Source organism: Lynx canadensis, chromosome D2 (assembly GCF_007474595.2).
Source record: "Lynx canadensis isolate LIC74 chromosome D2, mLynCan4.pri.v2, whole genome shotgun sequence".
NCBI lineage: Eukaryota > Metazoa > Chordata > Mammalia > Carnivora > Felidae > Lynx > Lynx canadensis.
The window spans coordinates 13,043,025-13,106,279 of NC_044313.2; the positions used below are offsets into that span (position 1 = coordinate 13,043,025).

Here is a 63,255-nt window from a genome sequence, read left to right on the forward strand (position 1 = left end):
AGAATCCCAAGCAGGCTCTGCGCTGTCAGCATAGAGCCCAATGCTGGACTCACACCCATGAAACGGGAGATCATGACCTGAGCTAAAACCGAGAGTCGGATGCTTAGCCTCCTGAGCGACCCAGGGGCTGCTGTTAAAACATATTTCAAAAATTTTGAATAACTAATGCAGTGGCTGAAGGAAAAAAATAATTTTGTGAATTTTAAACCCTACCCTGATGGTGGGAAAAAGCCAGGGAACAGCAGCTGGCTTAGAAGCAGTAATGACAGTGTCACCATCAACATCGACACTGTGTGGTTTTCCTTTGCCGATCCAAGACGAGGAGCCAAACTCTAAGAAACCAGAGCTGTGCGCCTTGGTACGGAAATAAATCATAGATTATTTTCTTCTTCGAGTGAAATACTATTCCAACTGAATATTTATATTCTTCCCTTCACTAAAATGCTATTGAAAATGAATGTGAATCTTGTGGGAATTTAAGTATTGCGTATTGTCCAGTTGACAGAGTCATTTATAAAAGTTGGGATATTTTATACCCCAGCAGGGCTTAATTAGGGTTTATAAAGATCACTGGCAGTTGCAATAGAAATATTGTATTTTTCCTCCCCCAGTGACTTTCCCCAGCTCTTTTATGAGGGCCTTTAAAACTCATTTAAGTCTTGCTGAGCTTATTCATAAAGATAGATACCAACCATTCTCCAAGAGAGTCTAATCCTCTGCACCTTCCCCCTTCCCTCAAAATTTCTTGGATAACTACACATAGGTCAGTTCCAAATTCTGTCCCTTCTCCTAATAGGCTTTTGAAAGGAAATTCCCCCCAAACAAGGAGGTGACTGAAAACACACACAAAACTCAAGACGTCTGCACTCAGGGAATTTCAGCTGACTTAGGCCAAAGAATAAAAAATGAACTGTTTGGTAACTCTGAACGACAGAAAATGCTGACGAACGGTGTCTTTGCGCAGAAGATATTAACACTCTTAGAGGGTGAAAACTTGAAGAGATGGCACCTCTAAATGCAAGGCTCATATAATCTATTTCCACTTGGGTTTTTCGTAAACTTTTATTTTAAATTTGGTGCTAAGAACAAAAAAAAAAAAAAATAGCGTGTCAATGACACCATCCAGGGACAAACTTGCACGAGCTTCTCTTTCAGAACTTGATTAATGTGCTTCTAATTCAGCCTGCAGTTCTCATCCTTTTCCTGTTCTTAGGTTTTTCTGGGAGCCAGCGAAGGAGAGATTTTAAGGCTAACAAGTCTCTGTAACAGTCAGATGCCGGGTACACGAAAGCCCGTCCTAAAGCAAGATCTCTGGAGAACCTAACGTCAAAACGGAACCCAAAAGGATTCTCCCTCTGGCCTGCCTGCCTTGTGCCTTTGTGGATGTCATCAGTGACGATTTTCTTGAGCTGAGGCGATGGGTAAGGGGCCAGTCAAAAATCTTGCTATGTGATTATTGTTGACAATGACCTGTAACTTAATTGTCAAAGCAAACTGTCAAAGTGTGTCCGACTTAGCTGCTAAGTCTTGAGCTGACTTCAATATGAGGCTATTTTAGAATGCTTAGAGTCTACAGATTCCGTTCCTATGGTTATACAATATAATTACTTGATTTATTGTGTCACAGTCATATAGGACCTGAGTCTCTATCAATTTACAGCTGTCTTAATGATATACAAAGAAAAAAAAAGCGATTATATCAATAGGCAAACGTCCAGAAACCTATAGATTCAATTTCCTGGGACCCTGACATCACCCTTCGCTCCATAGGACGGAGAATCTCCCATAGTCAGTCACTCCTCATACTTATAATGCAGCTCTTTCTGACCATGAGTCCTGTCCCCGTGCTTTAATAAAACCATCTTTTTGCACTGAAAACATCTGAAGAATTCTTTCTTGGCTGTGGGTTCTGAACCCCAACACTTCAAACCACGTCATGATTATGTGATGTAAATTACTTGTTTTTTTGTGTGTGTCGCTTACGGAACAGCATTCACGGAATTGGGTTTTTATCTTGACACGTGTGCATGTCTTATCTTAACCAAATCTTAAGGGCCCTCAGAGCAGGGACTATATCTTATATTTCCATATAGTAGCCCCACTGCCCCCGCTGTGTGAATCTCGTTAGGCACTCACTACACAGGTGTCATCTGTGCTCTCTAGTCGAGTCTAAAATGAGAGTGGAGAGATCACAAGCAGAAAATTTACAAATATAAAAGCCTAGAGACCAATGTTCAGGAAAGTGAGTGGTAAGCAAAATAACTTCCCAAAAAAAAAAAAGAACAGATAATGTGATAAGTAAGTTCTAGTTCTATTCCTATTGACATACTTTGGGTGTTGGCTACCAGAATTCCTATGGACTAACTAGGTATGCCCATGGGAGTCCAAAGGCACGCACCAGATTTACCAGTCCGCTCTGTGCTGGTCACAGAAAGTCATTGCATCAGGTGGGTCTTCGAGGGCAAGGCACAGAAACTAACACTTGATCACTTAAGCTTCAGCTGATGTAGGGCGAATCACGATATCTCTGGGAGCCCCGGAAACTGTGGCCGGGGACAGGCAGCCAAGCACAAGTCCCAAGGGGGGCTACGGAGCCAATCCGGTGGATGCCACCATGGCAGTCACAGAGCACATTATGTTGTAACGCAGTGCTTCCCCCACCTCTGCTGGGGGTCCACTGCTGCGCTTGAGCCACTGCGACGGCCATCTCTGGAGACTGGGTACAGCCATTGCTGTTGCTGCCGAATCCCGGCCACTAGCTAGAACCTACCTTTATGCTGCACCAGCTCCCGATTCAAGCCTGGGGATTCCCCGTCCCGGGATTGGTGCAGATTAAGCCACGGGTTGTGCCCCTAAGTGCAAGGGAAGCTGGCAAACCAGAATCTGGCACTTGAGGCTTCAACGGGACGAAGAAGGCTGTGCATCGTTCTGGGTCTGCCTGTTCTGGGCAGTGGCCTTCTCCACGAACACGATGGGGTTCAAACGCTGGGCACACAAAAATAATGATAAATGCCCACTGCGTTCACCGTTTCGACAATCTGGATTTCTCTGCAGGACCGGCTCTCGTTTCGCTCTCCCCAGTCCATCTCAGCTACCGCGTTTCCTCCACTGCGCTGACGCGCTTCCGCAGTCTGCTTACCTGCTCCTCTCCTCGTTAGCTTGTAAGTGCCCCAACAGCGACAGTCACATCCCTTTACCCTTGTGTCCCCTGTGCCCGGTCCAGTCCCTGGCGGACTCAATAAACATCTGACCGATGGGTAGAAGTTTGTGTCCTTGGAAGCTGGTCTCTAGGAAAGCTCCAAAGAAGAGAAGTTGGGGCAGTGAGGACACTTCCAGTCCTTGAAACTGCTTCATCGCAGGCTTCCGGGCACCTGGGAGCCGGAACCTCTGGACAAGTGTTTGCAGGTTCGTGTACACGCGCATCTCTCTGGAGAATCCATGGTTCACACCATTTTCCTCGTGGAGTTGAAGACCCCCAAAGGACCCTTAGTGCAGACAGCATCTACTTACGTTCGACGCCTGGTTAAAGGAAGACGTGCCCTCTCTGAATACTTTGAAAGCACTTCGAAATCCTGTAATAGGGTGATTCTGTGGAGCAGAGCACCGCGTTCCGTTCGGTCTTTATTTATTTATTTGTTACAGATAAAATGTCAGGACAGGTGCATTTATCAAACTGGAAAAAAACGTGGAACCAGGAGCAGAAAGACAGGCCCTACCGTTCGCTGTGCATCTTGGCCAATTAGCCAGCCTCTCTGGGACCTTGCCTTCTTTATGGAGCAGTTACATGCCACTTCTGCTTCAGAAGCTCGCTGGAAAGATGAGACGAGGTGGTCTGAGTAAGTGGTTGACAAAGAAGTAGGGCTCAATACCTTTCTTTCTTTCTTTCTTTTCGAGAGAGAGAAAGAAGGAGTTGGGAGGGGGGCAGGGAGGGAAGGGGACAGAGGATCTGAAGCAGGCTGTGTGCGGACAGCAAAGAGCCTGATGCAGGGCTCGAACTCACGAACCGCGAGATCACGACCTGAGCTGAAGTCGACATCTAACTGTCTGTGCCACCCAGGTGCCGCCATGCAGACAAGATTTCTAAGTTAAATGTGCTCTAGTCTTAGAAGTCCAGTCCTAGAACGTTATGGCATTCTTTGTCCCTGATTTCAGTGTCTGGGCATTTGATGTTGGGATTTGTCTCTCCACTTTCAAGGAGGCCCGAGGAACAGAGTAGCATGTCGGTCATGGTGTCGTTAAGATGTTGGCATCTTAGAAAGTGAGTGGCCCTCTTCCACGAAAGGAATGGCCTGGGCAGACGTGAAACACTAACGAGAACGGGCAGCGGGTAGGCCAAGACCCCTCCCCGCTTGGAGCAAAGGACCCTCCAGTCCTTTCTTCCAGAGATTTCTCCCATCTCCTCCTGTACCCCCCTCACTCCCAACTTTCTTTCCTTTGGGCCACATAGCCAATGGGTTTGAGAACCAGTCAGGGAGTCACGCAAAAAAATAAATAAATGAAAATTCCTTCTTTTTGCCACCTCCAAGTCCTGACACAGACAATACTTTTAAAAAGCACTTTCATCAGAAGAGACAAATAATAAAATGGAATTTACAAGGATCACTCTTGCATCAGCATGGTGTAGCAGATGTCCCTCTGCCTGGAAAATTGGGCTCACGAAGCAAACGTGAAGGAAATACAGAACCGACCATGGCTCCGTGAGGTCTGCAGGATGGACGACCGCTGCCTTAGAAAATGTGAATAATTTATTCACTGCTACACAGCTTAGAAGTGATGGAACCAGGTGTCCAGCCCAGGAGTTCAGATCCCAACCAGATCCCCGATTTAACCAACAGGCCAGGCTGTCTTTGAGGCTCTCGGGTGAGTTTAGCATTCCCCAGAAAGACGCCTCCAGTTGCTGAATGGCACCCAATCCTGTCTTTGGGTTCCTGCTTGCTAGAGAATGATTCTTAGGAAGCGAGTATTTATGACAAGCGGGAAGCCTGTGTCTTCCTCCTGGCTGGGTCAGATCTCCCAAATATAGAAAGATTCCAAGGCCACTCACCCATCAGAGGGGCACATCCATATCTAGACTCTATCCTGAAGACCAATGCCCCCTCTCAGGCAAAAAGCTCTGAAAGCAAAGTAGAAATGAGAGTTTTCTGCCATCGGAGCCAATCTATGTTAACAACTCTTCTCATTTGTTTAAACAAAATGAGGGCAGGATAATTTATATTAACTAATTGGGTTATGATTGATGTAATTTGTTCTGCTAACAGTTCCAGCAGTGATCCCAAACATAGCATATACATTGTGTTGTTAACGGGATGGGGTTTAGATTTCTTGTTTTCATTTTTGAAGAAAAAGTTACATTTCAAAACATCTTTGAAGGAGACTTAATGTGTGGTTTTTAAAAAAAGACCCGAAAATCTTCAAATCTTTTTTTAATGTTTGTTTTTTGAAAGAGAGAGAGAGAGAGAGACAGAGTGCAAGCAGGGGAGGGGCAGAGAGAGAAGAAGACACAGAATGCGAAGCAGGCTCCAGGCTCTGAGCTGTCAGCACAGAACCCGACGCGGGGCTCGAGCTCACAGACCCTGAACTCATGACCTGAGCCAAAGTTGGACGCTCAACTGACTGAGCCACCTAGGCGCCCCAAGACCTCCGAATCTTTAAAGTGGGGTTGGCCCGTTGTAATTCCCAAGTTCACCCCCCTTCCCCAGCCACACACGTGTTCTCCCTACCTCTTCTAATGCCTGAGTCTCTGCTACAAGTTCAGTACTCAAACTGCTCCCTAGGACAGCAGCATCACCTTGTTCTGAGAGCTTTTGAGAAATGTGGCATCTCAGAGCTACTGATTAAGACTGCCCTCATGAAGACTGCCGGTGATTCCTACAAGCAGGAGAGTTCTGGAAGCCTCAACCTACAGCACAGGCTCTCAGCCTTCATCTGGTGTGCGAATCGTCCTGAAGAGCTTTTAGAACTACTGAAGTCTGAACTCACCTTCAGCAATTTGGGTTTAATTGTTCTGGGATGTTCCCGGAGCATGGGGAGTTTTAAATGTTTCCCAGATGATCCTACCCTGTAGCACCATTTGAGAACCACTGCTTTTTTGCAGAGTCAACGTGTGTTGCCCTGCTTTGTGTTGAGTGTATTCTGAGACCGGCAAGCTGAGCTGGTCCATTGTGGTCCACTTGATGCTAAGCTGGAGAACTCAGCCTCGGCCTGGTTTCTGTCCTTGGAGGATTTACAGAAAATGTCGAATCCCTGTTAAGGTGACCGACACCTACTAGTTTGCCTAGAACCTTCCCACTGGTGATGCTGAAAGTCCCATGTCGTAGATAGGAAACCCTTTGGTTCTGGCAAACTGAGATGGTTGCGGTAATGACCTCCCTTCCACGGCCTCTCTTCCTCAGGCTAAACATAAACGTTTTCTTAATTGTGTTCTTTAGTCCTTAAATTTCTAGGGAAACATCTATGTCTGTTGTCCTATAATAGTAGATCCAGCCACACAACTTAGAAGAGCTTTGAACCCTTCGGTTGCAAGCTCAAAAAGAAATTGTGATCATTGCAAAATAAACCGGCCCTGGAGGAACTTCCCTTTAAGGAAAAAAAAAAAAAAAAACTGCTTTGAAAATAAACAACTGTTAAATCCCCTTGCGAAAGCATCTCCTGTGTGTTTTTGTCACAAATTTCGGGTGCAGAATACTACACGTATCCATTATTGTATTTGTTTCTCTGTCATCTTCCAGTACAATCACTGGTCATAATTTAAGGACTATGAGAGCACTAGAAGTTACAGAATTAATTTTTGAAACCAAAAGTCATCAACGGCAGGTAATTATTTTGATTTAAATTGATTTTTAAAAATAGCCCCAGGAAAAATGAAATGCTACATGAATAGATGTGTTCATTGCGGTGTGGCTGGTAACTGTGAAGAAAATTGGAAATAACGGTAACATAATAATAAGGGGTAAGTAAATGAATAGATTGGTCACCTGATAAGACGTTAGTCCCCAGTTTTAAACTCTGGGTGTGCTGACTGTGTAGTGGCATAGAAGTGCTTATGATATAATATTAATTGAAGAAGGCAAAATCTCAAAGCCTTGCTGTGATTCCATGTATTCCTGTGAACAGAGGAAACATAGTTTAAGTCACGGCAGAGAAGGTGATATAAGTGCTCATGATCTTATCTCTTTTGGGCTAGGCTTCTGTGACTATATTAACGTAAAAACTGATAAGACGTATATTCTGTCAAGCCTTAGGGATTACTTGTACTTTATTTGAACTTGTTTAAAGCAACATCTCCATCTACGAGGGCGGCAGAGGAAAGTGGGTACGAGCACGTGCTTAGAGCTGTACCTACACCTCTGTACCTACACTTCCTCCTCTGGGAAATGGGGATAATAAGAGCTACCGCACAGCATCGTTGTAAGGACTGAGCAAATGAACACCAATAATGCTTCTAGAACAAAGTCTAGCACACAATAAGCACATGTATGTGTATTTGCGTATGTATATGTATGTGTATACTTCCCTATTCAAGTATATGAGTGTATATATTTTACGTAATTTATTATAATGTATATGTATTTGTGTATATATGTATTTTATATTATATATATATATATATATATTTTTTTTAGAGGACTAAGAAGAAAAACAACCCCAAAATTTGGTTTACTAGGGTTGGCTCTCCTCAAGGGATGTGTGTGTGTGTGTGTGTGTGCGCGCGCACGAGTGCATGAGCATGTATATGCTTGCTTGACTTCTCAGTGTGTCTACGGGTGAGTGTGCAGATAGGTGTGCACACACACCTGTCTGTAAAGTTACCCCTGTACCCGTGGATGGGACTTCGGGATCATCTATTCAGATCCTCTCATTTTACCAAGGAGAATGCTGGGCCCAGACCTGGGGTGTGATCCTCGTCAGATCACCGTGTTAGAGCAGAGGAGGTAGGAATCTGGGTAGCCCCACGGGTGGACCAGAGTACCGAGTAGGACCCCTCACTGGATAGTGTGGCCTGATGGTTGAGAGGGTGGGCTCCACTGTGAGACGGCTCGAGCTTGCCTTGACTCTTCCACTCCAGCAAGTGGTTAAACCTCACCACACCTCAGCCTTCTCCCTTGAAGACCAAGGATAATGACGACCATCTCCTAGTTCTTGTGAACACCCAAAGAAGACCCACGGTGCCTAACACATAGTGAGAACCAACAAATGTCTGGTATGATTAGATCGAGTTTCTAAGGGGCTGCGGTTCAACATTGTTTTATTCAACAGAGAGAAAGCAAAAAAGTGTAGCTTGACCTTATGTTTAATTGCAAGGAAATAAAGAACAGTGACTCATATTAAGTGCCTATCCTGGGTGTAGATCTTTATGTAAGCACTCTGATTTAATTCACAAAACTAACCTACTAGGCAGGTGCAGCATCATACCCATTTTATAGAGGAAGAAAATGAAGCTAAGATTAAATAAGTTATTCAATAGATGATTTATATCAGAAGGAATTAAAGTAGCTATTGAATGTAAAAATGTAATCAAGTCCACTGCTGGTGAGAGAAATATACATAAAATGCCACTGAGATACCACCTTTAACACATCAATTTTTGTTTCCTCATGAGCCAAATTACTCAAGCTATGCAGTCGAAATAAAATAAGAACTTTTATATACTACTGGTAGGAACGTAGTTTGGGACAACCCTCTGGAGAACAATTTGGTAATGTGATCCATGAATTTTAAATTAAGTTTCCTACCCATTGGCATAGTGTTTGCAACTCTTGGAATCTAGTCTAAGGAAATAATCTGAAACTTTAATAGAGACTGATACATAAGAATGTCCATCAAAGTATTACTTATAATAGAAGAAAGAAAGAAAGAAAGAAAGAAAGAAAGAAAGAAAGAAAATGGCCAGCAACAGACCAATGGTCAAGTATATTGTATACAATGCAATACTGTATAATTATTAAATGTGATATTTATCAAAGCGTAGGAAAATACAGGCATAATGACATTAAGTGGAAAGCAGGCACAAAGTTATACATACGGTATTATCTCAATTGTACTAAGAAATCACAGGAAAAAAACGAAGGGTGACCCACTTATGTATTATAGTTATTAAGTTGGGCGATTCTTTTTTGTGCTTTTACTTGTCTTCACTTTCATTCATTCCAAAATTAACATGTATTCATTTAGAATTAGAAAAAGTAAAATAAATCCTATCCAAGTCAACACACAATCCAGGGCAGAGGCAAGAATTAAATCAGACCCCATCAAACACCGAAGCTGCATTTATTCTACCGCATCAAGGGTCACAAACTCAGAAGCTACAGGAGCTGTCAGGTAAAGGTGATGAACCAAGAGCATTGGGTGTCAGTACTAGGAAATGGTAGGACCTCTGACACCTTGGAGGCCATATGCTTTGCCTAAATGGGGCAGCCATTCCTCTCGTCCAGCTGATCTCAGCCATGGAAGAAGACAGGTCCAGTGTTGCCAGATCTTTGGATTTTTTCAAGAGAAGCCAGAAATCTAGCTTTTGAATGTTAAATTTCTATATATTTTTTTCCTTTGAGAGAGAGAGAGAACATAAGCAGGGGAGGGGGCAAGAGTGGCCAGGGCGGGGGGTGGGGTGGGGTGGAGAGAATCCCAAGCAGGCTCTACGCTGTAAGCGTGGAGCCCAACGTGGGGCTCGAACTCATGGACCCTGAGATCATGACCTGAGCCAAAATTAAGAGTCAAATGCTCAACTGACTGAGCCACCCAGGTGCCCCAAATCTCTCCATGTTTAAATATTAATAATTAATTCAAAATACTTAAAAGCACCCTGAAGCCACGAGAAGCTCATTGTAGGCATCTTCTCTCATGCCCCGCTCCCCACAGCCGGGTGTCTGTCACCTGGGTGAATAGATGACCTGTCCCAATCCTTCCTGTTTCCTCAGGCTCTGGCCATGCCATGTAGCCTCTAACACCCAAATGTCTGGAAAGATGCAATGAGCTTTGATCAAATCGCTTACAATGGACATTCCATAAAAATGAAACTGAATTTAAGCAATGTTTCATAATACTATTTTCCTGTGTGTTCCCGAGACATGGTTTAATCAGAACTTTACATTTAATCAGAAGTAAAAAGTGGACATGGTCCAAGCAGCAACTTAATCATTACTGCAGAAGCAGATACCTTTCTGAGTAGAAAGTTGGGATAACGGTTTCTTTTCCCAGCATGACACTTCATAGGTCATATCATGTGCCCTACGGGCAAAGACAGAATAAGGTGGAATCCTGTAAATGTAAAAGGACAGATGCACGGTAAAATTCCAGGGGAGAAAAATGAGAATGCTTACGAAAATGTTTATGAGGCTGCAATCAGATGCCTAACCAAGCATAAAAATGTTATTCGTCTGGGAAAATCTCACCCTCTACTTAGGCACCTGCAATCTCAATTTTTGTTTTGAGTTTTAATTAAGGAGTTAGAATTGGTCCCTTCCTCCCAGCCTCTAACAACAAGGACCGAATGGAGTGGGCAGCATTCTAGATCACCCGAAAGGGTCTTTGTCTCCTTTTCCATAGGAAATCTCAGCTCACCGGCAGAGCACTCTGCAAATATTTTGTACCCTGCAATGTTTCGGTGTTTTCCAAGATTAATTGTTTGCTGATATCCCAAATTACCCTCTGTAGGTACAGGCGGTTGTTTTCTTTTCTTTGGCATAGTGCTCTTATTTTGACAAGGATGTGACAAAGAATTAATTGGACCCATTTATTCTTCAAATGTTGGACTCAAATGTGGATAATTCACTAGTTCCACTTCTAATCAGGAGCTAAACTGGCAAGTGGGTAGTTAGCAGATTTGGCCGCACATCTGCAAATATCAAATGTCTGCGAACAAGACTGAGCACGCTCTCTCTCCTTTCTGGTCAGATGGTTTCATTTAAGATCCAAGGGGTCAAGGGTCACAGCATGACCTCATCAAATTAGACCCAACTGAGAGAGGTGTTTAGCACAACAGAAAGGAAATAATCTGAAGGACATTAAATGCAAATGAAATTGCCATCTGCAAACTTCAAAAAACACCTGACCTAAAAAAAAATAAATCTCCCACTTAGAGCTGAGACCTTGCCTCCTTCCCTCCTCAAGAGTGGATGCAGAAGTGCGTTCTTGTACTGGCCTGATAATCACTCACCCTGCCAGAGTCCATTTGCATTTAATATTCTCCTCCCGACTTTTTCGAGGTGAAAAATTTGACGATGATCTCTGAGGGACAAGAAAAGTTCAAACATGAGGATCGTGTTTTTTTGGCTCTTGCGTCTCGATGACCAAATCGGTCCCAGGAATCCTGTGTTTCTAAAACTAGAAGCCCGTCCCTTTGGGACAAGTTCGCGTGACCTTCAGTGGCAGACTGGGGCAAGCGCGTGGATAGGGGACAGAGAGGTCCTGAGGGGGATGGGAATTGGGGTTTATTCTTTATTTATTGAGAATGCAAGTCTTTACACCGTTAAGAGGGGTGCCCGGTCCTCGGATACACTGCCAAGCCAGAGAGACACAGTCCTTGTCCTCATGGAGCTCACAGACAATTAAGCAAATACCATAAAGTGTGACAATTACCGGCAAAGTGTGGGTCACTGCGGCCATCCCTCAGAAATACCCAAGTACCACCCAGGCGCTCTTTCCTGCCCAGATCAACTCTGGACAGAGGAGAATAGAACCCTTGCTCTTGTCTAGGGAATACGCTTTGGAAAGGCCCTTCGTTGACAGGGTTGCTGGCTCTGTCACCCCTGTTAGGGACCATGACCCCCGTGGGACACCTCACCTGTCTGGCCCGAATTCCCTCATCAGGCTAAAAATGAAAGCTAATAGGCAGAAGCAGAGCTGTTCTGTTGGTCTAAGAACTTCTCAATAACATAGACTTCTGGCAAAACCCAAAAGTCTGCTTTGTGAGAAAATAAGCTTCTCCCTACTGGCTCTGTTCCAGAAAGGGATGGAAAACCAGGAGCTGGGAATGTTAGGGGGCAAGTGGGTGGGTGTGTTGAGGGGGTAGCCATAGCCAGTCAGTTCCAGAGTCCTGAAGACTGAGGCAGGTTTTTCACTTATAAAACTATGATTCTACTCACGTAAGAGAAATCGCTGTCAACGTTTCACCCAAGTTACATTAGAGAAAAACTCCCATTTTCCCCAAAACATCAGGTGGGTGGTGGTTCCCGGCATCATTCAAGGCTATGACCGCGAGTAACTTACCACAAGCATCCCCTTTGAAAAAATGTAAAGTTCAGTGGAGAGACATATCTAATCACTGCTTCAAATATCCTCCAATGCCTCTTATCGAACCTGCATGATCAATAAACCCTGGCGATTTTGACCCAGGCCTGCGATGTTTCTTCTGATGATGCGTTTTAGGGTTTGCCCCGTGGCATTGGTGTTGGAGTCAATGGGTCGGCCGCTTGCTAGCTGTTTGATCTGAGGCAAATTCCCTAAGGTTTTTGAAACTCAGCTTTATTAGTAGTAAATGAAATTGTAAAAGAAAAAAAATGATCTGCAAGGATTCTATAAGCTGTAAAGAGCTATAGAAATGAGAGAGACAATCATTGTTCTTTATCAGAGTTGGACAAGTGGCATGTCATGAGTGACGGCACAGAAATCCTGGGACTGGGAAGGGGGATGTTCTGGCAACAACACTCAGATGTCGTTTTGTTGCCAAAGTGACCGGAAGGACGAGCGATGAGTAAATCCCGCTGCAGAAATAATAATAATCAAGCCTTGCCTCTGTGTTTCCAGAACTGTAAAGAAGGCAAGGAGAGCTCATGGCTCATGACAAAAATTGAAAGGAAAAAAAGAAAAAAAAAAGAGTTTACTGTCCTGAGAAGTGTTTTGCTTGTCCATATCCATTGCGTCTCAGTAACCCGTTGCTTGGGACTTGCTAGTTCATTCTATAAAAGCATCTGAGAGTCAGAAGGAGAAAAATCTATAAGACAACGGAGCTGAGTATGAGAGGTGGGCGACGTTCATTTGATGATCCAGTGCCACCGAGTTTTGGAAACATAGGATCCTGGGATCAGCGCGGTAGCTTTCTTTACCACTCGTGCCGGGAACACAGATCACCATGCATGCTGTCTGGGTGCATGGGACAGTGGAGTGCAGGGAGGGCAGGGACAGGAGCAGAGGGGAGTAGAAAGAGACATGGACGAAGAGCAAGGAGGACCTGGCCCCTGCCAGCTCTATCACTATCTATTTGCAAATAGGTAATCGTCAGAAGTCCTGGGGCTCAGTTCACTCACCAAAACGAGAAGGAGACTGAAGAAGATACCTTCCGGAGACTTGGTAATGTTACAGCGGAAAGTCTCGGGATTAGGGAGTGGAGGTTTGGGTTTGAAGAACCAGCCGTATCATTTACGATTATGTGATGTGATACAAGTCACTTCCACCTGTCTGAGCTTTGCTTTCCCCGTCTGTAACACACACCAGGACTGCCCATCTCACAGGGCTGTAGAGAGCATCAGATGGGAGAATAAAGATAGAAATCCTTAGTTAAGAGCTATGTAAATGTCAACTTGCTTATGGCCCCACAAGTAAAGGGAAAAGAATGAAGAAGCGGGAAATGTGGACTCAAACGGAAATCGTTTCTGTCCGGTGAATATGGATCTGAGACAGTCACAACCCAACCTGGCTTTCCTGGAGCTAACGCACTATATTCAAGTATTTTTTCCACCACTGAGCGTTTTTTCAATGCACTGAGAGGTAAGAAACGCCAGACTGAAAAAAATGCGTAGACCTTGGAGGATCAGTAAGGGGACTGGATATCTATGATGGTGTTTGCACCTATGTGGACGGGATACACAAACACACCCCGTGTTGCTGGGATGGAGAAACTACCCGGACCCAGTGGTGTTACAGGATGACTTGCACAGCCTGGTGCCTGCTAGGAAAGGAGAAGGAGGATTTGGGCATGAGGCCTAACTGTCATCTTCTTGGGTTTGGGCATGACGACACCTCATCGATCTTGTGTCATTTCAGAAATTGGCCAATCGCCTCCCTGCCTTGGAAGTGGGTCAGGGAGCAGCGGTCCAGAGAGGCATTTGTTAGCGGGGAGAAAGCAGTCAGTGCGGGTAGCAGGGGATTTATGAATTCGAGCCCAGGAACGCTGGGTGTGGGGGGCGCACATCTGGCCACAAGATGCTCTCTGGCTGCCTTGTGGATGAAGAGGCTTGGTCAAAGGAGGTCACGGCAGGTTCAGTGGGATTGCAGAGGGGTGGGGGCTACAGTGAAAGTAAACAAGCCGCCTCTTGGCTTTGAGCCTCCCCGGAACCAGGATGAAAAAAGGGGTGTACTCCCATTTATTTTCAAGGTCATCGAAATATTCCTAAGCTCTTGGAAACCCAAAGTTGACAAATCCCTCTAATCAATCACTGTCGAAAGTTTTATACGAAGACAATGACAACTGGAAAGCTACCTAATTAGAAGAATATTACTCTGAAGTAATTACCGAAAAGGTTAAAGAAAAAATACACGTATCCCTGTGGGCTCTTGGTCCTACAGAGCAACTCAACGAGCAATTTCACGTCATTTCTACTTAATATCCTTTGCTGTTTTCCTAAACTAATTTTAAAAATTATACTGGTAATGATTTAAGTCAACTTAACAAGTTTTCTTTGATTTGGCTGAATTCTTTATTTTTTTTTAATTCAAATTTTAAATTGGTAGCAGAGAGAATTAATTAACGAGGACAGGAACTAAATTGACCAATCTTCTGGGCGTGGAGAGACACCCCACGCTCCTGCCGAAAGGGTTAGTGATTTAGCTTGGGATTGGGCTCCCAAGGCAATCATTTATTTAATAAAAGTTTCGTAGTGACCACCAGTTCTAATGCCATATTAAAAGAAAAAAACAAAAACAAAAAACGTTCAGCCACAAGGCTATTTCCCTTGTGTCTCAGGTTTTGAAAATACTGCTACAGAACCATCTTGGTTTAGCATCTGTTGAGCTTTGCAGGTCGGGGACTGGTTTTTATACTCATTTCCTGCTGCGGAATGTCCACACCACGCGAGCAGTGACATTCAGCCTCTGCATCTATGTGAGTTCATTTGGATTTCTCATGGGGACCCCTACCAACCCCCCATGCAGAGTTCTAGGCAGAGAGACACCTCACGTTGCTTCCTTTATAAGATCCTGGATCTTTCCTTTCTAAAACCCCTTGTGAAGGTCTCAGGTTTTAGCTTCTCACCCTGCTCAGGCTTAAAACTCATAACCCTACGGCAGCCCCTTAACAGCTAGCCAGCTTTCTGCCCTGGCTTTGCATTTGCTCTTGTATCTGAGGATGTCACTTTCTTTCAAGCTCAGCTACGTGGTTTTTTGGTTTTTATTTTTTTCATTTTATCCTGAATTTCTAGAAGATTGCAGCAGAAGGAGACGATCACATTGGCTCAGGGGACCACTTGGCCAGGATTGGAGCCCCCCAATAAGACCGATAAAATTCATTCCTCCAAATGGTTCTCGAGCAAGCTTTTCATGGGATTGGTTTTATAGTAACGCCAAAAGTGTCATGTGAATAATAACGTATTCTCGAAACTGCCCAGGCTCTGTGGAGTCAGAGGCAAAACACTGAAGACAAAAAAAAGGGGGTTCAAGTCTTATCCCTGTCACTTCCTAGCCACGTGACCTGAGACAAGCCACTTCATCTGTTAAGTGAAGTCCATAATGCCAGCTCCTCACAAACACGGTGTGGCTGTCACAAAACTTGAGAACGAAGTATTATTTCTCGTTCGTTTTTCATCGGTGGAGGAGCCAGGGGTCCCGGCCGGGGAGGCACTTGGGCGCAGAAGATAGCTCCACTCTTTCTAGAAGCTAGATCCCCTGTATGGAAAAGATAGATCAACCGGTTTTTGAGAACTTATAAAAATAAGAGTCGTTCAGTCATTCAGGTAGAAAGCACTTTTTTTTTTTTTTTTTTTTTAATTTTTGGGACAGAGAGAGACAGAGCATGAACAGGGGAGGGGCAGAGAGAGAGGGAGACACAGAATAGGAAACAGGCTCCAGGTTCCGAGCCATCAGCCCAGAGCCTGAATAGGAAACAGGCTCCAGGTTCCGAGCCATCAGCCCAGAGCCTGACGCGGGGCTCAAACTCACAGACCGCGAGATCGTGACCTGGCTGAAGTCGGACGCTTAACCGACTGCGCCACCCAGGCGCCCCAGAAAGCACTTTTTAGTAAGGCAGGAAAAAAGTATTCTGCTAGTATTTCTTATTTATTTATGTATTTGTTTGTTTGTTTGTTTGTTTATTCTCAAGTTAGCTAACATACAGTGTTGTCCTGGCTTCCTCTCCTGCTATTTCTCGTATAGGATGACTGAGTGTGGTTTTCCTTGATCACCACGGACTTGCCCCGCTGACGTCTCTCATACCAATTTCTGCGGATTATGTCACCAAAAGGGACCCCAGCTCTAGTTCCACTTAGACGGATACGCCCAGCTACATATGCAATTTCAGCCTGATGCATTTTCCCATCAAGTGTTCTCCCTGGAGCACCCTTTCATTAAGCAGGATAAATGTTTTTACAGGAGTTTTGCTCTGCTGCCGATCTTGGAGGCAAAAACATCCCATGTCAAAGTATTATTAACAAAGACACAATACGTTATTAATAAAAACAAATAGCAATTCACCTAAAGTCCCGGTCCTGGAGTCAGCCAGAGAGAGAGAGGCTTTCTTCCACTTCCCCACACACTGCAGAGGAAATGGGATGTGTCGTCCCATCTCCATTGCATTTTTGTTTCCTTAGGTGACACCTAAGAGAAGATGCCTCTGTTACCCAAGATTTTGGTACAGAGGTAAACTGTCTTCAGATGCCTTCTTAGGAATCTTTGCATCTGGAAGAAGAGGCGAGAACGAGGAGGGGTGTCTTTCTCAGAAATGACCTGCTGGCTGGCCCACCCCAGACAGAACGGCAGGCCCTGGGGAAGAAGAGACTCAAGGTTGCTACAGATGCTTTTGTGTAAATTCCAGCTCTTAGGGAAATATGTTCAGGAGCAGTAAACAAACCGGCAGAATTGTAAATACTCTCTAGGATCTCTGAATCGATAGAACTACCCCCACCCCCCGCCCCCCAGGCCCCATCGCTTCTCGGCCTTTTGGCCAAGATCAAGTGTAGATACAACTACCCCAACACCGATCTCCCCCAATTAGAATAGTCCTCAATGAAGTTTCAAGCTGATGGCTTTCTCAATTCTTATTACATAATTTGTTTATTCCATTTTCACCCATGAAAGAGGACATTACTCTTTCAGAATGGAACTGGTCCAAGTTTTGAAAATCTACCTCATTGTAACTATTAAGTATAAAACAGAAATTGATATTTCCCAGAAGAGTAATACTAACACTCCATAGGGCAGCTTGAAAACTTTCCCGAAATTTAGACCCAGAAGAGTCACTCGGCCCTTGTGAAAGTCAATATACAAATTTGTGAAATGATTGACATTTTTAAGGAAAATTTTTTTATGTATCTCTGTATTTTGCTAAGTGTTGTGAATTCTTTATAATAAGTATGTATCACTTTTATAAAAAGTAGTAATCTTTCTTAACAAGTGAGGAGTAATTTTTCTTAAGAAATAATTAATAATGCTTAATCATAGGTATTGGAAATACAGATGATTGTTATTTTCTTCCGTGCACTATGTATATCTTTCGAGCTTTCCAAAGTTAAACAAGATTTGATAGTAATACCCAAGTGGCAATAATATAATAACAACATAATCATTGTTGTCTATAATTTTAAGCAGCTTTTTAAAGAGACATTTTATTGAATGTCATCAATTAACTAAACATACAAATATGTAAGCTTTCAAAATCTATCTTATTAAGTCTTGAGTGATAGATTTTCATCACAAAGATATATGAAATTTCTAAGCTCAAATAATTTATGTGTTTTAATTTAAGACATCTGTTTTTCATTTGACTAGTTAAAATACCTTCTGTACAATGTTTAGATTTTTTTTTCCGCTCTGCATCATTTTAGTTTGACCATCCTTTGAGTTTGAGAAATTTTAAAAGTCCCAATACATTGAATGTATAAATCATTTAAAAAAATTCAGATTGACAACTCTGTCCTATCACACCACATCATTCCCCAGGCTGCAGGGCCAAGTTCTCAGGAGAGATCGATTTCTCATAAAACTTCTCTTTCTCAACAACAGAAGGAGAAAAGGAGGCCAGTTCAGAGTTTCACAAAGTTGCCTCTCATTCCCTGTGCCTCTTTCAGGGTTTCAGTGTTTGCTTTACCTCTCTAGGTTCAAGCCCTTCTATTAAAGGCAAGAACATGTAATCAACACACACGAGCGCTATGTACCAGGCCCTATTCTAGGTACCACGGTCAAGTGTGAATAAGACATAGTTAAGTCATCACAGAGCTTATAATTTCCTAAGGGAGACAGAGATGTAAATAATCCATCTAATAATGGGAATACGTGGTTGAGTGCTTTGATAGGGCCACAAAGGAAAATGCAAGTGAGGCTCAAGAAGAGATTTATTCTAAGTGTGGAAGGGGAAGTTAAGGAGGAGAAGTTGTGCGAGCCAGGCTATGGAAGGTAGTTAGTAGGGGATGCACATTCCCAGATGAAAGACTGTGATGGGCAAGGAGGACTATACAAAGGGAGACAGGAAAGCTTATGTCACATACAAAGAATCAAGAAGGCTGTTGTGGCTGATGCTTTGGGAAGTAGATTTAGAATTGTAGTGAAGTTTGAAAAGCCTTTGGGTCAGACTACGAAGTGGCCTAAAGGGCACATTAAGGATTTGAAGTTTATTTCAAATAATGGAGAAGAATGGGTGTGGAATGTTTTTTTTTTAGCATAAAAATTACATGATCGGCTCTGCCCTTTAGGATGATAACTGGCCAACTGTGGTAGATGGATGAGAAGAAGGATACATTGGAGACATGGACCAGTTAAGAGGATACTGCCATGACCCAGGTAGAACTTTTTTAAATGGCCTGAATTAAGAAAGCAGTAGAGGACACGGAAGAAAATATTTCAGACCTTGAGAAGGTGGATGCATAACTTAGAGATCTATTAGGTGAGAAATATGCTTTTAACATCTTGATAATTATACATCGATAGGGCTCAAAATCTTTAATATGGAAAAACCAAGGCTTTGACTGCATAAGCAGCAAAATACTGTATTAAAAATTATCCTAAATGGGTATTAACAACAAGGAGAAAGAAAAATATGTTTTGGTTGGGAAGACCAAAGCATATCCTAAATACTTCAAAAAATTGCCCAGGTCAGGGGCACCTGGTGGCTCCGTTGGTTAAGTGTCTGACTTCAGTTCAGGTCATGATCTCGTCACTCGCAGGTTCAAGTCCTGCATCGGGCTCTGTGGCGACAGCTCAAAGCCTGGAGCCTGCTTCGGATTCTGGGTCTCCCTTTCTCTCTGCCCCTCCTCCACTTGCACTCTGTCTGTTTCTCTCTCAAAAATAAGTAAACATTAAAAAAATTTTTAAAAATTGGCCAGATAAAAAAATTGTAAAATAAAGAACATCATAAACAGGGTTAAAAGACAAGCTTTCAACTGGGAGAAGATTTTTTCCATATGGATGACAATAAAATTTTTAGCATTCAGAATGTATACGTTCTTACGAATCAACAAGAAAAAGAAGAACACCCCAAAAGAAAAATGTTTTAATGATATAAGTTGGCAATTCATAGAAGAGAATATTTTTTTAAATTTTTGTTTATGTTTCTTTATTTTTGAACGAGAGGGAGAGACAGAGCATGAGCTGGGGAGGGGCAGAGAGAGAGGGAGACACGGTATCCGAAGCAGGCTCCAGGCTCTGAGCTGTCAGCACAGAGTCCGACGTGGGGTTTGAACTCCCGAACCGTGAGATCATGACCTGAGTTGACGTCGGATGCTTAACCAACTGAGCCACCCAGGCGCCCCCATAGAAGAGAATATTTCAATGGCCAATAAACACATAACATTTTTTAAAACTCACTAGTAATTATTGAGATACAAATGAAAACAACTGATAACATTCCAGATTCACAAAAACTTTAAAGGTTGATGAAACTAAGTACTGGTGAAGATTTTCAGATATACCGCTGACGGGAAGAGACACTGGTAAAAACCACTGTAGAGTAGTTTATTAGTATCAGGTAAAGTTGAGGTTTCTAGAGAAACTTTTGCATATGTGTTGCAGATTTTTTACTAGGATTTTAATTTATGCATTTCTTATTAACTTTCCTACCGTGGTCAAGTACCTATAACAAAAAATTTACCACCTTAGCCATTTTTACATGTATCACTCAGTGGGGTTGCATACATTCATAGAGTTGTACAACCATCTCCACCATCCATCTCCAGACTGCTGCCATCTTGGAAAACGGAAACTCTGTACCCATTAAACAATGACTCCTCATTCGCCCTTCCCCCAGTCCCTGGCAAACTCCATTCTACTTTCTGTCTTTAATTTTGATAACACCAAGTACCTCCTGTGAATGGAATGACACAGTCTTTGTCTTTTGCTGACTTGCTTATTTCACTGAGCATAATGTCTTTAAGGTTTATCCCTGTTGAACCATGTGTCAAAATTTCCTTTCTTTTTAAGACTGAGTAATGTCCCATTATATAGATGTACCACATTTTGCTTATCCATTCCTTGTTGATGTGCACTTGGGTTGCTTCCGTATTTTAAATATTGTCTCTTTTACAAATTTTCAATCCATTCAGCATCCCCAAGAAAGAAGCCAGGTTTTGTTTATGTCTCAAACCTCGAAATACCCCCCAAAAATAAAACCATGAATAAGTAAGAAGTCTGATTCTCATTCAGAAGAACTAAGGATATCTTCCTTCCCAGCCCAGATATCACAAAAATTGGTAGGCTGGGTGTTGAACGTTCATAGGCAGAATCCTGAGGTATGCATGGACCTTTCTTTTCTGAATGAACTTGAAATTAATTTCTATAAAAAGATTAAGAACACAAATTTAATTAAATTGTATATTTTAAGTCTGTGAATAATATTGTTTCAGAAATACTTAATTATTATTTTTTTTTGTTTTGGATTAGCTGTTTAAAGACAAAAGACTTGAGGCTCCATTTAGCTGCTGCCAAAAATTAATTTAAGTCACCTAATTGACTACTTGCTGTAAGCTACAAACAGTCTTGGTGCTTATATAATTTAATTCTTTACAAAAGTGGGTATGAGCTTTCCACTCTCTGATGAAACAATGCTAGATCAGACTATTCCCAAACACTCACTGAGCATCCATCCAGCTAAGCTCGGCCCCGGTGCTTGGTGTGCCCACAGTCCACACTGTCATGACGGGTACTCAAGGAATATTTGCTTGTGATCTGTGGAAGGCCAAAACCAAGACTCAGGCTTGCCTTCAGGAAGTCAACATTGGGAAGCAAAGCCTATGAGGAGTATAAAGGCCACCTATGATTCATAACCAAATGAGTGACTCCACCATGAGTCCAGAGGGGAAAGAGTAAGAACGGCAGGGATGCAAAGCCCGGGGAAGCCTGCAGAAAAGGAGCAAACTCATCAAGGTGAAGTTCCTTGGCTCTGAAGGAAGAAGACAGAAGTGAGTGGGAGGAGAGGAAAGGAAACGTCAGGAAAAGGAAATACCATGACATTGGATGCTTAGAGCACACTCTTTTGTGTGTTAGCTACTCGTGTGCCCATGACTTGAATTTCCAACTGAAGTGGGGTACTGTGCATAATGATGACAATTATGACAACAGTGACCATGATGACAATAATGACGATGATGACAATGACAATGGCGACAATGATGACGAGGGCAATGGCGATGATGATAACAATGATGACAGTGACATCTATGGAGTTCTTACTATGATCCAGGGCCCAGCTGAGCACTTTACGTGTATTATCTCATCCCATCTTTCAACAATTCCACGGGTAAACACATAAAGTAGGTTCAAAGACATTAGGTGATCTGCTCTGATCAGAGAATTAGAAAACCCCAAAGCAGGGGCCTGAATCCAGACCATCAGTTTCCATGCCCATGGTAGCACCTGTTAAGTGGTCCTTCTTAGGGTTTCCTAAAGCTGTTAACACAAGGTCTTATTAAAAAAAAGAAAAGAAAAAGAGTGCCTGTTGGATTTTCATGTATTGATTTCTGAGTCACTGAAGCAAAGGGTGTTTAATGGAAAGCAATGCAAAGGGAAAGAAAAGGCCAGATGAGAAGAGGGCTCCCAGATTGTGGAGGGTCCTGAAGGCCAAGTTGGGGGATTTAGGAAACCAGGACCCTTCAGAGATTCAGAAGCTAAATTTGGATGAAAGGCTGTCTCTCCAGCCCCAGCTTTACTGTTCAGTGGTCCACCCTAGAGACCACTCTTTGCCTGCATATAAAGGGAGGAGAACAAGAAATCTACTCCACACAAATAACAGTAATAACAGCTCCCTTTAGTGCAGCAGCCCTTCCTGGCTTCCAGAGCATTTCACTGCAGTGCCCTGAGCCGACTTCTCCAACGTCCAACAGCCTGGTTTTCTCAGAGCCAATTCTTTGACAGAGGAAGAAATTATCCTACTTTTCTGTTTCTCTTAGGGAATACCATAATCCCCCTCTGAGTTTGCCTAAGTTGTTCCCCCCTCAATGATTCATAAGTTCATGCCAATTATTCAAATCCCTTTTTTCTTGATTCAAAAAATATATGCCTAAGGCCCAATATGTGTCGGATACTGTCCTCAATACTGGAGATACAAAACTAAACCAGAGGGTTGTAGTCTCTGCTCTTATGGGGTTCCCAGTCTAGCTGGGAATACAAGCATTAACCAAGGAATTAAAGAGTGAAGAGTATTAAGTAGAAGGAGAAATGTAAGGGCACTGGGGAAGCTTGCAGTGGGGGGAAGCCAAGACAGTTACAGGGAGCTGACTACCTGCTAGATGAGCCATTTGAACCAAAACATGAAGGAGAAGCAGGAGCAAGGTGGGCTAAAGAGGTGTGTGTGTGTGTGTGTGTGTGTGTGTGTGTGAGAGAGAGAGAGAGAGAGACAGACAGACAGAAACAGAGAGACAAAGACAGAGAGATGCCGAGAGCTTTCTGGAGGCAGGGGCACTGGCAGATGTAGAAAGGGAGAAGCATGAGGATGTTTCCAGCTAGGGGAAAAGTCTGTGCAAAGGCCTGGGTATGAGGTACAGCCTAGTGTTTTCAAGGAGCTAAGAGAAGTCAAGTGTCATGGCCAACGAGGGAGCAAAGATGACCGTGGTCTGCAAGTCACTGAACAGGCCAGTGGGTCCAGCACCCACTGACTTTATAAACCACACAGAAGTTTGGATTTGCCTCTCACATCATAGAAAGACACTGAAGAGCTTTAGGCTGGGAAGACATGATCAAATTCTCATTTTTGAGCATCACCAGGAGTGATGGAGAATGGCCAGGAGAAAGGTGTGAATGAAGATTGGAGACAGGCAGGAGGCCGACGCAGTCATTCAGGGGAGAGATGTGGAGGCCACAGGGCCAGGGAGGAATGGACGGAGTCCAGCCAAAGCTAGAATCAGCAGGAAGTGATGACCTAGGAGAGCATCTCTGCTGTCTCCCAGGCTTCTGGCTCAAGCAGTTGTATTTTTACACGTCACACACCTTACGCTGTTCTTACATTATTATCTCTGTACCTTCCTAGCACATATGGGGAAGATCTACTCAGAAGTGTGGTGCAGGAAGTTGGGCCATTTCCTTAAGAATTCATACTTGCTGTAATATTAACTATCAAAGCAGTTTCCTCTGACAATCCCTAAAAATTCTTATTCAAGAATTTATTGTCCAAGAAATGAGAATATTCAGTACTTTCCTTTCAAAAGACCCTCCATAAAGCAAAGCCATACTGAAAACAGAGTTTATACATTCCTAGTACCTTTCCACCCATTGAGATCAAAGTCCCTAGAGTCATTGGCTTATAATGACCATTCAGAGTTGAGGTAAAAATTAATGAAGCACACATTTTGGTTCAATGTAAGGAAGGACTTTTCAAAGAGGAAATGAACTGCCTCCGGGGGCAAGTGCTATTCACTGCTGAGCTTCAGCTCAAATATCACCTCTTACGATGCTGGCCCTGAGTCCTCCAGGCAGAGGTGGTCATCTCAGCTTTGCTGTTTCAGCCCGTTGTGTCTTTCTCCACTATGATGTTCTCTTTCTCCTATTACATCTTATTACAGAAGACTGTTCATTTCTAGTCTGATCCATTATTGTGGCCTCGGTAGGAGACACTCGAATATTGAATGGATGGATGAACGAATGAGTGATATTTGAGGTTTTTAGAAGTCAGGTGATAACGTGGCTATGAGGTAAGGAACTTCAACCAACATTTCAAGGGTTGGATTATAAGACTTTTAAGATCCTTCTCTAAAAGCCAGCACCTTGCTAACCATGAATAATTCCCGTTCTATTTGTAGTTCTCAATCCTCATAACCACGGGCCAATGCTGCAGGAGTTTCTTCTGACACTCCAGGCCTGAGTCGGATGGAGCCTGTATCTATCCACCTTGCCGATCCTACCTATACAGATTTCCTGTCATAACCTGTTTTCATTTCCAACTTGGCTTTGGCAATTAAGACAGTCCTTTACAATTCTTGAAAAGGGTGTTGGGGATATTCTTTTCACTCCTCTTTGCTCTATACTTTCCAGCAAGAACTGGTTTCCCCCAACACATAAGCTTATTCTCAGTATAGCCAACTCAAGTGAAAGCTCAGACCTCCTCTAAAAGAAGAGATTAAACACATTTCCTATCACAGTCTCTGAGTGCTACATTAGGGTGCGTATTGAGTTGAGAAGACCCAATTAATATTCAGGTCTTGTGCGTTTTCCTCTATTAAGTGTTCCCCTACAAGTACTCCAGAAAAATCCAGGAGAAGCATTTTGTGGCATAACCAGGTATATTAGTTTACTGTGGCCGTTGTAACAAATTACTACAAACTGGGTGGCTTAAAACAAAATAAAATAAGTGTATTCTCTTACGTTGCTAGAGGCCAGAAATCTGAAATCAAAGTGTTGGCTGGGTCATGTGTCCTCTGGAGGCTTTAGGAGAAAATCTGTTCCTTGCCTCTTCTAGCTTTGGGTGTCTCTAGGCAATTCCTTGGCTTGTGGCCACATCACTCCCATCTCCACTCCATGATACATGGCCGCCTCCTTTTCTGTCTCAAAACTTCCTCTGCCTCTCTCTTATAAGGATACATTGAGTGTATTTAAGGTCCACCCTGATAATACAGGGTACCTTCCTCTTCTTAAGATTCTTAACTTCATCACATTTTTTTTTTCCATACAAGATAATAGCCACTCTTCAGCCATATAAGGTACACTCACAGGTTCCAGGGGTGAGGATGTCAATTTATCTTTTGGGGGGGAATTTATCTTTTGGGGGGGACCACTGCCTAGCCCACTACACTAGGTAAAACATATTTTGTCTTATCATTTTTAGAAGACATTAATGTTATTGAAAAAATCATTGTATGCAAGAACTGGCCAGCCACTAAGACAGCAGATGAAGAAGCCTGAGCCCAGAGACTTTAAGTGACATTGGAGAGGTCATCCAGTGGTAAAGCTGGAACCAGGGGAAGGATTCCAGGCATCTAGTCCAAGGATCCGGAGTCCCATACCATGCAATAACTCCAGTGGAAATATATAGGTATGTGTTTAATTAAAATAATTAACTGTGTTGAGCTTGTGTGGGTGACAGGAGGACTCTCTGGAAGAGAAGTCACTTGAGACAAAGCAAGACTGTAGGCCGTTTCACTTATTACCGTCCCTTTGTCATCTGCAAATGTCTATCAGCAGATAAAATGCAAATGGCTAAATATCTCACCTTGTGGTACACAAGAGTGATGTGAGCAAGTTCCATAGCATAAGTTTGCACAAAGAGCAGGGATTATTGTCTTCATAGAAAAGAGCAGAGAGGGGCACTGGAAATAGGCCAACACAGGCTCGAATTATAGTTCTTCCACTTCGGTGGTGGGTCTCCAGGAAGGCGGGTAACTTCATTTGCAAATGGAGAAAATGCCTATCGCGGTGGATCGCTACAAGGCTCAAATATAAAAAATCCTAAAAGCACCAAGGAAAAAAGCCTGGCATGTGTCAGACTCTTGATCAGCCACAGTGAGTATTAGTATTATCGTATCATCCCTGCATTGATACACGGTGGGGGCGGGGGGAGGTAAGTACTTTCGTTTTTAAAATTTTTTTAATTTATTTATTTTGAGAAGGGGAGAGAGAGTGCGAGTGGAGGAGGGACAGAGAGAGAAGGAGAGAAAGAATCCCAAGCAGGCTCTGTGCTGTCTGTGCAGAACCTGACGTGGGGCTTGATCCTATGAACCATGAGATCCTGACCTGAGTGGAGATCAAGAGTCGGATGCTTAACTGACTGAGCCACCCAGGTTTCCCAAGATAAGTACTTTCTAAACAAATTATGTATGTCATCTGAAGGTGATAAAGAAAAAAAAAAACATTAAGGCCAGATCATAAGAAAATACTTGGCAACTCATTTTAACTTTTTTTTTTTTTTTTTTTACCAAATCATACAAATTTGGCTGGCTATTTTGAGAACTGAAATTATTTCCAAACTTCACAGGTTTTAAGTACTCCTGGGGCATATTTTATTCTACAAAAAAATGTAATATGCTTACTTATGTCAACAAAACTTCATCGAACACTTAGCATGTGCAAAGAATTATACCAGGACTTACAAGTGCCAATTTTAAAATTATATTAAGAACAAAGAGCTATTTCACGACATAAATGAGGGTACTAAATGTACCCGGACATTTAAGGATAGAAAAACTTTAACAAAATTGTGGATCACGTGACTTCTGTGGAAGCCATCATTTCTGCTTTTGCCTGTGATGGGACCAGGCAAGAGTCACTGTATTTACTAAGATCGTCAGGATCAGATCAGAAGCTTAAGCTAAAGGCCACTGTATACCTTAACATAGTAAGGACTAAACACTGTATGAGTTTTGAAATAAGGTACGAAAATCAAAACAGAACAAAATGAGGAGTAATCGAGCTCGTTTCAAAAGAGTCAATGTGATGCAGTAAAGCACACAGCTGTGAAGTTAGCCAGGCTTGATTCCTGGTTCCGTCCTTTCACTGATAGGACTGAGGACAAGTCACTTCTCTTTCCCGGGCCTCAGTTTCCTCATCAGTAAAATGGGAGCACGAACAACTGCTTCATGGGATTGCTGTGAAGATAAAAGCAGTGCTAAGGGTTAGGCTGAGTATCTGGGGCATTGTAAGTGCTCAATAAATGTTGTCCATCCATGAAAAGAATCAGTAACAAAGTTAATTCCACTTCAAGAAAGATCAGACCAATATTTGTGTCTAAATTAAAAAATATATATCCTTATGATTTTTGTTCCTATTTTATTTGCAGTAGTCCAGGTTATATAGTTGCCAACTTAAGGATCTGTTTCATCGCCCATTCGGTTTATTCACGTATTCATTTTTTACATACACAGAAGCAGCTGTGTACTCACACCCTCACTCACACGTACCACAGGGGAGTTTTCTACTAGCTCCTCACACTGGAAAGCATGCTCATCTAAATGTTAGATAGAAAATACCCAGTAATAGGGGTGGCTGGGTGGCTCAGTTGGTTAAGCATCTGACTCTTGGTTTCGGCTCAGGTTATGATCTCATGGTTCGTGGGTTCAAGCCCCATGTTGGGCTCTGTGCTGACGGCGTGGAGCCTGCTTGGGACTCTCTCTCCCTCTCTCCGCCCCCCTCCCTACTCACTCTCTCTGTCTCTCTCTAAAAATACATAAATAAATAAACTTAAAATAATACCCATTAATAGCTCACCTCCTCTGACACCCTTCCATTTAATACTCAAAAAGGAATCAGCTTGCATTGCTGTGCACCCACTTTGATGGTGGGTCTCCAGTAAGGTGGCTAACTTTGTTTGCAAATGGAGAAAATGCCTATCGTGGCGGGTTGCTCCAAGACCCAAATATAAAAAATATCAAAAAACACCGAGAAAAAAGTCCAGCATGTGGCAGACTCTTGATCAGCCATAGTGAGTATTAGTATTATCGTATCATCCCCGTATTGATACATGGTGGGGGGGGGGGAGGTAAGTGCTTTCTTTTTTAAAATTTGAATATTTAAAAAATTTATTTATTTTGAGAGGGAGAGAGAGAGTGCGAGTTGGGGAAGGACAAAGAAGCGAAAGAATCCCAAGCAGGCTCTGTACGGTCAGTGCAGAAGTTCAGAATTTTTCCTAGAGGAAAAATATATTCTTCCTAGAGGAAAATATATTCTTGTCTTTTCATAGTTTGAATTTTCTGAGGATGGCTCAAATGTTCCATTCAATAGCATGAGCTATTTTTTTTTCTGATAGAATTTACATTTCCAAGTCTGAGTTAATCCATACTTTGCAATGGTCCTTGGGCAGAAATAGAATAAGTAAATCAACAAGTGTCAGTTTGACCCATTCATTGTAACTACCCCCTTCGTGAAAACGTATCCCAATGTTATTCAAAAGGAAAAATCTAGTGGACCTTAGGTAGGGCTACAGCCATTCCTCTTTAATAATTGGCACTAATAAGGATTAGTCACTTGTTTCCACTGGGAGCAGAGCTAAAGGGAGAAGTGAGTGCACTTAGGTAATAATGTAATAGGATTTTTAAAAATTTACCCCAGTGCCTTTGCTCTCGATAAAGGAAAATAAATTGCCGGCTGCCTTCAGTCTATCACAAAGGATGATGTGCTGCTTAAGAACTCTGCCTAAGAATAGAACTGGGGAAAATTAAAGGGGAAAGCAAAGCATCTGTTAATGTGTTGCCTTGCTCAGGATGTAGGATCTCTTGCAAAGGAAAATACTTTGATAGGTTTTCTTTGATGATTAAAAATTTGGAAGGAGGTGATTGATACAAAAGACCCAACTGACATTAGATAATAAAGTTACAAGCAACAAGAACCACAACCAGGAGATGTTCTTCGGTAGTAAATGGGAAGGAAGCTTTGAGGAAGTGACTCCTCTGGTCTGGGAAGAGAGAGAGCAGGCCCGGCAACATGGCAGCCTGTTAAGCAGATCCTGAGGAGGGAAGGTGGCCAGTGAGCTGTCATTAGTGGCAGGGATAGGAAAGCATCTTTTAAGGACAAGTGATGACTGCTATGTAATTTCAAGCAGTTTCTTGTTGTGTGAGCGATTGTCATCTTCTGTAATATCATCAACTTCTGTGACTACGTCATTCAGCCTTGAGTTGCGCTGCTCTGGAGAATAAAGAAGATACGGTGAACCGACAGGAGGCAAAGTTGATGGAGAGAGCTCATCAGCAGGAGGTACAATGGGAATGCGATGGGACCTGAGCTCCAGAGTAGAAATCTAGTATGTTGTAGTCACATGGTACCGACAGTCCCCAATCCCCAACTTACCATGGTTTGACGTACAAGTTTTTGACTTTCTGATGATGTGAAAGTGATATGCATTCAGTAGAAACCATGTTTTGAATGTTGAATTTTGATCTTTTCATGGGCTAGCAATATGCAGAGACTTTCTCATCATGCGGGGCAGCAGTGACCCACTACTCTCAGTCAGCAATGCGACCATGAGGGTAAACAATCCGCACACAGACAACCATTCTATTCATGTTCAGTACAGTGATCAATAAATTACAGCGATTTTTCAACATTTTACTATCAAATAGGCTTGGCGTTAGATGATTTTGCCCATTTATAGGCTAATGGAAGTGTTCTGGGCACGTTTAAAGTAGGCTAAGAAGTAAGCTATGAAGTTCGGTGGGTTAGGTTTATTCAAAGCATTTTGGAATGTAACCCTATCAAGAAAGATCTGTATTCTCAATAAATATTTGTTGAATGAATGAATGTGTGAATGGATAGACCTATAGAAATATCAGGATAGGAATACTGGACTTTCAAGAGCCTGCAGTATTAGGGACGTGTTGAGTCATTTTATTTGGGCATTGATGAAAAGAAGAAGTATCCAAAATCTATAAAGAACTCATTAAACTCAACACCCAAAAGACAAATTAAGAAATGGGCAGAAGACACGAATAGACACTTATCCAAAGAAGACATCCAGATGGCCAACAGACACATGAAAAGATGTTCAACATCACTCATCATCAGGGAAATACAAATCAAACGCACAATGAGATACCACCTCACACTTTAGAGTGGCTAAAATGAACGACTCAGGAAACAAATGATGCTGGCGAGGATGTGGAGAAAGAGGAACACTTTTACAGTGTTGGTGGGAATGCAAACTGGTGCAGTCACTCCGGGAAACAGTATGGAGGTTCCTCAAAAAATTAAAACTAGACCTACCCTATGACCCAGCAATTACACTAGCAGGTATTTATCCAAAGGATACAAAAATGCTGATCTGAAGGGACATGTGCACCCCCATGTTTATAGCAGCACTACCAACAATAGGCAAATTATGGAAAGAGCCCAAATGCCCAATGACTGATGAGTGGATAAAGAAGGTGTGGTGTGTGTGTGTGTATATAGATAGATAGATAGATAGATAGATATAATGGAATACTACTCGGCAATCAAAAAGAATGAATTCTTGCCATTTGCAACAACATGGATGGAACTAGAGTGTATTATGCTAAGTGAAATAAGTCAGAGAAAGACAAATATATGATTTCACTCACAGGTAGAATTTATGAAAGACAACCAATGAACATAAGGGAAGGAAAAATAAGAGAAAAACAGAGAGGGAGGCAAACCATAAGAGACTCTTAAATACAGAGAACAAACTGGGAGTTGCTAGAGGGGAAGTAGGTGGGGGAATGGGCTAAATGGGTGATGGGCACCAAGGAGGGCACTTGTTGGGATGAGCATTGGGTGTTCTATGTAAGTGATGAATCACTGCGTTCTGTTCCTGAAACCAATACTATACTGTATGTTAACTAACTTGAATTTAAATAAGTAAATTGAAAGGAAAGAAGAAAGAAAGAAAGAAAGAAAGAAAGAAAGAAAGAAAGAAAGAAAGCTAGCTCTCAGAAGCTTGTAGGAATTGGGGATACCGAGGCTACAAATTGTTAATATTTAGATATTGGGAAATGACCTATATGGAGAGGATAATTTAAGACTGAGGATAAGAAGAGTGAGAGGTTGAGGATGCCGATTTTAGAGAACTGTATTTTGTGCTTCTGCATCTTGCTTATATGTTTCTGGGAGGGAGAAATGGGACCTTTTTCTTAAATGTTTCTTTAAACTCTTGATTAGATTCAAAGTGGAAAGGCCCAGTTCCATTAGGGAGAATCAATACTCAATGGCATTTCATTTGTCTCAAATAAAAGATGTGTCCCATGATACTTAGGTATCGTGTAACATCTAGGATGAGGTACACAGGCGCCATTAAATCTTGGAGTCTTGGACTTGGGCTGGGCATCTGTTTAAAATCCTACGGGCCTTCCGCTAAACCATCCAAAGCGTGAGAACATGGGAAAAACAACTGATTTGCCAGTCCAGTTTCTTGATGATGACAGAATATATGAAGCTGCCATTTTTTATCTCTATCCTGAAACTGTGGCATTTGGCCAACTTCAGACCAATGGCTCAAGAGAATACTGGCATTTATGTTCCTTCATGAAATGAACATGATCTTCCCAAACTAGCAAACATCATGTTCTCCACTAAAATTCCCTCCAAATAAAATATATAGAGGGTGAAATGAATTAATGGCTGACAATGCTTATTCTTAAATTCCAAGATCTGAGCAACACCATTACCTATTTTTACTTACCAAGACATTTTACGTTTTGGAACAGCCTCATTTCAGACTGAGTCCATCTGAAACAGAAGCTCAGAGGAAAGAAAACAAGACATGCCTTAGCTCTGTGGTTCTCAGTGAAGGGCGATTTTGCCCCCCAGAGGACATTTGGCAATGTCTGGAGACATTTTTGGTTGTCACAACTTGGGGTTAGGAGAGGCTGCTACTGGCTTGGAGTGGGTATTGGCCAGGGGTGCTGCTAAACATCCCACGATATACAGGACGGTCCCCCAAACAAAGAATTTTCCAGCCCCAAATATGAATAATACTGAGATTGAGAAACTCTGCTTTAGCACTACAGGTTTGATGTACTTCCCATCAGTCTTCATTTAACAATAAGCTCTTACTGAAGCTTACTCTGGGCCCACTGTGTCCCAGCACTGGGAATTCGGAGTTCTGCTCTCCAGGACCTCACAGTCAAGAAGGAGAAACCAGTAACAATGGAGCCAAATACAACAAAAAGGGAGTTAGCAAGGTATATGTGATGCATTTTGGCCACATGGGACAGGAAAAGAGCAATAGACGATGAGAGCTAATGAAGAGTTTCCAGGGATCGAAGCGTTACCCTTCATTAATTTATTCATTCAGCAAAATTTATTAAACAGCCAGGATGTGCCAAGCTTTGTGTTACCGGGAGATAATATTGTTCCGTGAGTCCTCGGTTGGTGATTTTCAAGGTGATGAAGCCAAGGCTTTGAAAACTCGTTTGATCAAAATGAGCAGACAGATGTGCAGACAGATAGATGCAGATAGATGTTAGGTGGTTTTTCTTGCGCACAAGTGGTGATGTTCCAGACTGAGTTTCTGATCACCTGGGTTCCTTGGATTTGTCTCAGAGACCACCCAGGGTACGGACAGAAGATGGGGCGATGTTAGTATGATGGGCTTCAGGTCCTCCTATCCCTACCGCTGTCACTTCAAGGCATTTCTATTGCTTACCTACATCCATATAATAAGCACAATAAAGGATCTCTTTTTTAAAAGTTTAAAAATTATTGGTTTAAGGAATTCACACTGCCACTGAGAAGTGGCACATGACGTGAGTTTTTAAGGACAACAAGCCATAATTGGAGGATATGACACAGACAGACAGGCTCAGGTTACAGTTCAACTTTGCTCTCGACAAGCCAAGCGACCTTGGGCAAGGTACTTCATCTCCCCAGGCCTCAGTTTCTTCATCTGCAAAAGGCAATTGTTATTTCAAATTATCTCAGAGGTAGCTCTGAGCTGTAAGATGCTGTTGTGCAATTATCTGATAATACTGATGAAATAAACAGGGCGAGAAAATGTTTGCACTGCATACATGACAAGGGTAAATAAAATCCTCAACCTAAAGGTTAGCTGGGGTTGTCATGGGAGTCCTATTCTAAGAGAATGGAAACTTTGAATCTGAATCCACGTAGTAAGTCGACATCTAACGAGTTAGGGCTTCCTAGTGTTCCAAATTCAAGGTCTGGGAAGCATCCTTGGATTTTTTCATTGGTCTCACTAAAAGTGCAACTGAGAGAGAATTATCCGCTCTCAAAGTTACGTGGTCAATATTGGATAACAACGGAAGGTATTGGTGAGAAACTCTGCATACAAGGTATACAGCTCCGTGGTTTCATCAAGGTACCTAGCAAAATACTCAGCACAACCGGCCCCGTTTTGCTGGTGATCTGGTCTACCCAGGAGAGGCTGTCGAAGGGCAATGACTGAACAGCAAGGAAGGGGAAACTTCTCCTCCCACCCCCGCCTTCTTTCTATCTTAACAGGTCATATGGCCTCCTTAACTCACACAACTTTGCCCACAACTGCACTGACTTCAAGTCACATTTCTGATAACAGGAAATACCTCTCCTTTCCTTCATCGTTCGGTATTCAACAAAGACTTCCTTAAGGGAAGGAAGGCACCCCTGCCGTGTGCCCTAGAGGTTAGGTGTTCTCTCGCCTTCCTACTGCTACCCCTAAAGGGGAAGGTGGTTTTCCAACGATGACCATGGCCCTTCCTGCCATCTGCGTTGTCCAGAAGTGTTCCATTTTCTGAAACCACAAGTTACTGAACCTTAGCAACTCAATTTTCCCAGCATTTTCCCTTTTTGTGTTTTATAACTCCATGAAGTCACATCTCCCCCGGGCTATTGGAACAGTTCAGCTGAGCCTGAAACCTCTTGAGAAAGAAGAAATTAGAAAAAAAAAAAAAAAGAGGGGGGAAATTAATGGCCAAAGCTATTAGCAAGGCACCACCCCCACAGGTCCAACAGGTTCTGTGATATCCTTACAAGCTTGGCTAGTGAGGCATGCCTCCCCGGGGAGGTACCAGGACGCCCAGTTTCTCTAAAGGACCCAACAGGCCAAACTTCCTGGAGAAAAAACCCACTATCCATAAAACACATTTTGAGTAACACCAAAGTGCACAGTGACCCTTAGCTTTCTTCTTCTGAACAAATTGTTTAAAGACCAAGATGTGTTGGGGAGATACCAGGCACTGGAGAATTAGCAGCAGGTGCTATTTATAGAGCCACTGGGCTCTGCAGAGTTCCCTCTGCCCAGGGAAAGCCATTAATCTTCTCCAGCAAAAGAAAAAAGAAGTAATAAACTTAATAATGATTTAGAGTAAAGGAGGGAGAGAACGCATTGAGGCTAATACTAAGGTGGATCTAAGCCAAGAGATTAGTTTTTCCCTGTGGAAAACAATGCACGCACACACATGCACACGCACACACACGCACACACACGCACACTTACAAACGCAGGCGGGCCTTGTTCCCTCCCACCTCCCTAAGCCCACCGCCGCTGTTCGGCCCTTTCAAAAGTGGTCAAATGGCTTTTCTTTCTCTGAAGCTGACAGACACACGTCTCTAAATCACACACCACCACAAAGAATACTTTCTAGATATGCCGCACTTAAAACAGGAAAGCTAAGGCATCCAGGGTTTATCCAAGCTCACAGTGCTATTGCGCACTGTGCCCAAGACGCAGAAGGGAAGCGAATTAATTCCTAGTCGATTACCTCTATCGACAAAAACATGCCAAAGCGTGTTGAAAGGCATTTATACGTTCACATAGTTTACCTCATTGTTCCGGTGGAAAGACCTAGTGGGTCACAGGAAGCTTAAGAAAAAGGTTTCTGTCGTCATACGTAAAAGAGATTCGGCCAGGTATGGAAGCATTAAAGCTCCTGTTCAACAAAGGGCCTTTCGCACTAAGAAATTCTCTTTTTGTGAACTTCTCATGGACTCTGTAAACACACATAATGATGAGTAAGACACACAAAGAGGTAACTTTTTTTTTTTTCCAGAAAAGATGCACAGAAATAAATATGCTTCCAAAGGAAGTGACTGTCCTCATTTGAGTCTTTCAAGTTCTCGGAGAGCCAGTTAGCGGGAAGTATTTTCCTTGCAAACAATTCTGCCTTTTTAAATGTTAAGTATCCTTTATTCCTGGACACCAACCCGAGACAATAGAAAGAAAGAGAGACCTGGGCATCCAGGCAGAAAACAGGCCTTGTAACGCAGCCAAAGTGAATTTAGAATTCTCGTGCAATACAATGTTAAGGCAGGAGGGTTGAGTAGAAAAGTGTAATGAACTCCAAGTGGCTGCCTTTCAGATCTCAAGCGCTGAAAGTGACTTGACGTTGGGACCGTTGCTTCCCCTGCTCAAGTATTCAAGTGACTGTGGCACCCGAGAATAACAATGAGACAGGCACAAAGGCCACCACTTGAGCGTAGTGCACATGGTGGGGACAGGCTACACGGGGGCAACAGACCCCAAAAGCACTCTGTGCGTAACCATCATTAAAATTCGGTAGATCTTAGATGTAGGGAAAAAAAAATCAGGGATGCGCGGCCATTGATTCAGTTTATATCACTTTGGGGAAGCAAGAACACTAGGCACTTTGCTTTCCTAGCACGTAAGAAGGAGAACAGTATTTCATAGGACTCGGTGAAGTAAAATGTCTCTAATTAGACACGAGACTGTCATTATGTTGCCTAAATTGTTAGTTATATGAGAAATACCATCTCATACTTTATTTACGCTAATAATGCCTATTATCTCGATGACTGTTCATCGTGACAAACCTGTAAAGTAGATATGGCAGGTATTATTATCCTCATTCTGCAAATAGGAGACTGCAGCATGGAGAACTGTTTGCTCTGTGTGAACAGGTTGGTAATAGAGCCTACGCTAGAACTTGTCTCTTCTGGTACCTACCTAGTTTACTGATCATTATGCCAAATTTAACACGGCACACAAAGTCTCTAAGTGACTCGAAAAGTCTCTAAGTGCAGTTAGGGTGTCATTGGGTCCACTGTTTGGAACAGGGTACTCACAAGTCAAAGACAATAAGCACTGTAGGCTGAATTGTAAAGCGGAAACAAAACAGAACAAAAACGACTCCCCCTCCCCCCCCCCCCCCGCCCCCAGCCAAACCTAGTCCCGCCTCAATTGATAGCCAAAAACCACAGTCCTAACTTCCTTCAGTTATATACTCGTTCCTTCCTTCACAAATATATACTCGGGATCAAAAGTATTTGCAATAAGGCAAGAGGATCCATAGACCGGCAGAGATTCCTTATGACAAATGGGGACAAGGGGAGGGGGGAATCGGGATAATTTTGAATTACTTATCAGCCAATGATGAATTTTCATAATAAAAGACGCTGCATTATCATAAGGTGGCAGAGGTAGAACCAATCTTGAAATTTTCTGCCCATGTGGGAGCCAAGAATATCACAATAATAGTACAGTCCCTACCTCCGGCTGCCACCCACACTCTCGCACTTAACGCATTCTCCAAACTACAGTCACTCTGGTATTTTGCATGTATCACAACCCAAAGGATGGAGTTCAGATAAGGCAGAGTTGTCTTTGTTCCCATTTAAAGCAGTTCAGAACTTTCTCTTCTACGAGTTTCAACAATTACAAGGACCCATGACCCAATTGCACGGATGACATTATAGTCAGGCTCCATCAATGTCTACTCCACAGAGCCATTGGCATTTCATTAGATTTTTCTTTGACAGTTCCTTTATTTCCTGGGTAATGACCAATGCCTCTAATTTGCATTTCCCCCTTTTTGAAAATACCCTTTTAAAAACTTGCTGACTAAATAGAAATGTTCCAGAAACTAGTTAATGAAGGATAAGATGCATTCTCAGTTTTACTTCCTCTGACACAAGATGATCTGTTTCTGAACACACTTTTTTCAAGGCTATTAATGAACCATACCCAACTTCCATCAAGGGAGTTTTACTTTGTTGGGGTTTGTTTTGTTGGCTCCTGCGTCATGAACATAATTCAGAGCGACACGCACTTGTACCTCCTCAGGTTTGTATGATACAGGACTCTATCAGACGGAGAGAGAAGAGGTGGAGGCTGCCGGAACAGTGACATGCCCCAGATGTAAGAATTCTATGGAATTGCAGAATATCCCTATTCCAGAAGAAAACCCCATTGATGTGCCCTGTCCAAATAGCAACATAATACATGGAACCCTGAGATCCCACTTTTAAAATGTCCTATCTCTTCCAGGATCACAGAACTAGTTAGAGACAGTGGATAGATTGGCCTCTCCAGTCTTGACTCCCAGATTAGGTACTCGAATACTACTTGCTACTACATCAACAAGATTTGGGGATAACGTCCAATGAATAATGCTTTGCATCAAAGTTTTCTCCTTTATTTTTCAGAGGTCCCACCACGGATTACAGGGGGAAAAAAGTAGCTCTAATGATTCATTTTTCTGATAATCATTTCTTAGATATTGGGGAGGGGGAGGGTCGCTAGGCTGTGCATGAATATGTTACTATTAAAAACCCATAGTAAGGGGCGCCTGGGTGGTTCAGTCGGTTGAGCGTCTGACTTCAGCTCCGGTCACAATCTCATGTTCTTGGGTTTGAGCCCGACGTCGGGCTCTGTGCTGCAGCTCAGAGCCTGGAGCCTGCTTCGGATTCTGTGTTTCCGTCTCTCTGCCCCTCCCTGGCTCGTGCTCACTCTCTCTCTCTCTCAAAAATAAATAAACTTAACAAAAATAAGAAAAAAAAAAAACGCAATAAGAACCACACTAATAGGAATTCAACCTAAAGGAAAGAAGACAAGCTAAGAATATGAGTTTCATGTTAAAAGAATAGCTGAAATCAATGACATTTAATTCAGTTTTTGCCATTTCCCCATATACGTAACATTTGTTTTAGGCTAAGATAAGCAAAACACAGCAAAATTGCATACGGCTATCCAACACTGTAGCGAAGAGTTCTTCCACAGAAAGATGTGTCTTCCTCAGCAACTTCTGAAAGTAATACCGTAAAATAAATTCCTGTGCTGAAGATTGCCTATTTTTTCTTAAAAGGGGGCAAAGCTCATGGTCTAGGTGGCTTTTAAATTCTCCTCTCTGGGATATCAGGAAAGTCTGACAGTATGAAGATGCCCCTTGCAGAGAGCCTGGTCACCACCACGATACCCTATAAGGCTGTCGGTCCAACCGCACCCATGAAAGTTGCCATCTCGTCAAGGAAACAGGCCTGGATGCGACAGGCCTGCGGAGGAGGTAAGAAATAGTTCGTCTGGCAAGGAAGTGCCCGTGTCATTCGTTCCACTTTGCTTTTCTAGCCTGCAGCCCCAACCGGAAGAGCGGGGCCAAGGGCATCCAGCCTGGCAACACCACTTTTCTTTACTGTTTGCCCCCGAGCAGGCGGGAGGGTGCCTACGTGGAAGGCTGATTAATCAGTAATTCACGTAGATCAAAATCACGACATTAAAAGGCAGAGTTCAATCGTATCCTTCAATGGAAGGAATGTCCTAATTGCCCCGGTGCCCAACACAGGATTTGAAGGCGGTTGTGAAAGGCAGAGGGCCACTCCTCCACTGACCCGGTGGAAGCGATTTAGCAAGTCCTTTTATACCGAATCCCGAAAGGCTCCCTACCCCAATCCTCCAAAAAACCGCAGTTCATCAAGTTTCCCCTCTTGCCACCACGTAAGGCTCCCGCACCTGCAAGCTGCTAGGATTTACTTGCCTAAGAACTATCTGGACAGACATGCAGATTCAGCGGATACCCTCCGATTTCTAATTTGGCAACAGTCTTGGGTCCTGGTTGACACTCACCGGTGGCCGGTTCGCGAAGGTTCCTGCCAATGGGGCCCGGGTCAGCGAGAAGAGGGACGACGTCCACCCGGTTCCCGCTGGGGCTGTTGGAATCTCGGAGTCTGGGGACAGCAGTGCCGCCTCCTCACCCAGAAGACCCCCGACGCCCGATCCTGGGGTGAAGGGCCCACGCCGTCCGGTCGAGGCCCTTCGCCGCCGTGTGTCAGCGGCACCCACGGGGTGGGTTCTCCCCGCCTCACGCTCTGGAAGCTGGATCCTCAGGCCAGATGCAGCAAAGCCACTTAAGCAACTGCTCTGCTCCCAGGCAGCTTTGAAAGCATGGGAGCTGGATTCCGAGCGTTCCCTGGTATTTATCTCTGGCTAACGAAGATGCTTTAATGACTATTAGTAGACACGTTATGACAACAACTCTGAACTTGATGAATCACGTAGACTGTTTGCCGGGGCTTTTCACACACTGCTCTGAACAATACCGAGTCCTTCCCAGACGTCACTTTAAATACCTTTAGCTTTCTCCGGGATGTCACGGAAAGCATGTCTTTAATAAATGTTCGGGTCTCACGACTATATTCTGCTGGGACAAGCCAGATGCTTCTTTGCTTCTGTCCCTTCGCAGATGTTTTGAACGAGAAACCAGAGTTGATGCTAAACCTTAGGGAAGTAAAGCCTGTGAGGTATAACCAGATAAGGTATAGCGTTGAAGAGATTATTTACTCTGATTTTTTTTTCTAAGGCAAGGTTACGCTGTAGCTTTATAATTTCCAGGGGATGTAGAAAGTTCCAAGGACATCCTGTTAAGTGTTATTATTACGGTCTCCAGATGAGAAAACTCAGGACCTTCTTGTTAAAGGAAGCATAGCCTGTCCCTGGCAGAGATGGGGTGAGGTCATGTGATAACCCAGTGGTCCGCTCATCAAAACCCAGCGGATTGTGACTCTATCCTCACTGTGATGAGACCAAGATCCAGCACCCTCTCAGCCTGGCCCAATAGGGACAGAGGGATGGGCTGTAAGGATCTGGGTACGATCATCGTAGAAACATCACGGTCGTCACGGCAAAGTCTCCCACACGAGCATTTTCCTGAGCTGGATATTTTTTTAATCTGCTGTTTTTCATCTTTACCGCTTTCTTAACTCAGTAGCTTTCCCTGCCTTTTCGACTCGAGCGACTTTTGCGGTTAGATCATGAGAGGTGGCAAAAAAGAAAACTAGGAATTAACTACGGAGGCCCCAAAATTGCAGTCCTCTAGATTCAAATACCTGCATACGCATGCGTGTGTGCACGAATTAACAAGTCAGTGACAGGGAGGTCACTTGTTTATCTTCGTACAAATCTTCACAGTGTGTTGGCGATGAAAGCTTAAGCACAAATGGCGCATTTAGGGGCATCGGGGTGTGGGATCTCAGTGAGCCTGCATGGTTGGTGTGAGATTTGGGGGTGTTTGACAGCAACATCAGGAGACGGTTCTAGTTCTTTGCAGAGAACGACAACTGCTCCACGTGGTGTCCCCTCACCCCCAATTCCACACCCTGCTCTCCCCTCGAACCGATCGAACGGTAGCTGGCTACTGTTTGTAAATTTGCGTAAAACAATATAATTTTAAGAAGTTGGAGCAGTAAGATATGGTAATATAAAATAACGTATAGAATATATAATAATAATAATACAAAACCAAAAGCCACGTTGCAAAAGAGAAAACTTACAAAACTTACGTCGACTTTAGAGCCGGATTAAAAGCTGCCCTTTAAAGCTACGCTCTGGCAATCCTACATTTCCGAATCACTGTGGGTTTCACAGATGTTTCACGATCATTGGCCTTTAAGGGCACTTAGCTATTTTGGCAGCAGGAGCACCGCAGACCCATGACGCCGCCGCCGGAAAGGAGGGGGACGATTTTTCTGGCCGGAGGAGTTTTGCTCAAAACGGAAAGCCCCTTGAGATACATTGATTGGATATTTAGAAATTGTTTAACGATTAGCTTACACAGCCCTTCAAACGGAAGCAGGGAGGTCCTCAGTGCCTAAATATATGAAGACTGAATTTCTTCGGGGTGGGGGGGGGGGAAGGAAGAAGAAAAATCCTTGTTTTTATTTGTCTCTTATCAATCGACAAATTGGGAGCATATGCCAGATGAGAGATTTCGCTTTGCCGTATTGTTGCTAGGTGTAATCACTTACGTCTTTCAAACAGAATACATGTCAGTGTAAACGTAAACAGTTCACCGTCCCAGATGGTCAAAGAGAATTCTTTTCAAATGACCTTACTTCAAATACTCCTTTTTTTTTTTTTTTTTTTTTTTTTATTGACATCTGAGTGTTCTCTGAGCAGAGAGACTAGATCTTTGAATTGAAAGGCTGTAACTGTTTTTGGGACAGACCAATGGATTTTTCTTTCTGGTATGACTTCACTTTTCATCCTGTTTCACAACCACGTGCGTCAATACACAAGGATTTTTAAAAAGCTCAGATAAGAGTCATTTGTGGGTCACATATGTGTATAAATATAAGTAATAAATACTTTTCCCCCTACGCTGCAAAATAATAAGGGGCATCTCATAATAAAGTTAACTTGCTTATTTGATGAAAAACCGTCCCGCTTTATACCGTACAACATTGTTCTTTTTGTGCTGATAATACCAGTAACCAGCGTCCCCACGGGAAGAGTGAAGCAGGGACGTGGGATTCCTGTTTGATTGTTTTGTTTTGTTTTTTTAAATTGCATGTTCATGGAAATTATTATTCTAGTTTCTAATTAAAGAAGAACCTTGCTATCAAAATGCCTCCCAGCCCATCGTTTCGGGCTGGCTAGCACGAACACGGTTTGAGACGGAAGGGGGCCGCACAATGCGCTTATTAAGGAACTTTCCTAGCGGACCACTGAAAAATATCATAAAGTGTGACTCATCACATCTGCATCAAGTTATGAAAAAAGTAAGGCTTGTTAACCTGCTGTTTGGAAACCAGAACACTTTTATCAGTTCATATAATTGCTAACCCCTTATTCACTGCTCAACACTGGAGAGTTCTTTACCTCCTAAGATCCCACTAATTGCTGACAGATTTGATTTCTCCCTGACAGCAGGAGTCCTGTTTCTGGCCTTTAGATCAAGTAATTGCTTTATTTTTCTCCCTCTGCTCTAAAAAACGGAATTCCCTTCTCCCCTGCTTGAACCCCTTTAATGGCTTCTTTTTCTGTTATTAAATCCTTGCCATTTAAATCACATTTAGCGATGTTTTGAATAACTGATTCCAATTACTAAAGCTCTTACCAAGAAGCAGCTGAAAACGCAAGTCATTACTTGCCCACAGACAAGCAGCTATACCTTCCAGCCAAGTGTTTGGTGAACTGTATTGTGTTTCTCCTCAGTACGGGGCAATTTCTACGCACGGGAGGCTGATGTTCGGCACACAGACAGCCGCTGGAGCTCTCCGGGGCTATCATTTGTGCATAATAGATAGGAGATTTTATATTTATTTTATAAATAGCCCCATTCCTTGCAGAAATCGCTCCCTTCTTTCCCCCTCGCGGCCGGGGTGGGCCGCTTGGAACCACAGCAGAGATGAGCAGCTGACCGCTCCGTGACCCGCCGCGAGGTTGTTCTTCAAAAGGCCTAATAACGCACCGGCGGCCCAAACAAAACAGCGCGACCCGGCCGCCAGGGCCGCCAAGCCCGGTGCTCGGCGGCGACAGAGTTTGCTTTGACAGTCCCGTTTGTTTTCCCTGGACCTCGTGGAAGGAAAGAAAAGCGACTCTCTGCCATCTTGTCTTTCCCCTCTCCCCCTGCCGTTGGGTGTTGGTGCCCTTGCGGGTTTTTATTGACTTGGCAGAGCGCTGCGTCTGATAAGGCCCCGCGACAGGACCGTATTTCCGTTATCATCTTGTCCTTCCTGGCTCTGCCTGGATTCTGGCTCTCCCTCACCTGGGACGGGAGGTGACCAGAAATGTTGACTCCGTTCATTCGGGGGAGTCTAACGTGAGGCATAGTTTGGGCCTGAGGGACATCGATTTTCTTGCTACATTTGTAGTACTGCGACAGGATTCTTTGGGGCATAATATTTCACGTGGGAAGCCTCTGTTACACAGGGTAATTTAGCAGGTGTGGCCTAATCCATCCATCTTCAGTCTTCTTATTTGAAGCATTGAATAACCAATTAATTGTAGAAGCACATATGTAACGTGTCGGGTTGAAACGGGGGGCACGGCCTGGCCACCGCTGCTTTTAGGCCCGTGTCACTTAAGGGAGTGACAAATAGGAAGCAACGTGTCCCAGGTTACATAGCTTATAACTAGCTTGTAACTTATAACTAGCTTATAACTCCTCCTTCTAATTTCAGTAACTAACGGCTACGACTGGAGCTGAGGAAGATTATCACTAATTTCAAACCTGACATTGTTAGAGAAATTGAAAGATCCTTCAATTGTATCTATTGCAGCTAAATGTGAAAAGAGTTTTGTGTATGAGGCTGTATGCCAGAGGTTTAGTATCACCATTGCAAAACTAAATGATTCGCGGGGCACCTAGGTGACTCAGATGGTCAAGCGTCTGACTCTTGATCTTGGCTCAGGTCATAATCTTGGGGTTCTCTCTCCATCTCTCTCTGCCCCTCTCCTGCTTTCTCTCTGTCTCTCAAAGTAAATAAACTTAAAAATAAATAAATAAGTAAATAAGTAAATAAATAAATAAAAACAAGTGATTCATGTGACAATTAATCCTATAGATTGTACTGGACTTTTCTCTACTTTGGTGGGGCTCCGACAGGGCAGGAAGTAAATTCCATACACGGGACATGGGTAACTTTGCTATCTAATTCATTGACCTTTTGGTTTTCATCTTTTGGTCCACGCAGCTAACTTAAGAAAGACGTTTGGAATCCATTATTCTGTCGTTTGACCCTCTTCAAAACCGTGACAAAAACCACACACGGCTCTGAAAGAATTTAGCTGAGGTGTTAGAGGGACAGTGATTCAAAGTCCTCACTCAGCCCTCGATCTGCAAGAGAGGCAGAGGCACACAGAGAGAGGGGTAAACAGCAAAATCACCTGGGATTTTGTCTCTCCTGTTTTTGAACATTGCCACTTCAATTATTTATGTCTGATATTTGTGGAAAGTGCTACCTTGGATGGCTTGGGAACCCCGGTCTTCTATTTGTGTGTGGAGAAGGACACCAGGGTGGGTGGTAGCACTGTCTACCCTAGAGCCTGTTTTATTAATGGGCTTCAAACCTAAAAGCCATTACCTCATTCCCATCATCGAGCCTCAGAACCGGGGTGGTGCTCCTTCATCCACAGAGACAAAACCCTTGTTAGGACTCTGGGGCTGAGTCCATATCAGCAGGAACGGTCCAGCCTTCCCCACGTCTATTATAAATAGGTAGCCCTCCATTTCTGCCCTGCATCCTACCTACCTTTCACCTCGTTTTCTACTCTTTGTTGAGACATTCATCTACAAAGGGGGCACCGAAACCTCCGTGCTTGAAGGTTCCCCAAACAGTGTTCCATAAGGGTCAACAAGACAGCACAGCTTTGGGACTTTAAGTCCCGAACTCATCAGGACATCCAGATGGGGAGCGGAGAAGAGTCTTGTTCGAGCCATTTCAATGGTGAGAAGGACAAGATGGTCAACCAGGTCATCACAAGGACAAAACAGTAGTGCAGATGAGCGGTCACTATAGCGGTGCAGGGCTCGGACTCTGGAGCCAGATGACTGATTTGAGATCCGCTAGTTATAAGCTATGTAACCTGGGACATGTTGCTTAATCTCTTGTGTCTCGGTCCTCATCTCCGACGGAGACGATGCTAACAGTGTCTCCCCCATTAGATGGAGGATTGCGTGAATTAAGTTCCGAGAACACTGCGAACAGGTCATGGCAGGAGATACAGTCTCCAAAAGTACAGCTTTTCTTAGTCCTCCCCAGCACTGCCTCTCCCTGGTCAGCTTCCCTCCCTGCATGGCATTTGCTTCCACTTACCTACTGGAAGTACCTCTGGCATGTGCTTTCACATTCCCTATCAAAACCCAGGCTCTAAGACTTAATTTACCTTAAGGGGGGAAAAAACGACCCATAACACCTTGGGTTATTCTTCTCAGGGGTTCTTGTGCATCATTAGAGATCTAAAACAAGCATGAAAGAGTTTTGAACAGTGTCCTTCTAGAGGCCAGCCAATAGGTTTGAGGGTATTGGAGGGGTGTTGGGGTATAGGAGGGGTCCTCCTAGGGCCCTGAAATTGTGACATTCGAGGGGGCTGCCTCCTCTATGTGTCGAAGGTCACCTCAATTGCCAGGCACTCCAGCGGAAAGAGAGAGCTGTTCATCCATTGTATCATTTTGCCGAAGAGCCCAGATCAGCCCGTAGGGCCTTTTGATCTGCCTGTCCGCACCTAGAAAATCCTCTGAGAACGAGGCGATGAAACTGATGAACTGCTTCCTGGACGTGGAGTCAGCACCATCCTTTCCTGGGGTTGAAAAGATGCGACTTGACATTCAGATCCTCCTCAGTGGAGCCCCTGACAAGGGTAAAGGACAGCTTGCAAAATGCTTCCATTTGCATTTCATCATGACAATTGCACAAATGTTTCAGCACTCCAAACTGCAGCGGATTCTTGAGTCTGGATATCTCTACAGACCAATATCAGTGAGGATGGGAGAACTTGCACCTCTTCTCAAAACACAGGCTTCTCCCCAAGAGGACTCTCACATAAGTGGTATTTGTTTTGCTTGGTCTAGGAGAGGTGCCGTGGGCCAAGGAAGAATGACCACAAAGGAGCCAATGCACAGTCATTCCTCAGGACAAGGAAACCATCCTGCTGGTCTTGGGGAGAGGAAGGTGGACTGAGATTTGGAAGACTTGGCTTCCCACTGATGAGTCGGGTGGCCTTTGACTGGTCCTTTCCTTCTGGCCTGAGTCTCTTTAGATAGGACATTGAGCTACATGAACTAAATGGTCCTGTCCATTTTCACCCTTTACTGTTTAGAAATAAATCAGCCCTCCATTCCCAGAAATCCAGTTTTTGCTTTCTTATCCTATTTATAACCACGTAGTCCCCTGCAGAGAGAAACACGTGCAATATTGTTAAAAAGTGTGTTAAATATCCCAAAGAATTCTATCAGGCTGTGTGCGTGTGTATAAATGTGTACGTACACAGCCTCACAGGTAGTCACTTGAAGTTAGCTCCTCTAAGACCTAAGTCTTGTTTTTCTAGAGCCAGTCTTTGATATTTGAAAAGAGCATACAAGAGGGACTCTGAGCTCACCAGAGTAAAGTACCTCAGAGGTAGAATGCTTCCCTAAATATTTGGGGCCGCTTATAAGAAGGAAGGAAGTGGGGAGACTATTCCATCTTCGCCCCCGAAGTTCTCCGCGGGCATAATTCTGCACAGCCTTCATGACCGAAATCAATTTTAGAACTTCTCAGGAAGATACGTTCTGTTAAATTCAACAGTAAATATTTTTGTTACCTGGATTTAGAGAGAGATCAGACAATACAATACGATATTTATTATTTATTGATACTCTATAGAGATATTATGCAATACATGGTCTATATAATATCTGATATTACATATAACATAATGTTGTTAATAATAATAATAGTAATAATGATACAACATCAGCATTGGCCAAAAGAGTTGGGTCCTTAAAAGTTTGTCATTTCTTTAGGACCTGGGAAAACGATCATGCAATTCATTTAGAGTATTTCACTTAACAGACCACATCTGTGCCCTTAATGAATAGTAATTAAAACTCACAGCAGCACTCCCATCAGGTGACAGAGGCTTATTATACACATCTTCTAAAATAGGTAGACTTTAGACCTTGTAGTCTGCCCTTCTTTGTGGGTGCCAGCACTTAAGAGGAAATGGAGACTTAATTTGACTCTTTCTATTTCTGCTTAGCCCACAGGACTAAGCACTCTTTTCAAAATAACTATGAAGACTAAGAATCAAAGTTTTGCCTTGGTCATTTGCCTCTACAGCATGGAGAGATCAAACAGTACCAGTGGGAGGCTTGAGTCCAACCACTAAGTGTTGTGTCATTGACCAGGGTAAGACATGCATCCTCTCTGTTCCTCAGTCTCTCATCCGTAGAACGACAGGTTGGGTTAAATCTTGCCCAAGATCCCTTTTGGCCTTAATTAGTGCTGAATTTGTCTCTGCTCCTGTATTCCTGAGACCAGCCACCATGGCCAGCAACATTTCCTTACACACTCCACCTATCCTTGGGAATAGACTCTTTCTAGTAAGAAAGGTATAAATAGTCCCTGAATACCCTTCATATTAGGGCTTTACTTCCTTCTTTCTTAAAAATGTTTATTTATTTATTTTTTTGAGACCCAGAGAGAGAACACGAGTGGGGGAGGAGCAGAAAGAGAGGGAGAAAGAGAATCCCAAGCAGGCTTCAGGCTCCGTGCAGAGCCAGACACAGGGCTCAAGCTCATGAACCAAGAGATCATGACCTGAGCAGAATCAAGAGTTGGTCACTTAATCGACTGAGCCACCCAGGCACCCCATTTAGTTCCTTCTTATTAAAAGGCTGATGCCCCTTCTCCCCATGTATCCTAGCTGGCCCGTGGCCCCTGACTCTGCCTGGACAATGGTTCCTCAATGATTTCCCTCAGCAGGATGTGTCTTGTTCGGGTTCCTCCAGAAGCCAATTCTGGAAGAAGGATGTGGATGCAAGTAGTTTATTTGGAAGGGGAAGGAAACAAGGGTGGGCAAACGGGAAAAGGACAGGGAAGTCACTCAAGCAAAAGAAGAACATGATCAAGCAACTTACCACAGTGAATAACTGGACCTTCATCCCCACAGAAGCCAAGGTAGAGTATGTGTTCAGAGTTGCACTCCTAAGGGGCGGGAGAGCTTCAGTCACCTTTCCTTCTTGTGAACTTGTTCTGGCTGTCGACTCACTATTTCTTTCCCCAACGAATGACCAGTCTTTGTCGAACAGCTGAGTTTTCTGCCCCAAATATCCGGTATTTTCCTGCTGTTTCTGCATGGCCTCTCTCCTCAACTGTTTTATTAAAAGTCCATTGGTTTAGCTTTCCAAGATTTCCCTGTTTTTTCCTGGCCTTGGCCCCGGAAGGTCAGGAGTAAGGCTTAAAGGGTCTGATGGTGTAATATCTCACATTTGTAAGGCACCTTACCGTTCATAAAGGAATTTCTTGGCACCTCAATAAAGAGTATGGGGATGAGAGTCAAAAGCATCAAGCTTGCTTCTTGGTCCTCACACCTGCTAACTCTGTGATGTTGGGCAAGCCGTTCTTCCTTGGTAAGCATTGCTTTCCTCATCTACACACTAGGAATAACAGCGGGGACACGTGCTCTCCTTATGTTGCAAGGTTTGTGGCAAGGCTGAGCAGGGAAACGAGGCCTGGACAATCATCAAAGACTCAGTCTACACCTTGGTCACCTGATTTTCCATAATTTCAGTGCCCACAGCAGCCTTGTGGGAAGGTAGATACCATGATGTTTTCCTTGTTTCAAGGACAAGAGAACAAACAGAGAATCTCTCCTAGCTCTGATGCCCAAATCTGTAGCTAGTTCTCCAACGCGTGGTGAGGGATTATCGTAGCTTCAAATAAAATCAGATCAAATCTAAAATACATCGGTAATGTAATATTCTCAAAGAGGAGAACAAATAGATGACATTCTTTGAATAAGTACAGTCACAACACTGAGATCTTGGAACAACTGGGAGAGTATGATACTAGGGTCCTTTGGAAAAAGTTTTGCTCTCCCTCTTAGGATTAGCCACATGGTTAACGGGATCAGTCATTCGAGATTCTAAAATGTCCTAATAGGGCTGGGCTGAGAGACGGAGAACTGTGTACTTATCTGTTATTGCTTTTTTAAAATAAAATTCTCCCCAATGACTTTTAATTTCCTAGATAGGGGGCAGCCAGCCTTTTGAAGAAACTCATTTATTTCGGCGTCAGTCCGAGTTTCTAATGTAAATGTCTTTAGGGGCTGATTTGGAGGAAATAGGGCAGGACATCTCTGCTATTGCCTGAAGGCAATTTGCATCTCTTAAAGATGAAGAGGCAGAGATTAAACATAAGCTGAAACTCATCATGACTTATATATCATGGGATTTTTTTATATATCATTTCACACAAATCCATTTTTAAAAGTTGAATATGTGATTTTTAAAGTCAAATATCTGCAAAGGAAATTGGACTGACCCGAATCCGCCTTCAGTGTTTAATGGTTAGGATGTTGTGAAATTTGAAGCAATTTTGTTTTCCATGCACATATTCTTTTTTAAGGAAGAAAATCTGTCTTTGCTCCACATTCCTCTTTGTGCCCACAGAAATGCTTGATTTGGTTTGGTATGAGTCAAACAAACTGTTCTCATCACTGTGGAGCAAAGGAAAAAAAGAGCTTTTCATTCAAGTTATGGCTTCTGGAAAACTCTGTGTAAAAGCATTCTATGTAACTGTAGTTGTTGGCCACTCTTTTGTGAGCTATCTGTAGAATAGTTATTTTCTCCTGCACCCAACAGGAAAATAATGGGGCTTGAGAAAATTCAGCCTATTAAAGTGTAGGGAGTATAGAAAAGTGTTTATAGAACTCCCCTTTCCCCCTACCCCATAATATGAATGTTCGTTCATAACTGTGGAGAATTCTTTCTCTGTTTCCATGCTTTCCTCGAGACTGCCCTGTCAGCCTTGTGGGTTGAAGTGATGTTACCACAAGATGGGAGCCATATCTAATGCTGAATTCCATGTGAAGGTAGGGAATACATTTTAAATCTCATCTTCCACTCATTACTATGACTGGGTTAACATACGTATTTTGTATAAATAATTATGATTCTTGAATCATTTTATTTAAAGGTGGATTTTTGAATAAGAAGTAAGTTAAAATGAGCCCCAAATAGAAATGACATGATTAGCCATTTCCTCTAACCTGAAAAGCTTCTTAGTTAATGAAAAAAATGCCATTGGTGATCACAAGGGAATGAAGCTAAAACCTCCCCAAACCCTCTTAGAGGCAGTTAAACCCAATCATCCAGTATAAGTTGAAGATAATAGAATAACTTCTCCAATGCACTAGGACACAGCTAATGTCAACTCCCAATCTCTTTCAAATATCTAGAGCATCAGGCAAAGCTGGGATATTAAAATTGGAGCTTGGGGGGGGGGGGCTGCCTGATAACTCAAGGGAGATTGGAATGGGTGGTGTTGGCAGGCCAGCTGGGCTTCATGAGTTCCAAGAAATGACCTGGGGGGAAAAAATATCTCAGGATCCTAGATCCAAGAGGAAAGGGGAAATGCCATCCAGTCTGCTCACCTGTCTCCAACCTAGACCACATCCAAACTTCTAAAAATCCCACGGAGTTTACGTGTTGTAAGTTAGCAACATTGTTTTGGACGAAACCTTGACAAAAGGGTAATCCATTCGTTTTCCCCTTCTGAAAAACCTACGTCAACCTAAAGGAGTTAGTTCACGGCTCTCACATCACTGTCGATTCTCAGATGAAACATTGCACAGAAGTGTCGGGCATCGTCATTCACCATGCCTCCCCTCTCTTCAAATAAGCTTTGGAAACACTTAAGTCTTGGATGTTTTGTCATTCTGGTTTGAGATCTAGCATGACTTAAAAACACTAACCAACAAGTAAATGTCAAAAGATGAAAAAAAACTTCTGCCATGTTCTGGTTTTCATAATAAATATAGATTTAATAAGTTTCTAAAGGAGAACAGAACAGCCACGTTAGAACACTGCCAAACTTATAAACTTTGACAGTCCCACATACAGAGATGAACAGTAAAGTGCATTTCACAAGAAATAAAATACATTTTTCTTCCTCTGGGTTCATTGAAGAAGATGAAGAAAAAACACATCTGTCCCAAATTTCTTTGAAGGAACTGAATGGCCTTTAGTTTTCCTGAAAAAGTAAGCTTACTCTTTCTACTGGATTACCTTAGAGGGCTTTGAAACAATAATTTTAAAGCTATCATCAAACAAAATCAAAGAGACAAATGGAAAAATCTTTGTACCTATTAATATCTCAGGACTGGGGGAAAAGTTTCCTTCGATGTAGAAAGAATATCAACATAAGTAATTAAATATTTATACGGTTTCTCACCACAGGGCAGCATGAAATAGTTACAGTATTTTGTGGTATACTTGCTTTAAGACTGCGATCATTATAGCCATTTCATACCTCTTGTGAAGATCATACGAAATTAATGCTTCTAGCTACACAAATGTAAGGTCTATTTATTATTAGTCAATTTAAGATTAGCTTACAGCAGCACAGGGAAGTAACAGCATGGATTCTAGAACAACATTCTCTTGGTTCAAACCCTGACTCTGCTGCTCACTACTTACTTAATCTTGGGCAAGTTTCTTAATCTGCCCGTGCTTCATTTGCATCATCTGTAAGATGGGAATTCTAAAATTGGCCTCACGTGGTTGTTGTAAGAATTAAATGAGGTAATATACATGTGTGTATTACTCACGCATCAGACACACCATAAACATGCTGTGAGCTATTTCTACCTCCCTATTGTTGCTGATGCTAGCATCGTCACCGTCGTCATTGTTGTCATGCGTGTTAATATCCCATGGTGTCCAAATGGCTTTTCTGGGAACAGGCTACAGTGACCTGAGTGGTCAAGGTGACAGACAAGGATGTCTGAAACCACAAATGTCCTGAAATCACATTCTTGGGATTTCTAAGTCAGAGGCGAAGTGGATGGAACTAGGTGACCAAGTCCCTAAGAGATAGGACAAAAGGACGATGAGCTGAGTCCAAGAAGTGTATGAGGGAGCCGGGTCTGAAGACACTTCCTCTTCCCTACCGGCTACCAGCACTACTGTGGGTCTCGACCCTGAGGCTCCGGTCAGGGGGCGGCCCAAAGGGCCTGAGGGCCAGGCACCGGGAGCAGACGCGTCCCATCACCTTACCTCTTTCTGAAGGATTTTACAGCGTACTCTGGAAAAAAATATTACAAAATAGCAATTACTGAGAACATTTTAAAGCAATTCTCCAAAATGGCAAGAAAGTCTGTGTCTGATGTTCAGATGCATACAACTTTTTGTAGGTGTAAATGATGCATCAGGATCTCGAAGGACCAATTCAAGCAGCCTCTCCGTATAACGCGACCTTCTGGTCTACCACGGGACTGTGTCATCTAACATAACGGTGCCCACTTTCAGGAGAATCTTTCCACCATATATATAACTCTGTGTCTAGTTTGTTAGCTCAGTAAACGTTGTAGGAAAAAGTCAAATCATCGAAGACATCAGTAAAGCGAACTGGCATTTTGGCTCTATGTAGATGAAAGATCTGAAGTGTTGATTTTCAACCAGCTGCTTTGTCTGTGTATAAACTACTATGTAGGCACTTTTCCGGTGCTCGATTATAGCGCTTTTCTTCTTTTAACAGAAAAAATCATTCACAACTCAGTGACATTGAAAAGTTTTGTTTTTATTTTACTTTTTTTTTTTTTTTTTTTTTGAGGAGAAGAGTTAGGAGACTATTTCCCTTGGGGAGTGCCTGTCTCTCTGCAGCCTGGTTTAGAAATGTCCAGGGTGCTCTCTTATAAGGCAGATTCTCAGGCCCCACACTATTGACAAAGTCAGCATCTTGAACCTGTTGGAAAAAGCGGAGAGGTAGAGAAATAAATTTTAGGGCAAGAAATGTCTTTCAGGAAAATTAATGACACGTGGAGTGCCTCTCCGTTCACAAAACGGGAGTTAGAGTCTTGTGCTAAAATGTGCTTTAGATGTTCTGATAAAACTATCTCCAAAACTAGTTCCAAACTCTAACTCACATCAGTCTTTCTGGTTTGTTACATATTCTTGCCTGATTATATAAGTTCTGGTTTTCATAAACTAGAGATTTAACTATTGCTAAAGAAGAGCATAGTTCGATGGTAAACTGTCTTTTTGGGGGGAATTAATTAGTATATAAATAAAGGAATGAATGCCTAGGAAAAAATACAAGTTTGAGCAGAAAAATGTTAGCTGGAAAAAGGATTTTTCTCCCTTTTTAATATATATGTTTTACATAACAGGAAATTCTGTAGTTTATTTTTAGAAGGATGTAACATACATGCCTGAAGAAATAACCATAATCTGCTCTTTCATGAGAAAATAGATAAGACCTACTGAAATTCCTAAATACTACATTTTCTGGAAAGTTCCCAGCAATCACAAAGATAGCCTAGTATGAACAAAACTAATACCATCTGAGAACATAGCCACCAAGATCTTTAAATTCACAACCACCATATATTTTATTTCTTGAAGTTTTGTTGTTGTTGTTGTTGTTTATTTATTTATTTAGAGAGAGGGAGACACAGAGTGCAAGCAGGAGAAGGGCAGAGAGACAGGGAGACACAGCATCCGAAGCAGGTTCCAGGCTCTGAGCTGTCAGCACAGATCCCAATGCGGGACTCGAACTCACTCACTGTGAGATCATGACCTGAGCCGAAGTTGGAAGTTGGACACTTAACCAACTGAGCCACCCAGGCGCCCCTCTTGAAGTTTAAGGATAGAATATTCCTTGAATGTAGATGGCCCTTCTCTTCAATTTTTTTTGAATGCTTGTTTATGTATATTGAAAGAGAGAGAGCACGTGTGAGTGGGGAAGGGGCAGAGAGAGAGGGAGAGAGAGGATCCCAAGCAGTCTCCACCTTCAGTGCCTAGCCAGATGCGGGACTCCATCCCACAACTGTGAGATCATGACCTGAGTCAAAATCAAGACGCTCAACTGACTGAGCCACCCAGGTGCCCCGCTCTTTTACTTTTGATAAGTAAACTCAACGTGATGGTTGGCGAAGGACAATAATGTCTGCACACCCATGTACTCTCCTTTAACTTTTTGGTGTCTATCCTAATAGTCTTTCTGTCTCTCCGTCAAGTTTACACTTAAGCTCTGAGGATGGCCTCCCTTTCCCCCACCCCCCAATATTTCCCAACCTTTAAATACCTATCAACTCTCTGACTGAGGGAAACTGAGCATGGTTACACTCAGAATTATTGATGTTTCTGAAATGGCCAAAATGGATACAAATGTGCCCTGTTCTGCAAAGAAGACTGAATATCTGGGTGATATGGTTAGGTAGAAATTTTACTAGTGTGTTGTCAAGTTTGATAACAGCCATGTTAACAGTTATTACATCAAAAATCATTGTGTTTTCTTACAAAAGTCTCTTACCGGAGGAATATTTCTGGATCTCATATACCTTAAATTCTAAACCTTGAATGCTGTTACCACCAATATCTAAGAAGGGAGCCACAATCTGATGGCTGTCCTGAGGACATTTACTTAAATACATCCAAAAGCAGAGATGAAAAAAGGAGAGGCAATAATAAGAACGAATGCTTGTATCTTTATTGGTCTAATAACATCATGATGTAAGAAGGCTCTCTGAAGAATTAAGTCATCTGAGGTCATGGTTTCCATTTTCCCTGCCCATAGATTGGAGAAAAACACTACTGGAGTCCAGAAGCCTGGGTCCTAATTCTGACCTTATGGCCAATTAGTTCTAAAGCATTGGGCAAATAATTAAAAAAATTTTTTTTAATGTTTATTTATTTCTGAGACAGAGAGAGAGCATGAGTGGGGGAGGAGCAGAGAGAGAGGGAGACACAGAATCCGAAGCAGGCTCCAGGCTCTGAGCTGTCAGCACAGAGCCCGACCCGGGGCTCAAACTCACAAACCGTGAGATCGTGACCTGAGCCGAAGTCGGTTGCTCAACCGACTGAGCCACCCAGGCACCCCGCATTGGGCAAATAATTTACATCATGTTGGAGTTAATCTCCCCATTTGCAAAATAAATTAAACTACAAAAGCCCTACATTCACCTCTAGCATTAAAGCTTTAAAATGGACATGAGTGTGTGTGTGTGTGTGTGTGTGTGTGTGTCCATGACTAACAATATCCTCCATGTCTAACAATAAAGCCAGTTAATAATAAGTAACTGAGTAACCAACAATATCTTTCCATTTGTTCAACTGACTGATAAACAAAACCCTATGTGGATATTTATTGCTTAAGAGAAATGCCTCCAGTCTGTGAGGTATAGGAATGGAATAGAAGAAAAGTTAGGTATTTGTCTCACAGCCAAACCAAACCCACAAACAAAGTCAGATTGATCTAAATGTTGGAGATCTTGGAGGTCTCTGTTCAGAACGCTTAGGCAGGAAGCAGGAGCTATGTGCTTGCCCCACAGAGTGCTTTGCAACAACAGTGGACAATTTGCCTTTACAAATTACTTTTATATTTCCAGAGTAGTTTACGTAACCAAGCGAAAATACACACAAGTGCTCTAGCTGCAGAAAGAAATTATTATTCCATGCTGAATGATCCACTGACAGCTCCTCGCTACAGAAGGATGGCCCTTTGTTCTTTAGGGCCTTAGCCAAAGTAAAGAGAATCATACCAACCAATAAGCACATTACAGTGACATGCGTTTTCCCTTTGAAGTAAAGTACATAAGAACGTGTGTGGTATACACAGATATGCTATTGCTGCAATAATGTCCATCCAATGCCATAAAAATGATGAGATGCACTTCTTCCTATTGGAGAAATGTTAAAAGCTTACCTATCATCCTTGTTCCGTCTTATTTTGCCATACCTCTGACTCAAATAGGCTGCTAAAGGCCTCAGAACCTTCCACTTCATTTTTCTATTGGAAGGGTCTGGAATTACATCACGAAATAACCCCGGGATTGATCAATTCTAGCCAACATTCATTTGTACTTCCTGCCTTGCAAAAAGGTGAATGGAAGGGGAGATGTGGTAAGTCTTCTCAGGAGCCCTGGGGATTAATTAACTGAGTTAAACAGGAGGGGCAGGTAGGGAGAAGGGCCCAGAGAGGAGGAAGGCAGTTTGAAAGCACAGCCTCCAACAGAGGCATAGCTACAGGAGGTCAACAATCCCGTCGTCCTCCAAGAGGGCCGACAAGCTCTCAAACTCCACTCGAGGAACACCACCCAACCTAGAGGACAGAGAATCTGCTTCTTACCAGACGATGGGTCTCGAGCCAGTGTGCTAAATTTTTGACAGAAATGTAGTTCTTTAAGGAATGCAAGTTGACCTGGTATTTCTGAACAATGCCGAAGATGTAGTCCCTGAGTAAAAATAAATACAAGACAGATCTGTTCCAAGGCCGTAGAACATTTGACAGACGCTGTCATGAAAGAATTTACTATGGCTTATCACATCTATCGTCTGCTAGGGGATTCTGGAAAACAGTTAAGTTATAGAAGCTTGGATTTTCTCTTGTGTGTTTAATTTTTTAACCCTAAAAATTATTTTTGATTATCCTTATTAAAGTTCTGTTATTAGTAGCCTAAGGAATTGCTAGCCCAGGCAATGTGGAGAAGTGAATAATCAGTGTGTTTGGAGAAATGGTATCAGCTAAGTTGAGTGATACAAGAAAAGGATAGGTTTCCCTTCATAGCAGGGTATTTTGTCCAATTCAGCCGTCTAATGACACCATATGTTCTGTCAGGGAGTGGTAGGAGTTATTCTGGAAGCCTTTCTGAAGTTGGGCAAAGTTTTGGTATGTGCCAAAATGAAATTCCTACGGGCTGAATTCCACCTTCATCCCTTTGAAAACATTCGGATTGTAAGCTGTCGTACAATGAGGTTTACTGAAGGTTCTGTAGAAAAAGTAGCCTGCAAGTCAAATTATTCTAAAGGAAAAAAATCATTATTCCTTAAGCAATGCCTGTAAATTCTTGCCTTCTGGTCCCTGCATAAGCTGTTTCTCCCACCCAGACTGCCCTCTTGATATTGATGGCTGCATAAACAAATCATATCATATCATTCATTCATTCATTCATTCACTCATTCATTCAATGAACATTTGTTGAAACCGTATTATATGCAAGGCATCGTTCCAGGTGGTGGACGATGAACAAAAGACGAAAATACCTATACTCATGGAGCTTCTATGCTAGTGAAAAGAGATGGATAATATCAAGTTTCAATGGCAGTAGCGAGGTAAGACTTGATGACAGGAAGTTTATGCTACATGTCCCGTGCTTAGGATCCATTTCTGCCACTGTGCTCTACCCCCCCCCCCCCGCCACCCATCCCCATTTCACTGACTTGTCTCAGCACCAGGTGGCCAAATAAAGAAGCTGCCTGGCAGGCACGGGACCAGCTTTTTGTCAGTCCAGCTGTCAACTCTTTCCTCTGCAGTGAGTTCTAGCCGGTGGAAAACAGGTCATACATTCCCCTCCTCCACCCCCTGCTGTCCTAGGTGTGAGTTGAAGGACGGGCGTTGGCACAGCAAAGGTGAATGCCACGTTTATCCAATATGCTTGTGTCTTCCAGACACGATCCCAAATGTACTTGTCCTGATCCCAAAGGTACCATTTCATTATACAATGGATTGCTACTAGGCCCACCTAGCTTATGACACAGGATCTAGATTATGACGGACGGTTCCATGTGCACAGTCCCTTGGTGTCCCACAGCACAGTCAAGTGCTCAATCTCTCCAAGGACCAAGTATCACTTCCAGGAGCTAATTTACAAGCGGTTCTCTGTCACCGAAGGCAGGACCTTGGTCCAGAACTTCAGACATCTACTTTGTGAACTTCAGATTGTGCCTTGAGATTAGGCTTGTTACATTTGGCCCAAGCTCCAGATCGGTTGTCCCATAGTTGGGGCCTTAGTGGAGAAAATAAACTCTCAGGCATTTCCAGCTCTTATCACCTGCAGGCAATACAGCTTTCTGTAACCCCAGGGCCGTGCTCCAAGGAAGAACTTCCAGTGCTGGGTGTTAGAGTCAAAAACACACCAATCTGTGAGGTGGAGTGCACAAAGGAGGGAGAGAGTTAAGAGGATCTGAAGGGAACACCATCATTTTGCACAGGGATATAATGGACACCACGAGTGTTGCGGCTTTAAATCGTTGAGTGTAACTCTAGCAACTCCCCCGGGGTTATCTCCTATCATTCTTCCAGTCAAATGTTTTTCCTGAGTGAATAGTCTGGAGACACATTTCATTAGATTTCTATGAAGGTCCTACAGGATTGAGTCATCCAGAGTGATTTTTCCCTCCTCCCCTGTTTTTCCATCCTTCTCCCTAACTCCTGATTCCAGGATATCACATTTCAAAATAAGCCCCCTACCGTAAGCTTTTGTTTCGGGTGTGTCTTTCAAAGACACAGGCCAAGGCTCCTGTTATCAAGAGGGACCCTAGGAAGCAGACCCTCAGGGCAGGATTTTGGGTTTCATTCACTAGCCATATGAGAATAAGAATCCCATTGTTTGTGGTAAGTAGGGTGGTGATAACCCCCTGGATGTAGATACAGGCGAAAGTTATTCGTGGCACTTGAGCGTTATGGGGCCAATAATAATTAGATAGGTTATGGAGTGGCCTGGCCTTTGTGAAGTACTTTTAGAAATCTGGAAAAGGGGAATAAATAAGAAGCTCGGGTCATTAACTATCAATTTAAGGCACATAGTGAGATCCTGAAGGGTTCCCTGGCACTTCAGGAAGCCCTACATCTTACACAGCCACAGAAGAGATTGCTTAAAATTAGACCCAGTTTCTGTTTGTGAAGGGACAGAACTATAAAGATATCTGTTTAGTTTATGCATTTGGGTTTGTTTATACCTCTGCCTTACATCAAGAATCTTAGCCTAGCCTCCCTTAAAGAAGAAACTGATTAAAAAAAAAAAAAAAAGGCCTATTGTAGGTGGTTTATTTTGGAATGTGAACTCCATGAAGCGGGAGTAAGGCACAAGGATAACAAAACAGAGGAGTAGGGGAAAACTATTCTGGATGACTCAATCCAGTAGGAGCTTCACAAAAGCCTTAGGAAATGCATCTCCAAAGTGTCTGCTCAGGAAAGAATGGAAAAAGCATCGACTCTTTGGCTCCTCTCCTTGGTTAGTCAGGGATCGCTCCAAGGAATGTTAACTCCCTTCCGCTCCTGGATCATGCATGTGTTAGTTCCACCTGGTTTCTGTAGGGTGTCCAACTCCATGGTGTTGGAGAAACCCGAGGGCAGGAAGCATGAGAGGCAAGACATGGTCGGTTCATACGTGCACAAGACTGGTTGAAAACTTCACGTAACTGTTCCCCAGAGCAATGGTTAGAGGAAGAAGGGGGGCCCAGACAGTTTGAAGTAATGCACAAAATATACCTGGTACAGCTAGGAAAGACAGCGTTTCAGGGAAAGGGAAATGATAAATTGTGTCAAGTGATGCTAATAAGTAAGACGAGGGCTAAGGATTAACCTTCGGCAACACTGGAGGTCATGGTGACCTTGACAAGAGCAGTTCTAACGGAGGGATGGGGGCCAAAGGCTGATTCATCCACCTAGACTGAGCTTCTCTTCAATGTGGCTCTGAAAAAATAAGGCACAAGATAGTGACGCCCTCAATTTCTGCCGCATAACTTTCACATCTATCTTGGCAATCGTCCTTGGCTTCTTCCCCTTAGTTGCAAGAGAGGAGGCAGTTCTCTTCCTGTCCAAGGGCTATCCTCTCTTCTCGCAGCTTCTCAAAGTCTTCAGCCTCTTTATTCACTTTTCCTTCTGTGCATAAAAAGTATGGAGTGCAGGGAGCATTTAAACATGCTCAGGTCTCCCCCAGCTCCACATTCCCTTCTATATACAACTTGCTTTTCTCTCCCCAACTTCCCTTGAAAGAGCTTCTCCCTTCACTATCTCTGTGTTCTCACCCCCGATGGATGGGTCACTTTCTCACCCTCTGGTTTCCAGGCCCCACCCCCACCACGACTCTGTAAGGGCTCTTCCCAAGCTTGTCAATAACCTCACTGTTGGCTCCACCTTCTTGGTCTGGTATTTCCCTCCTTCCCTGTCTTAAACTCTCTGCAGCTCTAGATTTATGGGACCATTTCCTCTTTCCCAACACCCTTTCTTCCACTTGCTTCTTTGGCAATGCATTGTCCTGGCTTTTGTCCTACTTCTCTGTCCCCTTCCTCTCCCCTCGCCCTTCCTCATCACCCCCCACTTCTTTTTCCTCTGCCTAGATGGTCTCCTTCACTTCTGACTCCTTGGTTCTCCTCCTCGTTCCTTCTTCTGGCTTCTACAGCCGTTCCTCTATGCTAATGACTCCCAAATCCATGTCTCATATCCATGTCAGTCTCCCCCCACCCCCCACTCTGGCCCAGTGGATTTGAATTTGAAGGCACTTGCATGCCTTCAAAGCATCTTGAATTTCAGCTTGACTCATGCAACTCAACACCCCCTCCCCCTCACCAAACTACACTTCCTGCTGAGCTCCTTACCTTGTTAAACAGTGCCACCTTCCCTCCTCCAGGACCACACTTGCCCTTGTCTCTCTCTCTCTCTCTCATTACTTTCATCTAATCAATGAAACAAGCTTGTCAACACTAACCCCTAAATTGTTCTAGGATCTATCCAGTCTTTGCCACGTACACAGGCAGGCTGGTACAGGCCACCACAGCCACAGGGGGTGTTACAGCCAGTGTTCATGTGGATTGGCCAGTGGCCCTAAAGCACTGATTGTTAAGAATTATTAATATCACCCTTATCTGCCACCTCTTTCCCGGTACAGGCTGCCACTAGGTATGACCTGAATTGGAGCATGACTCCTTGTTCTTCTTGCTTTCAGTCTCTGGTTCATTTACTACTCATCATTGACCACAGTAATGTTTCTAAAATACAAATTTGTTCATATCACTGCCCTCCTTAAAACCTGTTGCTGACTTCTTATGTCCTCTATGCCTAGAAAACTCTCCCCACTCCCCTTTTTTTCCCAACTGGTTAACTTGTACTCAGCCTTCAGGCCTCAACTTATAGGTCAGTTCCCCTGGAATCCTTTGCCCACTCAAGTCTTGGTTGCCCTCCATTTCTCTCATGATATACTCTATTTCTTTTTTTTTTTTTTAATGTTTCTTTATTTTTCAGAGAGATAGAGAGACAGAATATGAGCAGGGGAGGGGCAAAGAGAGAGGGAGACATAGAATCCGAAGCAGGTTCCAGGCTCCGAGCTGTCCGCACAGAGCCCGACGCGGGACTGGAACTCACAAACCATGGGATCGTGACCTGAGCTGAAGTTGGATGCTTGACTGACTGAGCCACCCAGGTGCCGCACTATTTCTTTGATTGAGACAAGTTGACCCACACTCTCCCTCTCTTCATCTCACGTTATGTCTGTAATCTGTGCCACTCATGCTTTCATCCCCACCACCCTTCTGAAGCCACACACACCAAAGTTGCCATCTTGCCAAGCCCAGGGATGAATCTGCAGTTTTCACATTCCTAGACTTCTCAGCAACATCTGACACTGTTGGCCACAACTTCCACTTGAAACGCCTTACTCACTTGGCTTCGGGGACACTAACCTGTCTCGGTTTTCTTCCTACCTCATTCTCCGTCCCTTCTCAGCCGGCTTGGCTCCTCCACCAGACCTCTAAGTGTTGGAGTCCTCAGCCGCCTTCTTTTCTTTGTGTTTACCTCCCCCCAGAGGAGGCCATCTAGTCTCAAGGCTTTAACTACATTTATATGCTGATGACTCCCAAATGCATATCTCCAGACCTGACCTTTACCCTGAACTCGAAATGCTCTATCCAATTGCTGTTAGACATTTCCATTTAGATGTCGAATAGGCATCTTTTTCTTAATATGCCTGTAGTGGGTTGCATGGTGGTCCCCAAAGAGACAGGTCCACATCCCAACCTTCAGAAACCGTCAATGTCTTCTTATTTGGAAGAAAGTTTCTCTGCCAACGTGATTAAGCTAAAGGTCTCAAGATGTGATCATCCTGGATTAGCTGAGTGTGTCCTCAACCCAATGACAACTGTTCTTTCATAAGAGATAAACAGAAGACAAGGACACAGGGCCGAAGGTTGTGTAAAGATGGAGGAAGAAGGTAGAAGTTACGCAGCCCCAAGCTGAGGCATGTCTGACACCAGTAGAAGCTGAAGAGGCAAGAGATGTATTTTCTCCTAGAGCCTCCAGAGGAAGCACGACCCTGCCGACATCTTGATTTCTGACTTCTGGTCTCCAGAACTGTCATAATGCCCAACCAGCGTTCTTGATTTCCTCCCTCAAGTCTTTTTCTCTCATCTTCCTCCTCTCCATCAAGTGTGCTAAACTCCATAGTATTCCTGTGGTCTAAACCCCTAGGAGTTATCCTCGGTTCCTCTCTTTCTATCCCACCTCACAGCTGTAAGCTTTCTCCTCTCTGCTTTTTAAGTTACTCCAACCCTAATCACTCCAACCAGCTGTTACCACATGGTTTCAGGCTGGTTGAAGACTGCTGCCTTCACCTCCTGGGTAGTTCCTTGGTTTCATTCTTCCTTGAACCACTACAGGGCACTCTTAAACTCACCGCCATCTCATCTCTGATTGAAACTTGCCAGTGGCTTCTCAAGTCCTCAGACTAAGCGTGGTACCAAAATGGGCTCCCCTTGAGCCCCAAACGGTCTCGCCCAACTTCACCCCCACTCTGCTCCCTCTTGGTCACCCTGCTCCCGATGCTTAGGCCACCTACCTGTTCCTTGAGAGCACCAAGCTCCTGCCTCTCACAGGTGCTTATACCTGCCACTTCCCCTGCTTGAAAGGCTTTTCTCCAAAGTTCTCCCATGGTCTGCTTCTTTTGTCCATTAGACCTCTCTCCTCCAGAGCATTCCCTGGACATCCTATCTAAAATGACCATCCATGTCTTTTTGTCATCTATCCTACTAAACCATTTTACTTCTTCAAAGATGTTTTTAATGTTTATTTATTTTTGAGACAGAGAGAGACAGAGCATGAGCTGGGGAGGGGCAGGGAGAGAGAGGGAGACACAGAATCCAAAACAGGCTCGAGGCTCCAAGCTGTCAGCAGAGAGCCCGATGTGGGGCTCGAACTCGTGGACTGTGAGATCGTGACCTGAGCCGAAGTCAGACGCTTAACTGACTGAGCCACCCAGGTGCCCCTAAACCATCTTACTTCTTCATGGTACTTATTATCTAAAATCATATTATTATACATTTGCTTGTTTATCGAGTGTCTCCCTATTACAATGTAAGCTCTGTGAGGGAAAGGGCTTGGCCTGTTCTTCAAACAACCCTCAGAATCCAGAACAATGCTTGACATACAGTAGACCCTCAATATATATTTGTTCAATTTTTTTGTTGTTTTTTTTAATTTTTTTTAATGTTTATTTATTTTTGAGACAGAGAGAGAGAGAGAGAGCCCAAGCAGGGGAGGGGCAGAGAGAGAGGGAGACACAGAATTGGAAGCAGGCTCCAGGCTCCGAGCTGTCAGCACAGAGCCCGACGCGGGGCTCGAACTCACGAACCGTGAGATCATGACCTGAGCCGAAGTCGGATGCTTAACCGATGGAGCCACCCAGGCGCCCCTGTTGAATGTTTAGATAAATGAATTTTAACAGACTCTTTACCTGTAGCTTCCTTACGATAGTCCTCAAGTCTATGTGTTAACTCAGTGGACGCATAAGTGAATGTTTCCTTGATTAAATCAGCCAGAACTCTCTCCCTCCTCTGA

General features: G+C 43.3%; 3 long non-coding RNA genes across 3 annotated transcripts; 2 read left to right on the forward strand and 1 right to left on the reverse strand.

Moving 5' to 3' along the window:
* The first annotated feature begins 6,713 nt into the window (after nt 1–6,713).
* LOC115527508 lies at nt 6,714–16,616 on the forward strand. Its single transcript, XR_003972954.1, has 2 exons — nt 6,714–6,813; nt 16,300–16,616. It is a non-coding gene; the product is annotated as an uncharacterized LOC115527508 (long non-coding RNA).
* Nucleotides 16,617–27,670: 11,054 nt separating this feature from the next.
* Nucleotides 27,671–40,244, forward strand: LOC115527507. Its single transcript, XR_003972952.1, has 4 exons — nt 27,671–27,973; nt 29,156–29,241; nt 38,037–38,234; nt 38,768–40,244. It is a non-coding gene; the product is annotated as an uncharacterized LOC115527507 (long non-coding RNA).
* A 12,025-nt stretch (nt 40,245–52,269) lies between these two features.
* On the reverse strand, nt 52,270–60,210 carry LOC115527480. The gene is made up of 3 exons (XR_003972946.1): nt 60,027–60,210; nt 55,777–55,882; nt 52,270–52,392 (listed from the first exon to the last, which is right to left on the reverse strand). It is a non-coding gene; the product is annotated as an uncharacterized LOC115527480 (long non-coding RNA).
* Nucleotides 60,211–63,255: the final 3,045 nt, after the last annotated feature.